The sequence below is a fragment of the Malus domestica genome, chromosome 02, assembly GCF_042453785.1.
Source record: "Malus domestica chromosome 02, GDT2T_hap1".
Classification (NCBI taxonomy): domain Eukaryota; kingdom Viridiplantae; phylum Streptophyta; class Magnoliopsida; order Rosales; family Rosaceae; genus Malus; species Malus domestica.
The window spans coordinates 22,352,593-22,424,681 of record NC_091662.1 but is presented as its reverse complement, the minus strand read 5'-3'; the positions used below and the strand labels follow the sequence as shown (position 1 = coordinate 22,424,681).

Genomic DNA, 72,089 nt, shown 5'->3' with positions numbered 1-72,089 from the left:
ATCTTCAACCTTTATCTGCACTTCATAGATTGGATGTTAATTTTCAAACTTTTCCATAATGGAAACACTATTTGAAATGATAAAAATAAGTAAAAATAATAATAATGGCAGAACATAAAAGACGATACTAGATTCCCCTCCCTGAAGCTTAGTTGTACTTCACAAACTTACCTTCTAGTTTTTTAAAATTATGGTTCCCTTTCCAGTGGTAATAGGAGTAAACATTTAATTATACGGAAATTTTTTAAAATGCCATATGAACTTATACACTTTTTATCAATTTATCATATAAAAAAAAAAAAGGTCGTACCCAGTGCACAAGGCTCCCGCTTTACGCAGGGTCTGAGAGAGGTGAATGTCGGCTAGCCTTACCCCCATTTATGGAGAGGCTGCTCCCAATATCAATTTATCATATCAACTAAAAATATAAGCAATTTGTCATATCAACTTTCTGAAATCATTAATTTGTCATATACCCTTCACGGAGGTTTTCCATCTAAAATAAGTCATGTGCCTGCACATGACTTGTCTTTAGGGTTATTTAGGACATTTTAACTCTCCATTCTCCTTCTAAAAAGTTGCGTTTGATGCAACAAACATTTAGGGTTTCTACAAACTAAAAAATGAAAATGATTATACAATGGAATAATATTTTTTATATTCTAAATACAAATGAAACTTAATATAATAACATGATATAATTTTGATCAAGTTTCTCTCCAACAGTATAGTCCTCAAAACATATATCACCTGTTTGTGAAGTATAGTTTGTCCCCTAAAACAATGGTAAACATCAAACTTACATTGTTTTTACAAAGTTATTGCTCATGGAAAACAATGAAATGAAAATGAGGTCAACTGTCGGAAATAACCCTAAAGTGAGGTCAACTGTCGGAAATAACCCTAAAGGGTACTGCAATTATACCAAACTTCAAGGGAGAAGAATGTAGTTAACATACGTTCATATATGATTATCCCGAGAAATAAAGAAAATTACCGGAATCTGCAACCTTTGTATAGCACTCCGGAACTGCATGTCAAAAATAACCAGCTCAGCTAACAAGACAAACCAGAATTGGTGGATCCAATATTGCTCAAACATGAAATTTGAAGAATAAATATAGAAGCATCGATTAAATTACCAAAACCTAGTAGCCAATCAACAGAGATATGCACATGCTTTAGCAAGATTTGAACCCATAAACCTACCCTTTTAGAACCTAAACCAAAGCTTAAGGACTGCATGTATAATTTTATCAATCAGAAATGCATATACAGATCAAATGTTTCATGCACATCCCATCCCATTAAGACCCAAAATATTTCATGCTTCTAGAAAGAGATGAAGTGGTGAGATAGAAACTGTATTCCACAGGGGCATAGCACAACACAAAGACTTGTAACACCCAAAGGAATCCAAGTTTGATCACAGCTCATTCATGACAAATGAAGCAACATTAGCAATGATTCTAGATTGTACAATAAACTCACCGTTTGGAGCATCAGAGCTTTCCTCTTTCCAGATCAAAGTATCTTTCGAACATGAAGGGTCATTATTCCGAGCTGGTTCTAAATCCTCTTCTACAGTATCGTATTGCTCTGGAATTGATGTCAACACAGAGTCGTCTACAACATTGGAGGCAAGCTTAGAGTCTTGTGAAACAATATCCTCGTTCCTGGTCCAGAATTATATAAAAATAAGTCACAATTACAAATCATCATCTACCAGAGTAAAATATTAATGATATTTCTGATGAAGTACCTGTCAGTGGAATCCAATTCATCAACTAAGCACTGGGAGCTTTCCACCCTTTCAATTCCAGCTCCATTCTCTTGACTGCCAGTCTCAGATAACATGTCCTGACAGAAAATTGCAGATAAAGAGGGAGGAGAAAGAAAGAAAGTCATGATGAGATCTTTTGAGTTAAGTATGCATATATTGTAATACGTTGATGTCAAACTGAAGGCAAAAGACTGATCATGCATAATAAGAAATTTACATGTTGTAACTATTAGTCAGGTCTTTCCATTTCCTTGTGACTAGGCTTTCACACTATCATATGATTTTAAGACTATTACAAAGGTCTTCACATTTTCCTGTAACTAGTATATATACCGAAATGAACAGAATAACTCAGAAGTCCTCACAAGAAATCCTATTAAAAAAAATTATGTCCCATTTAAAGAAAATGAATTTATCGCCGCCAACTGTAATACAAATAAATTAGCACCTGTTCTGTAATCTCTTTGGCACCATCAACATATTGCGACCATCCATCATTTATTATCTTAAATGCTTCGTCACGTGACAGAAAGGATGCAAAGAAGTACTGCCAAATCAGTAAGTGGTGTAAGATATTGCTGAAATGACAATAAAAGGAGCAAGGGGTTTACAAGATATCACCAGTACATAGTAAACATCAGATTTGGCATTACCTTCTTGCTTCCAGCAAAAATTTCTATGGCATTAGGGAAGATCCCTGCTGTCTTTGCTCTTCGTACACTTGTGACTTCTTGCAATGGGATTATTTTCTGAAGAGGAATTTACTTTTCATACATAATAATATTTTATAAAGTCCAAACCAAAATGAGAACATAGTTTTACACATAAAGTGAGCTTGAATCTCCTGAAAGAACCAATGTCCTAGAAACAGAACTGGCAAAAGAACTCCCCACCTAATGTCCTAGGAGAAACTTAAGGCCATCTACAGTGTGATAACATTCAAACTAAAAAAGAAGCAGAGATCTATTAGGATCATATCTCCAATATGTCTTCAACTTCTGAAACACTCTCTTGAACCGTATGGATCCATGGAGAATAGGTGAATTCTTTCATTGTGTTGCTATATTGTTCAGAGCCTTCCTGACTTCAACCAACCTCAAGAACTGCCTTAGCAACAAAGTTCCACATACTCCAGTAGACTGTCTATGATATCAAAGGAACGATGCACTAGGAGAGACTTGGGTCATCTTTAGTGTGACAAAGGTTAAACCCGAAGAGTATTAAAAGCTTTGTATCAAGCAGACATCTTCTCAGATAATATCTTTTAGGGATGTGATTTTCACAAACCCTTTTTGGCTTCTCACACACCCCTCTTGATTTCTGGCCATTGGATTGAACAAATCAAACGAAAATAAAGGACAGGATTAGACAAGGGTGTACTTGGACTACATCCTTAAATGTTTGCAATTGCTGAATTCTTGGATCTAAAGGCAACTTATAGATGACTAAGCAAAACCTATCCTTCAAGCAAACTATACAGGCTCCACGTATAAAATTGTAGATCATCATCTGCATCCAAACGCTCAAGTGCTAAATCTAATCAAAAGCTACAAATGAAAAAGCTCGCTGTATCAATTCCAATTATCTTTATGCTTCAGTATTAAACCCATAATGTTCCCCAAAATTTTCCTGCTTTAATACCACAAATTTCTTTATAGTTAGCTGTTTTTATATCAAAGACTGCCAAAAATTGGAATATCAGTATCAGTTTTGATTACTGTTTGATTCCTGGATCCCTTTTAACACGTAGAATCAATTAACCCATTGAAAAATAAACACTAATGAAGAAACAGGGGAACAGAACATCAAACTATACATAAAAACGGGACAAAAACTATTTGTCCTTCCATCCTCATCTTTCTGATCAACAAGAAAGTAGAGATATCAAACTTCGTGGCTGTATAAGCCAGTAAAGTTGTCTTCTTTTTACTCTTGGGTAGGTAGTTGTTTAATAATCGAGGTCTCCATTGTATATAGCATTTTCAGCTATCCCACATGTATGATTGAACAATAATGCACAAGTAAAATTTGTTGAAATTATAACTAAAATTGCTAGAAGCAGAGGAAGATGAAATATCAGCATAAAGAGGCTAAAGTGGAAAGACGGAGGTAATTCAAATCAGGCTTTTTAGCCAAAATGGTCCCTAAGATTTGCATAACTCCTCACTTTGGTCCTTGAGATTTGAAATCAATAGAATTGGTCCCTGAGTTTATCCACCATCAATCATTTTGATTCTTTTGTGAAAAATCTCCATTAAATAAGAATAAAATGACCAAAATACCCTTACTTTTTGTCAAATCATTTTGGCCCATTGTTTATTAAATTGAGGGTATATTTGTCATTTTGGTCTGGAAGGACTAAAATGATTGATAGTGGACAATCTCAGGAACCACTTCTATTGATTTCAAATCTCAGGGACCAAAGTGATGTGTTATGCAAATCTCAGCGACCATTTTGGCTAAAAATCCTTCAAATCAAAGAAAAGAATATATGATGCATAGCACTTAATTTGCAACAATTGTAAAATTTGTTATATATGACGAAGTTGAGGACAAGTTGGACACCATACCTTTGTCTCAAATCCAAAAATATTCGAGTAAAAGCAAATATAATGAACAAACAGGTACATATGACCCTACAAGAAACATATAATAAGTTAGCAAAGCCAAGCAGGATACGTGTTAAAAATGACCGTTCAATCAAGAAGTAAATAAAAAGAGTTAAAATTCTGGACAAAATCAATATTTCATCATGAACCAAAACAAAGAGTATGGCAAAGCAATAACCTAGTAACTAAACAATGAGAAGGCAGTACATCAGTTTAACTATAAGAGAGATACTACAACACCTGAATTTCTAAATAATAACATTTAGAACATAACAAATGAACCTGAATAAGTATGTTCTCCTGGAATGCACAGTTGAAATCTTCGATGAGGGCCTATATTAAACAGGAAAAAAGTAGAGGAAAGGGAGAAAATGTCAAAGACACTCAAATAACATTAAAGTAAGAATAAGATTCAACTCTATGCATACATGGATGTGAGAGAGAGAGAGAGAGAGAGAGAGAGAGAACTTCCTCTACTTATCATCGCACTGAATGCTCAACAACTATAACTATTCGAATCAACATGTAAAGTCATGTTCCTCTGAGCATCATATATACTCCACTAGAGGACATTGTACACTTCGACACACAAACGGTTAAATGTCATCCAAAAGTCAATAATCTGTGTGTTATTGCATCCCATAACCCAGTCTACTTTTTTTAGAAGAAAATATAGAATAAGCTTTTACTATTCCTTTGAATTACAAACTTACTACTCAACGATAAAGTGAAGATATCCAAGAAAAAATAGGCATTTTACCTCCTATCATTCACTGCAATGCCTAACAGGCCAAATATTGCCCCCAAGATAACTACTCACATTATAATTCCTGCATAAATGGATTCTACTCATGCTTTATGGTATTGTTCAGCAATTAAGTTTTCTTCAAAATATTTTGACCAGTTTTAAATAATTGATTAGTATCAACAAACAGGACACATCAGAAAAATCTGATCATGTTCATATGTATCGTTACAACAATGATTGTATCAGGTCTGATGCTCAAGTACCCTAGGTGTTGTACATAAGTACTCCTATGTTATTCTTAGCTGTCCTCTCTACTCTTATTTTTCTTTAAGTCAGTACTCTGTTGAGTTTTAATTCTAGCAAACTTACGGCACCTAAAAACAACCAAATACATAACCTTTTCCTTACTAATCATAGGTTCAAATTTTCTTCTCCTAGAACAGCCTCAAAGATATTACTTTTCTTCTTACTTTTCCGCCAATCTCCGATCTTCTCCAAAATCAGTTTACTCTCAAATGACAAATCTGTCCAATGACCACTGTTACTCCTGGAGATGGATTGAACCTCGAAGCAGTTTTGCATTGCTAGATAAGCATAAGATTTCCTCCAAGTTTCGAATTACAATTACTTTCCCATTCCATATATCAATAGAAAATGTTAAGTCCCAGGATGGTTAGCATCCATACTTTACTTTCCGTTTCTAAATCACAATCAAAACGAAAAAAAACAATAACCGAAAAAAAAAAAAAACACAATAAGAAAGCGGGAAAAGAAACTCTTTGAATAAAAACCGAAACTCTGTTAACTCACTTCATCAGGCGGAAGGCGAAACAACTGGCGATACTCTTCACTCTTCAGTGATGCTGCAGACTGTAATATAAAAGCAAACAAATAAAAAAATAAACACAATTTTCCTCATTTTTTACTCAGATAATCATTTCTTCACCAAAACTAGTCTAAATTAATTTTTCACAAGCAACAAAATTGCACTGATTTCCCCTCCCCAAATTGGAATGTAACAATTAACTAACAAATACAAAAGAATTTGAAGTGCGATTGTGTTTCCAAACTGGGAGGCCAAAATTACGAACTTTCCAGAACCACAGTACAAGTAAAAAGAATATGCGAACGGGGATGACCTGATCGGCGGTGGGAGATGAATTGCAAGTCTCGCTGCAATCGGGTGTGACAGCCGAGCAAGAGAAAAGCGGCGAAGACGAGCCTTCAGCTTCGGAGGGGGCGTCGGCGGTAGAGAGTCTGGACGGCGTGGACGACGGCGAGGGCTCCTTGATCGGGTTCTGTGGAGGAGCTTCGATCCTCTCCGGGCTCGCGGTGACCACGGCCATGGGTGATATGTTTCGGGTCGGAGTCAAGAGGAAGGAGAAGTGGACTTTTAATTTTGGTTGGGGGAAAAAGCGTCGGTTAGGTTGTTGTGTTGTTGGGGCTGGGAGTTGCAATCGACGTCGGTGGGTTTGAAAACGAGGGAAATTCGAGAGGCGGTCTGAAGGGAGTCGGTCGGCCGACGTTGGTTTTCCACGTGGCCTTTTAAAATTGAACGAGCTAATTACGATTAGATCGGAATGAATAATCTCGTTTGGCATAGTGTTTAAGATTGTATCGGAATAAATAATTTTTTTTTTCAAATGATAGATTTGTTAGATTAGATACTATATTAGGAAGCCGACGAGATTCAAACTCACGCCGTAGTAAAGACAATAATTCTCTCCTTTATTGTGATAGAAGATCACTTGCATCGGTATAATATAATTTGTATTAGTATAGTTTTTATGATTGGATTAGAATATAATTAGTGTTGTGGCTTATTTTATCTAACGGGGAGAGGGGTTCATGGCAAAGAGAGTAGGGAGAGAGATGTGTGTTAGGGTTGTGTAGAGGATTATGTTATTCCCCCTGCGTAGTATCTTTATTTATAGTAATAAGCGATGAAAGAATTTTTCTCCTCCAAGGAATACAAGTCCTAATGAGAAGAATACTAATATCAAATCTAATATAGGATTTACACGATTACACTTAAATACAATGTCTATAACATTCCCCTTTGAGTGTGTAAATACTCAATTAGATTCTGCATCATGTAGAGTTGAGGTAGTTGACTCGTTGGCACTAATTTTGGGAACACGCTAGTCTCAAAGTAAAGTAGGAACTTATATATGGAACTAAGAATCACAAAAAACTCAACGGCTATGGTAAAACCGCAGTAGGAACAAAACCTATAGTCTAAGGAAAAATGCATGGGTAAATGCAAAGTCAAATGAAACTTCTACAGTACGTCATTCAAGATATAATCAACCCAATGTGGGTGGCACGTCAAAACCTTGTTTGGTAGCAAAAATCCAAAGGGAAAAATGCTCCTAATCGTAGGGAAAAAGAATACATTAAGGTCAAGAAAGTATACTTCAGGATTCTCCCACTGAATTCGACATAATTCCAAAGAGAACTAACAATGTTATAACTCAGAAAGTTTACGCATATTTATTCCTTGAACAAGTTTCTGAAACATCGCCTTAGGTAGTGATTTGGTGAATAGGTCAGCCAAATTGTCTTATGACCGAATTTGCGTGACTTCAATCTTTTGATGCTCTTGCTATTGACATGAGAAGAAGAACTTCGATGCTATGTGCTTGGTGTTGTCATATTTGATAACCCTTCCTAAGTAGTTTGATGCATGCTGCATTATCTTCATAGATCGTCATCAGGACGTCAACGATGAGGTAAAGATTGCAAGAGCTTCGAATATGGTCCATAACTGCTCTCAGCCAGAAGCGTTCTCAAGTAACTTCGTGTAAGGCAAGTATTGCAGCATGGTTAGACAAAGTGGCAACTAAGGTCTATTTAGTTAACCTCCAAGATATTGTAGTACTTCAACAATAAAGACATAACCCGTTTGAGAGTGCGCCTTGTGCAAGTCAGATAAGTAACTTGCGTCGGTATATCCAATAAGGCAAGAATTGACTCGAGATAAGGAGTGCGACATCACTCGAAGATCTGTATGGCTATAACAGGCCTAGATCTGTAATACCTTTAAGGTAACAGAAGATGTCTTTAACACCAGTCTAGTGTCTGCATGTCGATGCATTATTGTATTTTGCCAAAGATTTAAAGCGAAGAAGATGTCGAGTCTAGTGCATTGAGTTAAGTACAATAAAGTACTTATCGCACTTAGATAAGGAATTGTGGGTTACAAAATCTCTTCATCATCCTCCTTCGAATGGAAGGGATCTCGTTTCGCATCTAGCGATCGTATGACCATATGAGTACTCGAAGGCTTCACTTCATCCTCTTTAAAGTGGTGCAACACCTTCTGGGTGTAGTTCGATTGATGTACTAAGATTTCATCCGAACGGTGCCCTATCTCAAGACCGAGACAGTATCGAGTCTTTCCTAGATCTTTCATCTCAAATTTTAACTTCAGGTGTTCGGCAGTTTTCTCGAGCTCTTCAAGAGCTCCGATGAGGTTCATGTCGTCGACATAAACGGTAACAATCGCAAAACTAGAATTTGACTTCTTAATGAACACGTAAGGGCATAGTTCGCGTTCACATATCCCTAACTAGTCAAATACACACTTAGACGGTTGTACCACATTCTTCCGGATTGCTTCAAATTGTAGAGTGAACACCTCAGCCGAATTGAGAGTGTGTTTTGGGGTTTAAAAATATTTGATCCAGTTAAAGTAAGTCATTCAGGAACTTTCATATAAATTTCCGTATCAAGATCCCCATAGAGATACGCAATTACTACATCCATCAGCTGCATACTCAGTTTTTCAGAAACTACCAAACTAATAAGGTAGCGAAAAGTAATCACATCCATAACAAGTGAATAAGTTTGCTCATAGTCAATCTCGGGGCATTATGAGAAGCCTTGCATAATAAGACGAGCTTTGTAACGTACAATTTTGTTCTTCTCCTTACGCTTCCGAATGAAAATCCACTTGTAGCCAACTGGCTTCACATATGGAGGAATATGAGCTACATGTCCAAACACCTTACGTTTCGAAGTGAATTAAGTTCGACTTGGATTGCTTGTTTCCAATTTGACCAATTAGTTCTACATCGATATTTGTCAATAGAACAGTGTTCAACGTCATCGCTCAACATGATCTCAGTAGTTACTACACATGTTAATGCATCATCGATAATCATCTCATTTCTACACCAAACATCATCCAAGCTAGCATAATGGACCGAAATCTCATGATTCTCGGGAGGTAGATTCATCTCTTTAATGACGCTTCCGTAATCTAGAATTTCCTCATGAGTTAGATAGAATGAGTAGGCGAAATTCGGATTCATGGTAGGCTCAACAGCTTGTGTCGTGGGTTTCCTCTTTTCGGGGGTATGAATCCTTTGAACTAAGTGGTCTGCCATGCTTTTGTGTAGAGGCAGGGGATTGGCTAGCCGATAATGTACGTGGATAGGCCAAGTTGGCATCTCGCTCCTCTAGGAGGGAAATACGTCGTACATTTGGTACATCCATCTGTGTCGGCACATTTGCAACTGGAATATGTGATCTTGTCACTCGCGCTAGATCTGTAAAAACATCTGGCATGCTCTGAGCTATGGTCTGAAGATCTATTATGTGTTGCACTTTAGTTTCAGACTGACCAGTGTGGGGATCTAAATGAGACAAAGTGAGAGTCTTCCACGATAATTCGCGTTGTTCTTCAGGAACGGTGACACTCTTATCTCCCCCTAATGATGGGAAGATGGTCGAGTAGTAAAAAGCTCGTTTGCCAAATATTCTAAGTAACAAATTATTGAAAGAGAATCATATTCGACATAAATTCTCATCCTTCATTGAAGCCCTATTTTTGTATATAAGTGTAATGACCCAACCCCGAAAATATTTTTTTTTGTTTCGGAAAATAAGTATATTGGTGATAGGCCTGAACTACACTCTTGTTTAGTTAACTTACCATTAATCCCAATTAAACACTTTAATTTTATGAACCCTCACAATAAATTTATAACCAACATTTGATTATCAAAGCATAAGGATAAAACTCAAGTTATAGACCAACTTCCTTCTTTTAGCACAATCGTTTAACAAAAGATTTACCTCGATTAATTAACTACCACCTAACATGTTTCTTTATTTAGGCCTTGTTTCCATCCATGGTCCATAATTACAATTTCTATATCAAATCTCACTTATTTTATGGCTGCATCTAACGTCTCGTTAGACTACCTACGTACCCTAAACAGGGATCAAGCCATTCGTAGTTCACATTCCAAATTCTATTTCATAATCTTCACCTTTTAAAGTGACTAACACTTCATAAATTAAGCCCAAACAATTGATCCTCATCAAATAGATTATAAATATGGACTCATAACATTGTAGTTTGCTTAAAAAGAGCAATATCGTTGTCTTAGCCACGCGCTGCCGTAAGTGGCGGTCGGCCACCCCAACTCGTCGGAAAGTTCAACTATTCTTAAAAATTCTCAAAATTTTCAGAAATGAAGATCTCAAAGAGTAGAGAAAATTTTATACATGTGGCCAAGTTCAATTTGGCCTTGAAATGCCCCAATTTACCTCGAACCTGCCGGAAACCCTATAAATGGGTAATCTCAATTCATCACCTTCAGTGCTCCGCCGCCCCTACCATGGTTTGGGTTATGTTCTAGACCCCCAGGGTAGTCTCACGATGGTGATTATTGAACCAAATCATTTCAGATTTGGTGGATTTCGAGCAAGGAGGGTCGGCACCCACTGGTGTGTTCATTCCAAATTCAAGATCAAATTTCATTATTTTTGAGGTGTAATAGGAAGAGAGAAGGTTATGGAGGGGTTTCTAAATGGTGGTTTGAGGAAATTCACCGAAAAATGGGTGAAAACCCATCAAAAAATGCTAGGGGAGTCGATCGGGTCGGGTCACCAAGGTTGGGCCCCAATCCTTTGTTTCTTAGTTCTCTCATTTCCCCTTCCTATCCTCTCCTCCTATTGGTCACCTTTCCTTATTCCTCCCTTCCTTTTCTCCTTTCTATTCTCTTCTTTCAATCCCAACCGTCCATTTTTTTTTTCTTTCAATCCCAACCGTCCATTTTATTTCTTTCAATCCCAGCCACACGTGGCATGTCACATGGCTCCAGATTTTTTGGGGCCTTCTAAAGAAATATAAAATTACCAACTTATCCCCGACTTTAAATGTTAATAACTTCTTTGTTATTAATATAAATTCTCGATTTTTTTCACATATTCATAATTTTGAATATTTCAATTCATATATTTAAAATTTTTAGGGTATTATAATAAGGGCGGTGAAATCGACATATAGACCAGATAACCAAAAACACGTAGATGAAATATGTCGGCTTCGTATTAGATAACCAACTGAAGAGCACTATATGGTTGGGTCGTAACAGGCCTCAAGTGGACCAATATGGTTGTGTGCAATATTGCATGGCCCTAAGTAGCGATCGAGAGTTTGGTACATATGACCAATGATTGAGCAATCATTTGTAAGCGCTTAATGAATGCATTTGCTAGGCCATTCTGGGTGTGAACATGGGATACATGATGTTCAACTTCAACCCAAACAGACATGAAATAGTCATCAAAAGTTTTAGACGTGAATTCTCCAGCATTATCCAATTGAATAGATTTAATCAGGTAATCAGGATAGTGAGCCTTGAGCTTGATAACTTGAGCCAACAGTTTGGAGAATGCAGCGTTCCTTATGGACAACAAGCACACATGTGACTAACGTGTGGAAGCGTCAACCAATACCATAAAATGTATAAATAGTCCACAACGAGGATGAATTGGTCACAAAGGTCCCCCTGAATCATTTGTAGAAAAATATGAGAAAGCATTGTCATAAGAATGCTTAATAATAAGCTTTCCCTTAGAACAAGTTTGACATGTGTTTCCTTGAATCGAACTTAAACTTTGGGTTAGTGGATGCATGTGTAAAGAATTGAGGATATGGCGCATTGCTTTTCGTCCAGGGTGTTTTAAATAATCATGCCAAAGTGTAATTTTGTGCACAGTCCCTAAGATAGGGTCAGCCACATAATGGCGCTCTATAGGGCGTATGGTTGTTGTCATGCCCCGATCCTGACATACATCCAAGATTGACAAGTGACGTCACCACATTTCTGTTTGTTTATCATATCTCGCCTTCAAGACAAGACCAAAACACAATCAATGATTTAACCACGCAGTCATTTTTTTAATTTCATGGTTGCATCTAACCTTACGTTAGACTACCTACGTACCCTAAGAAGGGATCAAGCCATTCAGAGTTCACCTTTCACTGCACTTTGACGTTTATTACAAAACGTTCTAACAAAAAGGCATAGCATTCCTCCATCAACTATTGGAACTTGACAAACATGAATTACTAGATTCAAGACTACATAACAACCCACATGACATTCAAGATTTCCATTTCATCAATCATATAAATCATTATGTTTTCAACATGATACCTCAATCCATGGCATGTAACATATCAAAGAATCAACAAAGCACAATATTATTCTCAAGCCACATTGATCAACTAATCTAATCATAATAATAAGAATCATTTCCAACGTCATTCCACAATCACGTCAATTAATCAATTCCATAAATCAAAGATGCACGGTATTAACATGTAACTACATTAATCAATCAATGAGATAACATATCATTTCATGAATTTAATTAAAGAACTCTACATAATTCTCTACTTGGATTTTGAGTAATAACATGGTAAATCTAATTATATTCCCAAGGTCTATTGTGGGTAATTCTCATTCACTCGAATATAGGGTTCCAGACTAACCTTATGGAAATGAGCAAGAGCAAGGATTCCGGACCACTCAACGGGATCTAACTAAAATATGACACCTACAGAAATGTACCAAGTACAACTAATCCTCATCACCCCTAGAATGCGTATGGTATCCCATTGCGGATATACCAAGCAAAACCATATACATAATATACACGTGCAGGCAGTGATCACTTATCGCAAATATACCAAGCATGATCACCCTTGAAATACGTATGTCCCCCATCACGAATATACTAAGCAAGACCACATGCTAACTCTAGGTAGTGATCACCTATCACGGATATACTAAGCATGATCATTCCTAGAATGCGTATGGTCCCCATTACGGATAAACCAAGCAGAACCATAGGCATAATTTAATAACGTAGGCAGTGATCACCCATCGCGGATATACCAAGCATGATCACCCCTAACATATGTACAGTCCCCTATTGCGGATATACCAAGCATGACTGTATCCTATAGCACTAGGTAGTGATCACTTATAGCGGATATACCAAGCATGATCACTCATAGAATGCGTATGGTCCACCATTGTGGATAAACCAAGTAGACCCATAAACAGAGTCTAATTGTGCATGCGGTGATCACCCCTCGCAGATATACCAAGCATGATCACCCCTGTAATATGTATGGTTCTCTATCGGGGATATACCAAGCAGGACCATCCATTTACCACTGTTACATGGTGTAGTAAGTTCCACACACAACCTACCCCTACCTCAAACCCTATAAGTTACAACGTAGGCAACTGCACTATCAACTTCTCATGGACACTAACTAACATGTCACACAAGCATATAAGTTCTACAAAACATTGCTAATAAGAAGTTCTAGAAACACTGCTAATAGGATTCTAGGCTCACATTGTCATAACAATTATCATACATATCATTCATATTATCAAGAAGATAAATACACACACACACACATTTATCATAATAATGCGTCCCATACACGTAAATCGAGGTATACATTATCTGGGATACTCACTAACTAATATAGGCCCACTAAGCCCTAAATAGTCTCTATTAATACTATTTTAATGTTTAAGATCAATTCGTAACATATTGACCAAAAGTCAACTCTCTGTCAACGGTGGGGTCCACAACCCTATATAATTCGATCTAGAACATCTGCCCATGGATTTCAAATTTGTAACTTCCCAAGAGTCTCATTAATCTTATAGAACAATATCTTAAAATTTCAGAACGATCTAACTGCCAGATCTCCGCCAATCCCTAAAATTAAGTGGCGATCAACATTTGATTTTACAAACTTAGAAATTCAATTTGGAAAGATCCATATGTTGAATTCCCGATCCGTAAGTTCCTAAGGTCCTCAAATATTACCTATAATAACATATTAAAGTTTGGCAATGATCTAACGGTCGGATTGTTGATTGTTATAATGAACAAGTGGTGGCCTCTAACAAAAATATGTTTAAACAACGGTATTTCGTCAATCGGATGTCAAATATGGAATTAGAGTATCAAATTTAACCTTAGAAGACAAAGTCAGCCTACTGGCCACGCGCCGCCGCATGTGGTGGTTTCCGACGAATGGAAACCTAATTTTTCGACTAACTCTAAAATTACCAAATTTTACAGGAACATAGAGTACAACTAGAGGAATAAATTTCATACCTGGGCCAAAGTCCAATTTGGCTGGAAAACACCTAAAAACCACCTTGATCCATCGGGAACCCTAAAAATGGGTGTTCTCGATTCAACACCAAAATGAACTTTGACGCCTCGACTAGTGCATAGGTTTTGTTCCTAGGGTTGAGGGAAGTCGATTGGTGGTGGTGATCGACGGTGTTGACTTCAGAAATGGCGGATCACTACCATGCACCCCTCGGCGCCACCGACGCCATTCTTTGCGAAAAGGGTGCCAATCCTTATCGAGTTTGGGTGAAAATGGAAGAGGGTTCGACTGGGTTTGAAGTGAGGATCAATATGGCACCGGTCCCGGGATAGGGAGATATGGTTGGATCAGGTCGGTGGGTCGAAATGGGGTATGGGTTTACTGGGTCTCTCATTCCCCTCATTTCCTTCTCCTGATTGGTCACTTTCCCTCATTTTCTCTCCCGCATCTCTCTTTTTTCCCCTCTCTCTTGTTGCCATCTGGCAGCTTCTAATCTTTTTTTTTCTTTTCTTTTCTCTCATTTTCTTCTTTTCTAATTGGTCCTTTCCCATAGTAATGGGAACCCCTAAAAATATTAAATCCCTATTTTATTTAAGAAACTTCTAACGTCCATAACTTCTCCTTCCTCCTCCCAATTCATGAACGACCTTCGCCTACACGCTCGTAGGATCAAGCTTAATTCGAAAACATTAAGAGTGACCCTCGAAGGTCTATGGATTTTAAATAATTGTTTTTGAAAATTCGAACTTTGTAACTAAGTAATTAAAATCTAAAATTAATTTAAATTCACAAAAATACTATAAAATCTTGTGAATACAAAATACGTAAATTACAATAGTGAAATCTAGGAACGGGATTTCACAGTTATAATATACAGACCATTCAGGATGCGCTCCATCTTCCTTAGAATACGCTTATGGCGATATTCGTGGGAAGTGATGCACATAAATTCAACTCCATTTTCTACATGAGTTTTAGCATGGTAAATATTGTTCTAATGTCCTTGAAACTCAACAACGTTCTGCCGGAACGTGGAGAATAAAGTACCTTATCAATGGTCAAGATTGTACCATTGGACAACATTATACGTGCCTTATCGTATCCTTCGATTAGGTTGGATAGGCCTGAGAGGGTTGTCAGAGGTGCATTCCTAGGTACGTTGTGAAATAAATGCGTTCATGCAAAACGGTGTGTGTGTGGTTGCACTATTTGCCAGACAACTAGCTTTCCCACTAGTTATAACAAGAAATACAAATTAATTTGAATCGGTCACATGCATAAAAATTCTAAAAACAAATATCCATTCAAAATAATTTAAGTATTCAAGGGTGGATTAAAATAAAAACTTAATATCCAAAAACAAATCACCAACAAATAATACAAACATAAAGAAAAATTGTTCAAAAGTTAAACCAACAAATAATACAAACATAAAGAAAAATTCCACCTAGTTAAACAAAAAAACTAGGTGGAATTTGGCCCCCAAGGTTCTAAAATCAACTAAAAAAAGGTCATGTCTAAAATTCTAATCTTCCATAGGGGTAATGGCCTCTTGAAAATTAGAAACCTCCATTTTGGTACTCTCTGGTCCATCCACTTGCCTAAAGTTTGATGTTTTACGAAGAGAATGATATTTAGCTACAACCTTCAGGGGAGCACGGCAAATGCGGAACCAATGGTCCTTTAAACCACAACCAGTGTTCTAAAAATTGGCCTAGGCACTAGAAGATGGCTGGCTGCCGAGATTAATAGGTAGTCGGAAGGAAAATCGGGTAAGGGATTAGGTGGGCGCCGAGGCGGCCGACTAGATGGCCTAGGTAGTTTGGGCTTTTAATTGTTTTTTTTTTTCAAGCTTGAGGAAGGAGGAATGTAGGACTGTCTAGTTCTTGCTTCTAAAACCTAGCGAAGAAAGAGTTTCTCTCTGAAGGAAAAATTTTGTCCTAGCTAAGAACATGTAAGAATATTTGAACACAAATGCAAACTATTAACACATTAAAGTAGGCATGCATTCAAAAACAATTCTAAAACCCATGACTTTCAAAGCCTAGTGAATGGTGAACCATGAGACTCTTTAACAACATTAAAGAGAATGAAGGATTTAGAGATTCATTATCCTTGAAGCTCATCCTTGTTTACACAAAGGATTCACCCAAGTGGAGGGCCTTCAAGTCACCTCCTAGCTTCTTGGATCTTCCTTGTGATTTTCTTCCTTTTGATGCTCCTTTGCTCCTTGAGGATGTGAGGAAATGATCTCCAAAACACCAAAGATTTGGTGTCTCTAAGTCTCCACACCAAGGATGAGGTGTGAATATGAAATGGATGACTTAAAGAAGAAAAGATTGCTAGCTATCTCCTCTCTAAGTGGCCGGCCTCTATTGGAGAAAAAGAGAGAAAGTGTTTCTCATCTTTTGTCTCAAGAAACCCTAATGAGAAAAAGCTATAAAGATGCTTTTATATCTCTTTTCTTAGGTGAGTGGCAAATTTGCAATTAAGCAAAACTTCACACTCCCCTCACTATGGCCGGCCTCTTTTAAGTGATTGGGCTTATTGCCCATTTTGTTTGAGTTGTCATACAACTTAAACATAATGAGCCTTGTGGACCAAAACACTTTTGGGCCCCGAAACCCAAAACCAACTTAAAAGCCCAATACGAACCTTTCGTAAAATTAATTAACTAATTAATTAATCTTGACCATTCTCAATTAAACCATTTAATCGCATATCCATCTCATTTATATTTCTTCACTTTCACCCTTGCTCGGTGTACGATCCATTAGGTTCCAATTAGCGAGGCAGTGGGCGATTGTTACTCTTAACGATCGATTGTGAATTGAAACTACATTTCAATTCTCCCTTTGATTATGATTAGTGTTTGCTAATCTTCAGGGCTTCCACAAGCCATGAGTGACACCTAGCAGCATGTCATGGCTACCCAAGTTAAATAGAATTGGTTGGAGAACCTATCCAATTACAATTACAATGCAATACGGTCCTTCTTTAATACAATACTCTTAATCACATTGTTTGAGTGATAGTTTGTATCATGTCTACTATCCAATGTGATACTTCTCTATATGATTCAATTGAATATGATTTGGAACATACTTCCTAAGTCATATTCGTATGCTTTGGCCAAAGACTCCCGAATCATATCTTAGAGTATTCTCCTTCCACCATGGAAGGTTAGAGATCCCTTGTTGTGCATTCATATGCCTACATGACTAGATAGCTTGACCCCAACAATGCCATGGACATTCTCGATGGAATGCCTTTGACATCATCAAAGATCAAGGACCTAACCATTAGACATCTATGATGCCTCAGGTCAAAGGACTACTTTGCATATTGCAACTAACGAGTTCTTACATGACATGTATGTTCGAACTCTCTTTTGATCGTTGTTCAGTGTACTCGATTACTCTTTCAAGCACCTATGTGTTTGTCTTAGTGTCCAACACGAAATGACTTGAGACTAGTCATACTCACGCTTAAGTTGACATAACACATACTAACCTTAGCGGATTGTCAATGCCCAATTGGCAATCCTATGGCTAGGAACGTTTTAGGAATGAACATAAGAGAAAGGTCTCGTTAATCTAACTTACTTAAATCACTTGTCTCTTAGATCAAATACATTCCTTGGATTCCCTTATTGCTTAAACACATGATACAATAAATAGTGATTAACAATAAGTTTTGCCCTTCATTAAACATATAATAGTTTAATACAATAAGTATTCCAAAAGTTATTACATCAAATGAGTGGCTTTGTGGGCATACTTCCAACACTCTTTTCCCCCCACGTGGTCTCACCTCTTCATAATTTTTTTTCTTTTTAAAATTGTTGTCCAATGACAATGGGAAAACTAGCATCCAATTAATCCAAATTAACTGAACGTGTTTGGTGTGATGCCCCACCTACCTCCATTTTATGCATCCAAGTGTCCCTCCCTAGCTTTTTATTCAATTTTTTTAAATTGTTGTCCAAATGCATTTACACCGTTGACACCTTTATTTTTTATTAAATTTATATGATCTCTAAAAAATATTTGGTAACGTGCTACTGGTTTATACTCATTTAAACTTTCATCTCATTCTATTAAATTCACCAAAGTGCTAAAGATATATAATAAATTTACTTAATCCGCCTAGTCCACCTAGGCCCCACCTAGCCAGTAGGCCTAGTTTCGCCGCTCGACTAGTGCCTAGCATTTTTTAGAACCATGACCACAGCGGTAGCACATATCCGCATCCATGGTGTTAGGTGCTTTGTCCTTATTATTGAAGTACGGAGCCTTGGAGTGAGGTTATGGCATTTTTGGACTCGATTTCCTCCCTTAGATGTGCCTTGGCTCTATTGACCTTGACGGTGTGGCTTATGGCCCCCTTACCATGCCTATGTTGGCGTTTTGGGCATTGGTTTGTGTTATAATGTGCTTCAAGCACAACAGTCACCCTAGTAGGTTAAGCTTGATGATTATTCATCAACAGCTGATTATGCTATTTAGCAATAAGTAAAGTAGAGATCAAATCTAAAAACTTACTGAACTTCTTAGCCCTATATTGTTGCTACAGGACAATATTGGTAGCAGAAAAGATCGAATAGGTCTTCTCCAAGAGATCTTTTTTGGTCAAGTTCTCGTTACAGAACTTGAGAAGTGATTGGATTCGACAAACTTCATAATTTTATTCATTCACAGACTTAAAGTCTTGGAAGTGCATATGCTACCAGTCATGTCTTGCTTCAGGCAAGAAGAGGTCATTTTGGTGATAAAAACGATCAACCGAAGTGACCCAAAGTGCTCATGGATCTTCCTCTACAAGGTACTCGGTTTGCACTACATTATGATTGTGTCTTCGGATGAAGATTATGATAGTGGCTTTCTCAGCTTCGCCAACCGGGTTGTCCATCTCATCTTTAATGGCAGGACACAAATTCTTTGCAGTGAGGTGGAGCTTCACATTGATGCGAAATAAAGTTAAGCACACAAATTAAACCCTCTTTTTGACAATTGTAGTATAGATGTAAGTAGGGTATCGTTCTAGGCCGGGGATTAGGAGGGATTGCTAATCTATTCTAAATTAATTTAAAAATATTAAACAAGACTCAAGGACACAAAACTAGGCTAAAAACTCTAATAACTCGAAACACACTTAGAATGACTCAACATAATGAAAACAATCAATTTAGACACTAGGAACTGAAATGGACGGAAATTGAATTAAAAGACTAACAACAATGAAAACTAACTAAATAATATAATTTAATAATGGGGGGGTTTGGTTTTGACGAGAAGTAAATTAAACTTAAATAAATTACAGAATTGACAAAAGCATGAATTAAGGTGAAAGGATAGGTGACGGACTAGCTAGAGGGTTCTTCTCCACACATGACACATATGCAACCTAAATTGATTTTCAGTTGTTCTTTCAATAAATTGTAAATCTCAATGTTCCAAGTTAATTAGGTCCGCTTAAATTAACTCTTAGATTTCCCTAGATTCATTGGATTGAATGGAATACGCATTACAACCAAATTATTCCTCATCAAAGTCCCTAACTATGGAATACGCATGATAGAGACATTCAACAAAGATCATTAAGTTCAACGGAAATCATAAACATTGACTAGGCATTCATAACTATGGAATACGCATGTTAATCCAGCCTAGAATTTACTTAACGTGATTGTTGTTGAAAATGTGCCCTAAAGCCAATCATGTGATGATACTTTACGGACATTTCACATGTTAAACTAATCTAGTTTTACAAATAAAGGGCATACATTATTGTTTGAGCCGTCTCATATAAATGTTATATGCTTAAACGATAAAGTCCAAGGAATATGTGATTGGGAGAATGTAATCTAATGAAGTTAGATTCATGAGACCATTCTTTCGTAGACACATCCTAAACGTTCCTGATCATAGGATTGTCAATTGGGCGTTGACAGTCCGTTAAGATCAGTACGTACTATGTCTTCTCTCAGGGAGAGTGATTAGTCTCGAGTCATTGGTGTGTGTGACATCAAGACAAGTACGTAGGTGCTCAATAGAGAATGAGTTCACTGAACGTGATCAACGAAGAGTTCTTATATTCCATGTCACATGAGAACTCATGGTTGGGATAATGCAAAGTAGTCCTTTGACCTGAGGCATCACAGTTGTCTTGTGGTTAAGTCCTTGATCTTTGATTATGTCAAAGTCACCCCCTCGGGGTGTCCACGGCATCGTTGGGGTTAAGCCACTTAGCTATGGAGACAAGTGAATGCGCAACAAGGGATCTCTAACCTTCAAACAGTTGAGGGAGAATACTCTATGATATGATTTGGAATCTCTGGCCAGAGTATGAATGAGATTAGGGAATGCGTTCCAAATCACATTCAAGGAAATCATATAAGCACATGAATCACATTGGATAGTAGACATGAATAAATAAACTATCATACCAAACAATGTGGTCAAGAGTATTAGATTAGAGAATGACCGTATTGCATTTGTAATCCCAAACTGAATAGGTTCTCTATCCTCTTCTGATTAGCTTGGGTAACCATGATATGCTGCTAGGTGTCACTCATGGTTTGTGGAAGCCCTAAACGTGTGTAATCACTAAAGGGAGAATTGAAAATAGTTTCAATTCACAATCGATGTAAAATGGTTTTAATCGCCCACTACCTCGCTAAAAGGAACCTAATGGATCGCACACCATAAAAGGTGGAGATTGAAGATTAAACGGAAATGAGTAAGAATGATTAAATGGTTTAATCATTTATTTATGGCAAGGATTAATTAATATGTTAATTAATCAAACGAATAAGTTCGTTAAAGACTTCGGGATAGTTTTGGACCTTAAGGCCCAATGGGCTTCGAACGTCAAGCCCATTAACTTAAGTTGTATGACAATTTAATGAATGAAGATTCATTAAAGCCCAAAAGCCCAAAATCCCCTAAATGGCCGGCCATAGTGTGATGAATTAGGGTTTTGGTTATTTAGGTCACTTAAAGAAGTGACTATATAAATGACTTTATAACTAAATATTCATTAAGTGATAAAATGGTTTATTTTTGGGGAAAATTGGTGAGAATTGTCTCTCCATTTTCTCTCTAAAAAGGCCAACACCTTGGAGGGTACATCTAGCAATCCTACTACTCCAAGGTCACTCATTTCTTCTACAATCTAACCTTGGTGAAGAGACTTAGAGGTTCTCAATTTTGGGAACTTGGAGAACCTATTCTTCCATCCAAATCCATGGATCTAAGAAGCAAGGAATGAAGGCCCTATCTCTTTGGGTGATTAGCCTTTGCTTATGCAAAGAGGAATCTACAAAGGTATTAATTTCAACTCACTTTGTTTTGAGTTGATTATTGGTTCACCAATCTACTAGGCTTTGAATTTCATGGTAATGTTTTGTTTTTGAGTGCATACAAGCATGATTCCGCCTTTAATTGTTAATTGCATGCTATATGATGTTGCTCAAATGAACATGTTTTCACAAAATAATTCCTTCAATTGTGACTAGCAACCTTCACTACTTATGAATATAAGTTCATAACGATTAGGTGAAATTCACTTATATTCTAGCATCAAATTCATGCATGTAAATTAAGTATGCATTCTTAATCGACATACAAAAATAAGTTATCAATCAAGCAGTTAAGCAAATTAAATCACAACTCAGAAATCACAACTGAAGGTAATCAATTCATATTACAAACATATTCATGGCTTTGAATTAACCTCTAGCCAAAATAAATTTAGTTACACATTATTAAAACAGAAATAAAATATAAGTTTGGAAAGATTTAACCGGAAGATAAGGGAGTTTTGCTCTGTCCGAGGCCTTTCTCGCTGCAAAGGCAGCAAAGCCTTTGGTTCCTTCTGCTCTGTCCCCGTGCTCTCTCAGATTTGCTGCAAAAGCATCGTTGTTTTCTTCTACAGCTGCCACGGGGCAGCTCTCTGACCTCTTCTTTGTTTCACGCTGCCAAGAGCAGCAAGAGCTCTCGGTTTCCTCTTCGGTCTCACCCCCAGCTGCAAAGGCAGCCCTTTTGAACTCTCTTTTCCCTGCTCTGTGGCGCTGCCCTTATTCCTTTGTTTTCTGATTTTCTCAGTTCCTCCCCCACCACACTCACACTTTTCTTTTATTCTTCTTCCACCTACCACACTTACTAGCTGCCGAGCCCAGTTTAATATATTTCTTTTGTTTTCTTTTGTTCCACCCACAAACAGCCTTTAGATATATCATATATATATAAATGTGATGCACCAACCTGAATTCAGTGGATATGGAAGTATATCATCAGTGGGTATGGAAGATGTCACGCCATATAATTTCTAATGCATACCTAACAAATTTAGCCTAACTTCCATGACCTATAATCCGTGACATAATTCTACCAATAACCTATGACAGAATGAGAACGACTAAAGCAATTTTCGACGAATTTAATATTTAAAACTCATTTGTGCCATTTTTATTTTCTTTGCATAACAAATCCTATAAACACAAAAATAACGTAAATAGCTCAAAAATATAAGGAACTAACTAATAAAAGACGAGTGAATTCGAAGTAAAAATATATATAAAAATGATCCGATCAAATACCCCCACACTTAACTTTTGCTAGTCCTCGAGCAAAACAAAGAAAACAAGAACAAGAAGTAACAAGAAAAACATTAGCTTCCCCCTATGTGACCCTCATAGAATTTCATTTAAGAAAACAAATCATCAAGAACCATAGCTAGCATCAAACAAACTAATCCAAGTTCATCTTCCTTATTCAAATATTAGCAGTAATCTTTGAATCATCCTTGAAGTGTAGTGTGTGAGATAGCCATGCTAATGCAATTTCAAGTTTTTATTTTTAAAATCATCATATGCAAACTAGCGACCTTCTCACGGGATATGCACTCAATCACACATGTGTTTAGTTTTAATGTATTTCGCTCAAAGAATCAAATGTGAAATTTCTACCATAAGCTTGCATAAAGATCACTTCTCCACAGTCATAATTGCAAAACTTAAATCAAGAGGACTTTTATTGGATGTAATGAGGCTTAGGGATAGGGTTATTGAAACGAAAGAATAGGAAAACACAAGTTCCAAGCTACATTGCAAGCAATTCTTTTCTTTAGATTTATAAAAACTCAAGCTCTCCAACGATTCTTCTGAAACCTCCAACCACACCCTTAAACTGAAACTTTAAAAACTTTTTATTTTCTTTGTATACAATCTTTCTTTTTCTTTTTTTATTTTTTATTTTTTATTTTTTATTTTTTTAAATACAAACATGAAATACCCCCACACTTATTCTTTTGCCAAACACCTTCAAAGTACTTCACAAACATTTCTCATAAGACAATCTCACATTGCTCACTAGCTTGCTTGGAAAGGGTAAGGAAAAATGTTTCAGGTATAAGGGTAGACATATCTGGTGATAAGAAATAAAAGGCTCAACATACACGGCTCAAATTGGCAATCTAATGATATCATTTTTATTTGGGAAACATGATTATTTGGGCCATAGTGGTAAACCTAATGCCTCTATCATTTCCAAGTTCATGCAATCAATGACAAACATTTCGAAAGACCGTTACGCAAGTTCTAGAGATGTATCTCACATAAGTTCATCACACATGAAAGAATAGGAGTGTATGAAAAATGCACACACTTTCAATCGGCTCAAAAACTCACATAGGATGTATATGGTCACTAAATTCACATATGAAGCTTTAAGTCATACTTTAGTTTCACATTAACAAGGCTATGTGCATTTGGTTTTTCAAAGATTATCAAACATGTACAAAACTAACAAGAGAATTAGGAATTTCACAAAACACATGTTAACTAAGTTCTTGATGATCATGGTTCAAATTTGATCCAATTATATCATTGGGTCGGGAAACTAACAAAAATCTAATTCATAACAATAAGGGAAACAAGACAATATTTTTGGATTTTTTAAATTTTCCGATTTTTTAATTTTTTTTTATTTAAAGAAAACAAAACTAATTAAGAAAACAAAAAAAAAGCAACAACACAGAAACAAATGAAACCAGTTCGTAGTCGAAGGTACAAAAAATTTTAATTTGGTCATTTTTTATACTCTTTACCCCCAAACTTAAACTGGACATTGTCCCCAATGTCAGAAAACACTATAATGCAAATAAAAATAAAATAAATAAATAATAAGAAACAAAATAAAACAATTGGACTGAAAACTTCCCTAATTTGCAGTAAAATCAAGCGATGACCCCTAAGCTAAAATTCTGCAATCAACTTCAAGGGTGGAAATAACCAAAAGTTCCTGCAAAGAAAAGAAATAATTCAGTTAAGTAACACAAGAAAATATAAAAAAATTGCAAACGAAAAATTGAAAATCACGATAAAAGACAATGAATAGAACTAATAAGTGATCATTGGTCGTGCTTGTTGACTTTCCACAGCTTTCCTCTTGAACGGGGTGACATTTAGCTTTTTACTTGCAAGTGATGATTTGATGATATTGTACTGCGGAGCTTTGCTCTTTGGCGATGTTGTTGTTCCTTATTTGTTCTCCAAGCAGATGTGGCAGCTTCTCTAGTTCTTCATCTCAGACTCCTTCCGCTGGGATGATTGTGCAAGCTGCATTCTTCTCTGCTTGTTTCTTCTGCACAACGGGCAGGCACGAGGGAGAGGTGTTGGTCTGTTTCTTTCTTCAATCTTTCCAAGTGCCCACCTCTTGCTCTCTTTCTCCTTGTCTTTAGTTGAGGATGAATCAGCACGTTGTCTCCACATGCTTCGAGGTATCATCTTCACTTCCCTTATAAGTGAGAAACAAAGCGAAAGCATAAGATGATGAGTACTCGAGAGCAAGGGCTGGCTGGAGAAAGGACAGGGAGAAAGCATGATATGAGATACTCTTGCTTTCAACCTTCATGATATGAAATACTTTTTCTTTAGATGGGTTGTTTGCAGGGGTATCCCAGGGGATGAAAAATACAGAGTGACTTGAGAGGGTTTGTTGGAAAGCCATTTCAGAGAGGAAGAAGTGCTGAGAGGGTGTGCCTTTGCTGTGGAAGGCGAAGGTAGATACTTATGGGACTTTTCTTCACAACCAGAACTATTCTCTCACTCATTGTCGGCAGCCGGTGGATGGATGAATAGTACATATTACGCGCTTTCTGACAAAGCTGCCCGTAATTTCCGCAAAGCTGCTAGTTGCATGTGACGAGTGACGACACGTCTGGACAAATTGATCTTTTGAAATCCGGGGTTCGGCTCGTGGTTTCTGAGCAAGCCCAAATTTTAAGAAATGAAACGCCTCTTTTGAGAAAAGAATCCGGCTTTTGAGAAAGGAACCCCGACTCTTCGATTTGCGAGAGGACGCTTCTCTGAGGAGCGCCTCTCCGATTTCTTCTTTTTATAGAGGCGTTAATTTTGTTCCACAACACACTTGAGCTCCCTCCTGAAAACACTCCCTTCTTGCACTTCCAAAATCTTAATCTGTCCGATCTCTTCTTTCTTTACCATTCTGAAAAATGTCTGGCCCTTCCGATCGTCGTTTTGACTTGAACATTGGTGAAGAGGCAGCTCCGCCTTCACCAGACAACATATGGCGCCCATCCTTCATATCCCCTACCGGTCCCCTTACCGTGGGGGATTCGGTGATGAAAAATGAAATGACAGCTGCGGTGGTGGCCCGGAACCTTGTCACCCCCAGAGATAACAGACTGCTCGCTAGACGATCTGATGAATTGGCGGTTAAGGAGTCTCTGGCTCTTAGCGTGCAGTGTGCCGGTTCCGTGTCCAACATGGCCCAACGCCTATTTGCCCGAACCCGTCACGTTGAATCGTTGGTGGCTGAAATACAGAGTCTCAAAGAGAAGATTAAAGGACTCAAGCATGAAAATAAACAATTGCACAAGCTCGCACACAACTATGCCACCAACATGAAGAGGAAAATTGACCAGATGCAGGACACTGATGGTCAAATTTTACTTGATCATCGGAGGTTTGTGGGTTTGTTCCAACAGCATCTGCCTTCGTCTTCTGGAGCTGCGCCAACTGCTGAAGCTCCAAAGAATCAACCTCTGTTGCCTCCTCCTTCTGTGGCCCCGCCGACTGCTGAAGCACCGCCGACTACTGAAGCACTACCTGACCAATGAATGCTATTAGTTCACACATCATTGTAAAATATTTTTACTTTTATGTTTTTTTTTTTTTTTTAGGTGTGTTTTGTTTTGTTTTGTTTTTTTTTTATTTATTTTTTATTTTTTATCAATGTAAAATATGTAAATCAATGTAAAAAGACTTTGGTTAACCTTCCCCCACACTTAAACTAAATAACACAAACTCACAGAAATCAACCAAATAACACAACTAACTAAACAAAACAAAATGAAAGCAGTAAAGATAAGGGTGTAAGAATTCAAATCTGATTTGGTTAGCGATTCCAAAGTCTCCCTTCGTTGAATGCTTGGGTTGCCTCCCAAGAAGCGCTTGATTTAACGTCTTTAGCGGGACGAATCTTTCCTTTAAATTCCCCTCGGCTCCAAAGCATGGAATTTATCTTTTAATGGGAGGTGATACTTGAAATGATTCGGCAATGGTTTAAATTCAAGAGTGGGTGCCTGAATCATCAAAATCAGAAACATGTTAGTATAAATTAAAATTAAAATTGGGGAAGATGGCTTACTTTCTTTTTCCGACACAAACTCAATGACAAACACCACATCTGTGAATATTTCCGGGACTTTGAACTTGGCCAGGTTTACTATGATGGTTGTGGCTTGTCCCGTGTCATCAAACTCAACTGCTTTGGGCTTGATTGTCTCATGCACAACCTCTTGGATGTATTCTTGATATGCTTCAACCACTTCATTCTCTTGAATCCCTTTTCTTGGTGTGCAAGGTTCTTTGAACGTTTCAATACCATCGGGAACTTGTTTTGGTGCACCAAGAATTGGGATATCACTTTGCACTTTTGGAAGAGCTTCCACAATGTCTTTTTCACTCTCTTTGATATTTGGAATCAAAAACCTGCAAGGACAAAGGACATTCGGTGGAATAATGTTAGAATGAAGTGAATTTAGAACTTCCTCACCTGAGTTGGATGACATAGGGATTTGAGGAGCTTGCAGCAAGAATTCTTCTAAACTGCCCAGGTCGTCCTCCTCCTCTTCTGCTTGCAGCAGCAATTCATCCATGTTCGGGCTGTGTTTGGATGGTTCTGGGACAGCTTCATCCTTCATGTCACCTTCCAAAGTGATAGCATCGTGGATTTCAAAATCTTCCTTCGAATTTTCAACAGTTGAGCTGGAGAGTTCACTTTGCTCTTGAATTTGTACCATGAATTCCATAATCTCTCCCATTTGACTCATCAATTTATCCAACTTCTTGTCTTGATTTTGTTGGTCCTGCGTCAAAGAGGTTAGTACTTGAAGAATTTGATCACTATCCATGGACATACTTGAATTTGATTGGAATTGTTGTGGGGTATGCGGTGGTGGCTGCATAGGGGTTAAATAAAACTCCTCAGATTGCTGCCAATATCCATCTTGTTGAGCCTCCTTGGCTTGATTTTGTGAGCCCTGCACCAAAGAATTTAATTCATTAAGAATTTGATTATAATTTATTGACGAACTGAGTTTGATTGAGCATATTGCATAGGTTTTGAATAGAAATCCTCCTCTTGCTGCCAATATCCCTCTTGTTGGAATTGTTGAGGTTCCCCCCACATATAATTTGAATGATCTCTCCAAGCCGAATTGTAAGCGTTGGAAAACATGTTGTTGCTTGGTTGATCATAGCCTTGATAACCCCAAGCATCTTCATTGGCAGAAAATTGAGGACTTTGATATCCTTGCCCATAGGGCACATCAAGTGTAGGGACACTTGGCATTGTGGTCCGTTCGGCATTATGAGTCAATTGAGCAGTGAGCTGTGCCAATTGAGCTTGAATGGTCGCAAGTGCCATGTCTTGCTCCATTTGTACCTAAAATCAAAGAAAGAAAAATAAATCAAATATCAAAAGTAAAATACACAAACACCAATATAAACATAAACAAAAACAAAAATAAAGGGATTAGCAAAGTTGCTAATCCCCGGCAACGGCGCCAAAATTTGATGCGAAATAAAGTTAAGCACACAAATTAAACCCTCTTTTTGACAATTGTAGTATAGATGTAAGTAGGGTATCGTTCTAGGCCGGGGATTAGGAGGGATTGCTAATCTATTCTAAATTAATTTAAAAATATTAAACAAGACTCAAGGACACAAAACTAGGCTAAAAACTCTAATAACTCGAAACACACTTAGAATGACTCAACATAATGAAAACAATCAATTTAGACACTAGGAACTGAAATGGACGGAAATTGAATTAAAAGACTAACAACAATGAAAACTAACTAAATAATATAATTTAATAATGGGGGGGTTTGGTTTTGACGAGAAGTAAATTAAACTTAAATAAATTACAGAATTGACAAAAGCATGAATTAAGGTGAAAGGATAGGTGACGGACTAGCTAGAGGGTTCTTCTCCACACATGACACATATGCAACCTAAATTGATTTTCAGTTGTTCTTTCAATAAATTGTAAATCTCAATGTTCCAAGTTAATTAGGTCCGCTTAAATTAACTCTTAGATTTCCCTAGATTCATTGGATTGAATGGAATACGCATTACAACCAAATTATTCCTCATCAAAGTCCCTAACTATGGAATACGCATGATAGAGACATTCAACAAAGATCATTAAGTTCAACGGAAATCATAAACATTGACTAGGCATTCATAACTATGGAATACGCATGTTAATCCAGCCTAGAATTTACTTAACGTGATTGTGACTAGCAACCTTCACTACTTATGAATATAAGTTCATAACGATTAGGTGAAATTCACTTATATTCTAGCATCAAATTCATGCATGTAAATTAAGTATGCATTCTTAATCGACATACAAAAATAAGTTATCAATCAAGCAGTTAAGCAAATTAAATCACAACTCAGAAATCACAACTGAAGGTAATCAATTCATATTACAAACATATTCATGGCTTTGAATTAACCTCTAGCCAAAATAAATTTAGTTACACATTATTAAAACAGAAATAAAATATAAGTTTGGAAAGATTTAACCGGAAGATAAGGGAGTTTTGCTCTGTCCGAGGCCTTTCTCGCTGCAAAGGCAGCAAAGCCTTTGGTTCCTTCTGCTCTGTCCCCGTGCTCTCTCAGATTTGCTGCAAAAGCATCGTTGTTTTCTTCTACAGCTGCCACGGGGCAGCTCTCTGACCTCTTCCTTGTTTCACGCTGCCAAGAGCGGCAAGAGCTCTCGGTTTCCTCTTCGGTCTCACCCCCAGCTGCAAAGGTAGCCCTTTTGAACTCTCTTTTCCCTGCTCTGTGGCGCTGCCCTTATTCCTTTGTTTTCTGATTTTCTCAGTTCCTCCCCCACCACACTCACACTTTTCTTTTATTCTTCTTCCATCTACCACACTTACCAGCTGCCGAGCCCAGTTTAATATATTTCTTTTGTTTTCTTTTGTTCCACCCACAAACAGCCTTTAGATATATCATATATATATATATAAATGTGATGCACCAACCTGAATTCAATGGATATGGAAGTATATCATCAGTGGGTATGGAAGATGTCACGCCATATAATTTCTAATGCATACCTAACAAATTTAGCCTAACTTCCATGACCTATAATCCGTGACATAATTCTACCAATAACCTATGACAGAATGAGAACGACTAAAGCAATTTTCGACGAATTTAATATTTAAAACTCATTTGTGCCATTTTTATTTTCTTTGCATAACAAATCCTATAAACACAAAAATAACGTAAATAGCTCAAAAATATAAGGAACTAACTAATAAAAGACGAGTGAATTCGAAGTAAAAATATATATAAAAATGATCCGATCACACATCTTGGACCCAGTTAAGGTAGTTTCTTCCAGAGGTCTCAAAAGCGATGAAGTCAAGTTTGTTCAAATTTGACATATCGCTGTTATAAAAAAAATGGACAAGCACGTGGTTAGTGTAATGGAGAAAAATCAATCCATTCACATAGGAGTAGAACATTCAGGTTCTCATATACATTTATTAGTTTAAAGTGACATGAAAAAGCTTTAGGTTTCGAAAGAATTATGAACTTCAGCTTCATATGTTCCTACAGACAAACACAAATATATATCTAAAATATGCAACAAGAAAATATTCAAATATATCTTCAGGTCTAAAATTGAATTAATTATTTGGACTTTGGGCCAAAATTAAAGTGTGGGAGAAAAATTATAAAACCCAAACGGTTTAAAAAATATTCACAATTAAACTTGGGGCCCAAAATATGAACCAAAGCCCACATATGGGCTGAGTAATTTGAGGCCGTGAGGTCCAGGCCCAAAAATAGGCTAGGATAGGCTTCGGGTAACAAGCCTGGGGCTGCAGACCTAAGGATAGAGGATAGGCTGCAGAAGCAGACCGAAAGGCAGAGGCCCATATGGGTTCTGATCTGATGCTACGCGATGCGGTACACAAATACTCCAGCAGCAGGTTGGGATTGTGTGCGAGCGAGAACACGGATGCATCTGTTAAGGTTGGGATTTACTGTGTCGCAAGTGCAGGGACATTATAGCCCCACGAGCTGGTGTCGTTCGCAGGCCTAGAGTTCAGTTCAGCCCAATAGGCTGCTCAATTGGGCTAGATGTGAAAATTAACTTAACACACAAATTTAACCCTCTTTTGACAATTGTAGTACAAGTATAAGTAGGGATCGTTCTGGACCGGGGATAGGAGGGCTTGCTAATAACCTCTAAACTGACTCAAAAACATAAAACTAAACTTAAAAACACTTAACAAGACTCACAAGACTCAAAGCAAACTTAAAATACTCAAAACAGCTTAAAACAACCAAATAAACTTAAACTAGACACTAGGAATGACTTTGGATGAAAATTGACTTTTACTTGAATCAAAACACTTAAAAACACAAACTAAAACAGATTTGAAACACTTTGAAACAAGAAACTAAAAGGGGGGTTTTTGATTTGGATGAAGTTGAAATAAACAAACAAGTATGAAAAACTAGATAGATTGTAAAACAAATTTGAGAAATAAGATGATGGATAGGATAGCTAGAGGCTTTTTCTCCACACATGACATGTATGCAAATAACTCGATTTCTAGTTACTACTTCATTGAATTATGAACGACAATGTTCCAAATTAACCGTGACATCACTAGTTAACTCTCAGATTTTCCTTGTTTTATTGGATTGGATGACATCATTCGACAATCCAAAACATTCTTCTAAAGTTCCCTACATGACATCATAATAGAGATACAATCAAAGATCATTACGTTTAATGAAAATCATAAGCATTGACAAAGCACTTGCAACTATGACATCATGTCACTCATGCTAGGAATTGAACTTAACGCGATCGTTTATAAGCAACCTTCACTACATGTGAATATAAGTTTGTCACGATTATGTGAAACTTTCTTATATTCTAGCAACTGATTTATACATGCCAATTAAGTGTCGACCCTTAATTAACAAATACAAATAAGTTATCAATCAAATAGTTAAGCCAATTGCATTCACGATTCAAGAGTTCATAACGGGAATTTATCAAATTATATTGCACACATAATCATGGCTTTGAAATCACCCCTAGCCAAGAGGGGTTTAGCCACTCATATTTACAACAAAACGAAAGGAAATGAATTTAAACATTAGAAACAAAAGAAAGAAAACACCTAAACGCTCCAACGATCCAAGTTGGACAGCAAGCACGTCCAAGCACTTTCCTTCCCTTCCTTTGCTACGGCACAAGGTGTTGGTGAGTGTTTGAAGGTTTGTTTGTATGGAGGAATGGATGTGAAGATGAATGGATGTGTTTGGATGAAAGTTGTGTTGAAATGGGAGTGAATGATCTAACCAAGTATGAACTAAATTTATGTACACACACTGCCTTTTATATAGGAAGTGCATGGCAATGAAGGGGAACATGGAGTGGTGTAGCAATTGAGTGCAATGATGCATGAAATCTGAAATGATGGAGGGAACAATGAATGGTGTAGCAATTGAGTGCAATGATTCAATGTACTGATGCATGAAATCTAAAATGATGCAGGGAACAAGGAATGGTGTAGCAATTGATTGCAATGAGTGGTGTTTGAAATGATTCAAAGGTGAAAGTGAAGTGATGATGCAAAGCATGGGGGTAAAATGGAGTGGTGTTGCAGCTAGGGAACATGAATGATTGTGCACATGGTGAGAAAGGAAAGAGAGGTGGAATGATGCAACAAATGAGTCAATGGAGGGAACATGGATGATGATGCACGGCATAGGAATCCAAAGGGAGTGCAATGGTGGTGCACGACAATGATGGAAAGGTGAATGTTGGAGTGACACCCCTTTGTGGCTGAGCTCTTTGTCCTTTTTACATTAATTTTTCTTTCTCTTTAACACATTCCTAGCCTCTTTAGTCTTCAATTTCGTCCATCCACCTTGCTCCATGCATGTGCTATTCATTCCAAGCCCAAAACTGCTCCAAAATGCACCAAAATGCATCTTATTGCTTCATAAGGCCTATGGACTTACAAACACACGAAAATAACTTAAAATACATAATTAACTAATAAATAACAACATAAATGCATGAGAACAAGCTAACTCAGTCGCATAAATATGCTTCTATCAGCAACCAGCAAGCCAAAAAAGGGTGATGTATGATGCAGGCTAGAGGGTTTGAGGCCCACTAGGGCTTAGGTCAAGAAACCCATGACACCCTAGCAATGCTAGGTGTGGAATTCAAACTGGAAAAATCTCCAGCGCCATTTCAGGCGACTTCCCTTGGTCAGTCACAGCAAGACGATGCATGAGAGTTTAACTAGAACCCTAATTTTGGACGTAAAACTAAGTTTCGACGTCAGGGGGTTTGAGAAACCACAAGGATTCGAAGAATCCTTAAAAAATTCAACGATGTTCATCAGATTTTTCGAGAAACCCATTGTCACCGATGATGGTTGGGTCCCAAAAACATGATTGCATGTTGTGATTTCCAAGGAGAGACGGTGGTGAGGCCGTGGCAGATTGCAAGCAGGTGGCGTTGGGTTCGTGATGTGATGCCAAAACAATGTTGTCTTCTTGAATGGAGTATGGGGGGTTTGGGTTTGACAAACCCTAGAATTTTTTCAATTTTTTTCTTGATTTCAAAATTAATTCAATGCATATTCAACATATAATTTAATGCATGAGCATATATTTGATGCAATTCATGACAATATCAATTCACATAATTCAACAATTCTGGATAAAATGCATACACAATTTATGTAGAATCTAAAATTCAAAAAACTTAAAGTTGGGTCATGCATTATAGTGAATGTTCATGCTATCAGGGTTGAAAAATATGTTGTTTTGGAAGAACTTGATTGCGTGAAGATATTGATGAACTGGTTTGATGCAAAAAACTTCCACGTCAGATTCCTAAGTGCAACGGTATGAGCGGACTGATAACGTGTTGTGGCTTCTTTTATCTGATAGGGAGAGAGGGGGCGCACGGCAGAGAGAGAAAGTAGGGAGAGAGATGTGTTTGTAGGATTGTGTAGAGGGTTATGTTATTCCCTCTACGTAGTGTCTTTATTTATAGTAATAAGAGATGGAAGAATCCTTCTCCTCCAAGGAATACAAGCCCTAATAGGGAACAATAACTAGAATCAAATCTAATATAAGATTTACACAATCACACTTAAATACAATGTTTATAACAATCAATGTGTTAAGAAAAAAATGAAAAAATTAAGACGAATTACACGATAAAGAAACTTATTCACTTGCAGGTGAGGGGGCCACTTATTATTACGGTATAGTGATATTTTTCTTCACTTGTAAGTGAAATGTCTTAAGTTCAACTCTTGCCAAAGGCGATTGAACCACATTATTGTTTGCCCATTGTGAGGTTAAGCACACTCTCTCCCTCTTAGTGTTGATAATATCGTTTGTTGAAAAATAAAATCTCATTAAATAGTAAGATCATAAGTTTTGGCAAAAAATAAATAGAAATAGTAAGATCATTAAGGATAATATCCTTCATGTCTGATAATTTCTTCTAATGCCGTTTCCAATGTATGGGAGAATTAGAAAAAAGAAAATTCCGTTTTAATTTTTTTTTATTGGTAAATCTAAACGTAAGTCAAAACATCTCTAATTCACTGAATATTTAAATTAACACTTAATTATATACAAGTTTTCAAGCAAATTGACTCAACTTTAGGATTGGAGATTTAGTGTCACTTGCATCCCAGTCTTTGGTTAATTCTCAACAATATCAAAATTTTATGAAAATATTGGAATGCTTAAGGTTTTGTAAGATACCCCAAAAAAAAAAAAGGATAGTTTAGTTGTAGTCCTTAGTCCCTAATTGTTATAAATTCAAACCTTATGCATTTTATATTTTTTATTGAAGTCCCTCTCTTGCTATATAAATGACATAATAATAAAATAGATGCAACAATACCAATAAAGACTCAACCGTTTTTTTATTTTTTATTTTTTTTTGCTTTCATCTACACTACCAATTTAATTATTCAAAATTGCTTATGGGCTTTGATAAAAATAATAATAATAATTGTTTATGACTGCAATCTGTTGAAAGTTGTCCCACATTGGTGAGGGACAAGGTTTGCTATGTGCTTATATGATCTTGGGCTACTCCTCATATGACCAATTGGTTTTATGGCGGAACCCCAATTTCATCATGGTATCAGAGCAAGGTTGTCCACTTGTGAAGTCCAACGGCCACACTCACTCCACGTCACCCAGTTGTTGTCCACGTGTAGGCTTGAAAATCCGCCACACGTGCGGGGGCATGTTGAGAGCTGTTCCACATTGGTGAGGGACAATGTTTGCTATGTGCTTTTATGATCTTGGGCTACTCCTTATATGGCCAATTGGTTTTATGGTGGAACCCCAATTTCATCACATTCTAGATTATATAAAAAGGGGATTTTATTGTTTTTTTTTTTTGTAAAATGAGTACATTTATATAATAAAATTTGGCTACATTTTATATATAAAAAATTGGTACACTTACATAAAAAGTGGGTAGATTTCATATTAAAAAAATTGTACATTTTAGATTAAAGATTTTACATTAAAAAATGGTACTTACAAAAACAATAAGGATACATTTTACATATAACAAAGTGGTACATTTGTAAAAAAAAAAAAAAAAAAAAGTGTACATTATAGATATATTATGGGTACAAATAAAAGTTTAAAAATATTATGAGTACAAATAAAAGTTTAAAAAATAAAGGACAAAGAGAAATTAATGTATGGGTACAAATTAAAATTTAAAAGAAAGTTGGTACAATTTAAAATGTAAGATCCCACATCGCCCAGGGTGAGGATCATGTAAGCCTTATGACACACCCCGACCCGGGATGTTCACTAGGACTCTGAATCGAGCTGTGCTGGCCTACACCTGAAAGGTGACGAAGCCATAAAGTATGATGATGTGGAAAAATGTGAATAAATTTAAACCTAAAAGTGCCTAAATACCAGAATGCACTGGTGAGCGGGAATGAACTCACTTCACACTTGACGTTAGAGCATAAGTAAGTACAGTAAAGTGAATTAAGAATCGTACCCTTGAAATAATCTCCAATACTAAGAATCGCCACGAATATTTGACGATAAGAAAGCTCAGCTAATAAAACCTGGAGGGTGAAAACAAAACAAGGGTGAGTGGCTCTGGAAATAAAATTTTAATAGAAATCATATAAAATATTATAACCCCTCGCTACAACACCTGTATAGTTTCCAGAAAAATAATAAATATACCACAACACAGCAACTCATCAGCAATATCAATAATCATGTGATTAATAACCCATACTAGCATGCAAGTCGAAGTCACCTATGGTGACCTGTACGACTGCACCCATATCTCATCAATCGATGTTAACTCATAAGTTGGAGTCATCTATAGTGACCTGTATGACTTACCCATATCTCATCACATATGCTAGCTCATCACATATTTCATCACATATGCTAGCTCATCACATATCTCATCACATATGCTAGCTCATCACATATTTCATCATATATGCTAGCTTATCACATATTTCATCACATATGCTAGCTCATCACAATTTCATCACATACATGCTAGCTCATCACATATCTCATCACATATGCTAGCTCATCACATATTTCATCATATATGCTAGCTCATCACATATTTCATCATATATGCTAGCTCATCAATATTTCATCACATATGCTAGCTCAACACAATTTCATCACATATGCTAGTTCATCACAATTTCATCACATATGCTAGCTCATCACAATTTCATCATATATGCTAGCTCATCACATATCTCATCATATATGCTAGCTCATCACATATTTCATCACATATGCTAGCTCATCACATATTTCATCACATATGCTAGCTCATCACAATTTCATCATATATGTGATTAAATATGTGATGAGCTAGCACATATGATGAGATATGTGATGAGCAAGTGTCGGCTAGCACAGCTCGATTCGGAGTTCTAGTGGACATTCCGGGTTGGGGTGTGTCACCTTATATATATATTCCTATCTCTACCTAGTACGAGGCCTTTTGGGAGCTCACTGGCTTCGGGTTCCATCGGAACTCCGAAGTTAAGCGTGTTCGCGCGAGATCAATCTCAGGATGGATGACCCACTGGGAAGTTCTCTTATGAGTTCCCAGAAACAAAACGGTGAAGGCGTGGTCGGGGCCCAAAGCGGACAATATCGTGTTATGGCAGAGTCGAGCCTGGGATGTGGTGAGGACCTGGGCCGGGATGTGACCTAAAAAATGATTGCAAATTAAAAATGAGTACAAACTAGAAATAGAAATATATGATATATCTTCTTCTTTTTTTTTTTTTGAAGAGAAAGCGATAATTTCATTAAACAACCTCATGATGAGTACATAAATCTTGGAAGAGAAGCTCCTGAATAAGAATAGGAGGCTCCTCGAACCAAACTAAATTATTGCCACTAGACAAAGCAAACTTGGCAAGATGGACTCACCCTATGGAAATTGGAAGCCAACTGCAAGACGTCATCTGCAATCATACCAAGCTCCGAGGCGTCAGAATGAGGAAGATTGAGTGTCGTGATGACCTTCAAGTAGTCGCTCTCCACCACCACATGTTGGATAAAACATTTTGTTTTTGAATAATTAATAGTGTTTATTAAAATTGAAGGATCTTGATCAAATTTTGAAAAGGAATAAGGTTTTAATCAATGGTGCAGAAAAAATAAGGATGGAAACCTAATTTCTATAAAAAAAAAAAAAAAACATATTGTGCGTGAGGAGGACTGTTGAGAACAAAACTATCAAAGAAAGAATAGAACAAAACTATCAAAGAAAGAATACTAGCTGCCGACCTCTTGCCTTTGATCTTGAGGTCAACAACTATCCTCCTTGATTTCTTCCCTCCTTTCTTCTCAACAACAGCACAATTTAATATTGTGTTATCATATTTATCTTTCTCTGTTGTAAAGGTGAATGGATGGCTGGCCAATAACCCATTCATTTTTTTTTACTATGCTGCTTGTGACTTGCTTCTATATAAGCAAGCCTTATGAAACACAACAAAGATAGATGTGAAGAGTTTACGGGAAAGGAAGAGAGGAAGGAAGGAAGAGGAAGAGAGAGAAGGAAGAGGAAGAGAGAGAATAGAGGAAGATAAGAGGAGATAATAGAGAGAGTTATCTTTGTACTCATATTATTCTAAATTATAATGAAAGCACCACTGCTGCCCCGAGGACGTACTCCAGTCACACTGACTGTAGAGGAACCTCGTAAATTTTGTGTCTTGTTTCATTTATTCCACTGCACCCACAGTCGATTTTACAACACGTTATCAGCACGAGAAGCTCTCATGTCGGTGGAAAGCACTACTTACCTCTCACATCTATCGGCTGGAATCTCACAGATAAGAAAATCTTTTCATTTCATTCTCATATCTCTAAATGACTAATTTTCTTAAAGTAAATATACATGTGGTTATATAAGTATTGTCATTATTATTGGCAGAAAATCCGACGATCATATGAGCTTTGAAACTTCAACTTCCAGTGCTCATACAGAAACCATTCCTTCATAAAAGTTGTTCCTTATCCTCTCTCCCATAACATACCAAAATTCCAGAACCATCCAACGGTTAAATCATTCCATATCTTAGAAATAATACTACAGACTCAAAATCCGCAGAAAATTTGGCAGCCATGTAAATAGCCACTGAACTCCAACGTCCTGACATCCGATTGAAATACTTTCTTCTTGAAAGTTGTTTGTCCGCCTAGTACCTAGAACATATCCAAATTTCAGAAATTGTCAACGGTGCGATCGTCGTAGATGACTGAAACTTCAACTCAGCTTCCATTTCCGCAGAAAACTGGACAGCCATCTTATGAGTACCAAACCTTCATTTTCAGAATCTCAGCTCGAAACTGTTTCTTCACGAAAGTTGTTTGGTATCTTCTTATCCATATCATACTAAATTTTGAGTTAAATCTAACGGTTTGATCTTCTTATAAGTGGCAGACAAAGAAAAGTGTGATTATTTTGGGTAGTTGGAAAGAAAGAAAAATATACATATATAAATTGAAAAAGGGAGCAAATGGATGGTGTGTCGGTTGGACTATTTAAAGAAAACAAAAAGGTTTTGGAAGTGAGTTGCACCATTCTGAAAAAATAAATAAAAAAATTGGAAAGGTGGATTTTTGGTGCATGATGTTGTCACAAAAGGAGAAAAGAACAAATATTATTGGATGGTACACGGCACCATGTGAATGAATAAGAAACGAAAATATATATTTATTTATGTGAATGGTGTTGGCTTAAAACACTTTCACAAGCTCTATTTATTTAAAGCAATTTATTTACAGTGGGTAGCATTATTACCCTTTTGCTTTAAAGCTTTGATATTTATGTGCATGGTGTTGGTTTAAAGCCCATGTCACAAGCTTTATTTACTTTAAAGCAATTTATTTACCATGGACGGTTTTACCGCCTACTGCTTTAAGTTTTGATTTATGTGAATGGTGCTGAATTAAAGCCCTTGTCACAAGCTTTATTTACTTAAATGCAATTTATTTACTATGGTTGGAATTACCGCCTAGTGCTTTAATTTATTTATTGTACTTATCTTTTGTTACTATGAGTATATACAGGACCTGAAGTTCCTTGATCAGATCAGAACCTGCAGTTTCTTGATCCTCATCATATAAAATGATTGGACCCGAATTTCCATCATACAAAAGGATCTGGCATGAAGTCCCTTGATCCTGAAGATCATGACATGAAGTTCCTAGATGAGTACCGTAAGTTTGAAGTGCCGCAGTGCCTTAACTTAATTGTAATAAAAGCCATAAGAGTCTTAGTTTACAGACTATTAAATAAGGACCAGAAGTTCCTTATGTCCATACTCAAAATGGTTTAGCAGAAGCCTTTATTAAGCGAATGAAATTGATTTCCCGCGCTCTGCTCATGAAAACGAAATTGCCAATTTTCTACATGAGGACATGTAAACTTTACATGATGCATTATTAATTCGGTTGAGACATGTTACCGACCATCAATACTTCTCAGTACAACTCGGGTTTGGAACCAACCAAACATTATACATTTACGAGTTTTTGGTTGTGTTGTCTATGTGCCTGTAAGACTGCCACAACTTACTGAAATGAGGCATCATTGCAGATTAGGCATTGATGTTGAACACCATCTATCATTCAATATTTGAAATTCTTGATTGGGGATATGTTTACCGCATGGTTTGCGGACTGTCATTTTGATAAGACAATTTTCCTGCCATTAGGGGGAGAAAATAATATCGTTCCAGAAGAACGATGAGAAAATATCATTCCAAAAGAATAATGAGAAAAGACCGTTCCAGAAGAACGAAGAGAATTTGTCTTATTTTGATTCACGAAGCAATCAATGAGAAAATGAAATATGAATAATTGAATGATGCAACGAAAGTGATGAAATCATATATACTTACTGCAAATGTGCCTACAAGAATTGATGTCTCTGTTGGATAAAATAATGAGACAGTAAATGATTTATCTGTTGCACGCCTGAAACGTGGCAAACCCTTAGACTCAAAAGGTTCAGTCATTCGAATAAAGAAGAATAATATGGCACTACTGAACTATTGCATTCCCGAAGCATAACTGTTGCATGCCAGAAGCATGACAGTCGCCGTATGGATACACGTCCCAGATATGACAATCCACAGACATGGGAATATTGATGTCTCATGCATGAAGCATGATTGACGTATAGGTTCTAAATGACTCAACTCTTGGAAGTGGAGATTAAAATCCAAGCTCTATAACGCTCAAGAAGAGGTTATGATCCGCATTCTCTAAACTATGACTATCCTGGAAGAGATAGTGTAATGCCCTTGAAGAGGCAATGGATATCCAAAGAAATGAAAAGCTTTTATGCATGCGCATGCACATGAGAATATGGGATCACGGATTGATGATAACCAATGGTAATTTTGGTTTTTACAAGTAGCTACTAAATTCATCAATAAGCTGTGTTAATATTAAGTCACGTTCTTTTGTTCGTCGACAAAAGAAAAATTATTGGCCAAAAATGGAGAAAGGCAATTCCATTACAAATTTTGTAAGAACGTGGGCAAATGAACCTATATATATTTGAATACAATACAAATAGCCAAATGATGTTAAACCAAGGAGGTTATATATGGGCATTTGTAATATAGTGTAATACACTTACATGATATGACACAAGGTTGTAAACGAGTTCATATGAATGGAGAATTATATACGAAGGGTTGTGAGTCGCCCACATTATATCTCCATAAGTAAATCCCTCAAGTATACATGGGAGCAAATTGCTCTGTATAAATTCCAAAGGAAAATGTGTCATGAAGTGTAGAAAACCCTTGAAGGATTCAAATTGCTTGAAGTAAGCCTCTGAAGGGTAAAACATAAAATATGTACTCAATACCAATGGATGATATAAATTGCCTTAGTGAGTACTATCATTATGATATTGTTGCAACATACTAAAATCTCTTGCAAGAGTCAATGACATTAAATTATAACTCTTGAAGAGTTGATGATATTAAATTGGGACTCCTGAAGAGTCTAGAAAAATTATAAAGTGTTGAAGGAATTATTGTCTCGAGCTGCAGATCGAACAATCTACCAACACGAATCTTATCCATGATATTTATGATATTAAAAGAATCATATGGATTGAAGATTATGAGTTGAATACTCATATGATGAAGACACTAAGAATAATCATTTATCTTCGTGAGGGTAAAGATAAATTAATATTTGGTCCAGAAGTACCACATCTTAGTGAAGTATATGCTTTATTGTATTTGGCACAATACATTGAATGAAATAAAGCTTATTTATTAATATCTCCAAGAAATTACAGATATATACATACACATGAGTTAAAACAAACAAACAGGATGGAGCCTTCACAAAGGTTGCTCATGTGAAGCCTCAGTACTCGGAAGTACCCCAGAAGGGGGAGGCACTGGAGATTGATCATGTGGCACCCCAGTACTTAGCAAAACACCAGAAGGGGAAGGCATCAGTTGCTTTCGGAATCTAGCAACGAACCTCTGGTGATCACTTTGAATCCGACTTTCGGATTCCTGCAGTTGGACGAGCTTTCTTTTCATGCTCGTAGAGTAACTATTTGCAAGCACATGTAACACCCTATTCTCGTGCTTGAGCCCTCTGATCTCTTGTTTAAGACTTGCCACCTCCGCCATCAATGATTCAACTTGGCGAGTTTGAGCAAGTAGGCGTTGGCCCATATTGGACACAGAGCCAGCACACTGAACACTGAGAGCCAAGGAGTCTTGAATGGCCGACTCTTCAGACCGTTCTGAAAGGATATTGTTATCCCTTGGAGTGAGAAGATTCCTAGCTACCACAGTAGCGGTTATGTTATTCTTCATCACAGAGTCCCCAACCGTAAGAGGACCATTAGAAGATAAGAAGGACGGGCGCCATATATTATCCTGACGCTGCTCGTCTGTATCACTCATAAGACTCAAATCTAAGCAAATGTTAGATGGGTAAGTCATTTTTCAGAAATGATGAAGGAAAAACAGAGGTCAAATAAAATTTCAGAAGTGCAAGAAGGTGGAAATTTCTCAGGCAGCAACTTTCTGAGCATACTCTTGAACGCAATTGATGTCTCTATAAAAGAAGAGGCAACAGAGCCGCTTGTTCAAAGATCGAAGCGACACGGCTCTCCGAATTTCAAAAAGCCAGATTTTCCTGAATAAAGTTCGTTGGCATTTTTCAGACGTAATCCCAGCTTTTCAGATGTCGCGTGCAATTTTGTCAAAGATCTCTGACAAAGTTGAAAACACGTAAATCTTACTGTTCTATTTACACCACAGTTGCTGACAAGAGTAAAAGCACATCACCACCACTTGCTATTGAGAAATCTCTATATATGTCGACCTCTGTTCTCCATAACAAGGCAGACCTGCAACACTGCAAGAATACCTAACTCTTCCTCATCTCTGAGAATGCATCTTCAACATAGCATCTCGAAATACTCAATTTTCTTCCTCTCCGAGAATACCTCTTCAAACATGTCACACCAGAGCAAGATTATCACATATCTTCAGGGACCAGAGCAAGATTATCTCATATCATGCAATCTCCCTGTCCTTTCCTTTGTCCTTGTTCTTACCTGCAAAGACAAGGATAAAGAAAGCAGTATGTCGGAACCTCCACTCAAACTCCAGGTAAGGAACCGACTGCCTGGAACCTTTCCTGATTGCTTACCTAGTATTGCTCTCGAGTAGTCATCTTCAACGGTTGGAGCTGGGTCTTCAGTCACCAAGAAGTGATGAGCCATCCAAATGCAAGGGTTTGCATTCCACTTCTGCACCAGGGGACAAATCCTACAAGAGAAGATGCCACATATGCATGGGGGAAAAACAGTGAAAATACTACTTAAGCAAAAGGAGCAAGTAAGGAAAGTGAAAATGATGCATTGAAGCATGTGGAGACAAGTGCAATGAACATATGCTGATTCATCCCCAACTAAGCCGAAGATCACTTGTCACGTGCAACTCCTCATGGTCCAATTTCATTCAAGATCAAGCTTCGAAGGTCCTTAAAGAAATTACAAGTCCGATTCAAGATCAAGTGTCCACCACACTTGAATCAAATCTGCTTCAGATCAAAGGAGTAAATTCAGACATTTGGATGCAAGTCTAGCAGAAAGTCCTACAACCCAGTTCAAGAAAAAGCCTGTGGAAAGTTAACAACAAGTAAATCAACTCTTTCAGCAACTCTTCTTACTAAGAGACTAAAGCAGAACGATCAACGATCAACCTAAATGATTTGAAATCAGGGGGAGATACTCATCAGGGGGAGCATTCAAAACAGATCAAGATTTTAACGAGTCAATAGAAGACTTGTGGCCATCCAAGGGGGAGTGTTGTAAAGGTGAATGGATGGCTGGCCAATAACCCATTCATTTTTTTTTACTATGCTGCTTGTGACTTGCTTCTATATAAGCAAGCCTTATGAAACACAACAAAGATAGATGTGAAGAGTTTACGGGAAAGGAAGAGAGGAAGGAAGGAAGAGGAAGAGAGAGAAGGAAGAGGAAGAGAGAGAATAGAGGAAGATAAGAGGAGATAATAGAGAGAGTTATCTTTGTACTCATATTATTCTAAATTATAATGAAAGCACCACTGCTGCCCCGAGGACGTACTCCAGTCACACTGACTGTAGAGGAACCTCGTAAATTTTGTGTCTTGTTTCATTTATTCCACTGCACCCACAGTCGATTTTACAACATTCTCATCATTATTCTCTTTTTAAAGGTGACCCAAAACATTTTAGACGTGGAGAAATCCTTATCAACCATGTTGCTTGCCTTTTCTATGTTTTTCTTTTTCGAAACCATGTTTCCGTTTGGTGGTTCTTTTTATATTTTTATTTTATTTTTAAAGATAGAGTATTTTGCAAGTTTGATGGCTATGACCATTCAATTGGATAATAGGGGCAAAGCCCTGCCCGAAGATTATTTAGAAGGTGAAATGCAGATCCAAGTAGACCTAGCAAAATGCCTAATATTAACACCACAACCAAAATCGATTGGGACAAAAAAAAATAAAAAAAAATAAATAACACAACCAAAAGACCTTGCAAATACATCAACCTAACAATTTGTTCAGAACACAAAGTACTTAAAAATGTAGTTCCTTCCTCATTATTATTGTTTCCGTAGAAAACACTTCCATTCCCCAAGCATTTTTGTTTTTAACGCAACAACATTCTTATTAAGATTGAAATGCTACTCTTTAAAAGTCTTCCAAATGAAATGCTACTGTATTATGGCAAAGTTCAAATAAGCATTTTAGTCATTCCAAAGCAATATCAAACAAATTACACTAACATCCCCTGAAGTTTATCGAGTTTTCACAAAACCCCCTCACGTTTGAAATATTATACAAACACCCCCTCAGGTTTTAATTCCCTTTCATATAACCCCTTGGGTCAAATTTTGGCTTCTAAATTTACTAATTACCCTTATTAATGACTTGAAACTAACAATGAAAACTTTTATAATTCTACAAAAAAAATTATAAAGCATTAAGTACTTTAAAAAGAAAAACAATTTAATTATTACTTTGAAAATAATATTTTTTTTAAATTAAGTTAGGCTTTTTAGTCAAAATTGTGATGACCCGTCCCTACTTTTCACTGGAATTTCTTTCTCATTGGTGTGAGTTAACAATTTTACCCATTTTGGACAAAAGAGGAATCTGACGTGGACATGGTTTTCGGCTTTCAGTTTCTTTTTCCTGGTTCTGTACTTAAATAGTACTCGTCTTTACGAACTCGTGAACGCGAGTTAGACTTGAATCGGATTTGTAACAAAGAAGTTACGCTTCGTAAAGTACGTTAACTATGAGTACTTTTGTACACGCGTGTACAAATTTATAGTGTCAAAACACTAGCAGGAGGATAGATTTTGTACATTTAAAATTGTACAAAATCCATCCCTTCCCTAATTGGTGGATCCGTATCCCCTTTCCCTCACACAAACAACCAATCAAACTTTTGTTTTTTCCTTGAATCCCTCCTCACCACCCAACCAATTGCTTTCCCTCTTTTTCCCTCACCAATCAGATCTTACTCTCACATTTCTCTCCCCCAATCAGTTTGCAGAGATCACTCTCTCTCCCTCTTCCTTCTCTTTCCTCGAAGGCATTATTTCACTCTCTCACTCTGCAACTCTCTCAAATGAACAACAAACCCTACAAACGTGAACTGAAAACCATACCATTGAACTTATCTCGACCCTAAGAACATAACCATGCAACCAGTTTCAAGAAGGGTTGAGTTTTGACTCACCAACTCGGAAGCTCCGACTTGGTGAGTTTTGGGTCGACGATTTTCAGACCAAGTCACAGCGTTTTAGGACTCGAGGAAACTCATACTCAACTCCTTAAGGGTCCTAGTTAAGGTTTGAGGAAGAGTTGACGTGAAACAACCCGGTTTCAAGAAGTTGAGTTTTTGGCCGAACCTTTTGAGCCAATCTCAGGCCTTTTCCGTCTAATTTTGGACTTCCAAAAGGTATAAACTAGTTCTACACTTCATAAGCTTCATTTCCATATAAATTTTGTGAAAAAAGGTTGAGAAATAAAGAAGACATGAAGGTTTGAAATTTTACCTAGAAACCGACGAAAATTTCCGGATTCCAACGAGTTTAGACCGCGACCGGCGAGGACCCCTAGAGAAGGCGACATAATATTCTAACAGCGTCAGGTAACGCCGTTAAACTCTGTTAATTATTTAACGGAATATTCCTAACGGACATTAGGGCCTTACCTGCGCGTGATGGCGTGTATGGTCGTGCCTTAGTTGTCTTACCACTAGTAGGGGTAGTGAACTTGGCTTAATTGCAAGTTTGCCATTCCATTGTGAGGTGGTATAAAGGCAACTTTATAGCCATTTCATCCTTAGGGTTTTCTTTGGAGAAAAGATGAGAACACAAAGCTTTCTTGACTCTCTACGAGGCTGGCCACCTTGGAAGAGATTACTAGCATCTAAATCTTCCTAGGTCACTCATCTTTTCATCAATGCTCTCCTTGGTGTGGAGACTTAGAGGTTCTCTATTTTGGGAACTTGGAGAATCCATTCATCCATCATCCTCCAAGAAATCCATGGAGCTAAGAAGTAAGGAATGAAGGCCCTCTCTTTTGGGTAATTAGCCTTTGCTTATGCAAAGAGGAATAAACAAAGGTATAAGATTTCTCAACTCACTTTGTTTTAAGTTGAGTCTTAGTTCACCATAATTACTAGGTTTTGAATTTCATGGGTAAAGTTTTGTTTTTGAGTGCATACACGCATGATTCTGCCTTTAATTGTTAATTACATGTTGTAAATGTTGCTCAAATGAACTTCTTTTCACAAATATTTCCTTCACTTTCCTATGTTCATTTTGATATATTATGGGTCGAATTTGGTTAAGAAACGATTGAGTTGTGAAACTTTGAATTGCTCAAACTTTCGGCCAAAAGCTCCAGGACACTTAACGGAGTTTTTAACGGAAGGACCAAAATAATGGATGGTGGATAATCTCAGGGACCATTTCTATTGATTTTCAATCTCAGGGACCAAGGTGATGTGTTATGAAAATCTCAGGGACCATTTTGGCTAAAAAGCCATTAAGTTATTCATCTTCTCCTCGTCACACCTGATTGAGCAACCACCTCCATCCTCATCTCCTCATTCTTTCCCCATTACCACCACCCATTCAAACTTTCAGCAATTAACTTCACTTGACCCTAGCCAACAATCTCACCTTCCCCTATTGCAACCACCTCCATGTTGTAAATTTAAGTATTAAATTTTCTAAATTGAATGGAAAATTTAAATATTAAATTTCCTAAAGCAGTGGTTAGACCTGGCATTCGTGTCGTGTTTTCCATGTTCGTGTCCTTTTCGTGTCATACCTGATATATTAATGGGTCGTGTCGTGTAACACTCGTTAAAATAAATGGGTAAAATGACCCGACCCGAAATCGACCTTATAATTTTAATAGGTAATATGACCCGACCTGTTACCCGTTAAGGAAAATATATTTTAAACTAATAAATAATCAAATGAAAAACATAATACTAAATAAGTATATACATACCATATTGTCACATCCAAAACATAAAACACATTTTTCTTTTAAGTATATTTTCACTTACCTAAAGTCTTTAATAGTTTTTTAATTAATGTCGAACTACTAGAAGCTCTATTTCCTGCTGCGCGAACTACTCTTTTTCCTCCCTGAAATCTGATTAGAAGTATCCTTATTCCTTGTTTATTTGGAGTCCTAATTCTCCTTTTCAGCCTATGCCGTGCATCCTCCTCGCCCTATAAATATAAAGTGCCGCAACACTCAGAAACCACCCACCTTTCATCACAAATTCGTCCCATACATCCCTCATACACATTCATCCCATTGTGCCGTAGCTTTGCAAGGGGATAGGAGAGGAGACCCCTGGAGCCGTGCTTGCCATTCAAGATGTTGGATTGTTGGAGCGTTTCTAGGTGTATTCTATTCGTTATTTCAATGTTTAAATTTAATTGTCTTTGTTTAATTGCGGACATTAGGAGTTAAACTTGTTTTAGCTAGGGGAAATTCAAAGCCATGAACATATTTGCAATATGAATTGATTACTTCCAGTTGTGATTTCATGAATCGTGAATGCAATTTACTTAGCTGTTTGATTAAGAACTTATTCTTGTTTGTTGATTAATGGTGCACACTTAGTTTGCATGCAGGGATTTGATGCTAAAATATAAGGGAGTTTCTTCTAATAGTTATGAACTTATATTTATAAGTAGTGGAGGTTGCTAGTCACAATCGTGTTAAGTGAATTCCTGGCAGGAGTATCAATGCTTATGATTTTCACAAAGCTTAATGATCTTTGATTGTATCTTTATTATGCTGCTCATGTAAGGAACTATTTAAGAATAATTTGGTTGGCGATGCGTTGTCCATCCAATTCAATGACTTAAGGAAAATCTGAGGTGTTGTTCATGGTTAATCTGGGGCATTGAGATTCATGGTTTATTGGAAAAGCAGCTGGAAATCGATTTGTATGCAAGTGTGTCATGTGTGGAGAAGAACCCTCTAGCTAGCCATTCACCCATTAAATCACCAATTTCATCCAAAGTTATTTAGAGTCTTAAATCGGTTTAGTTTTACTTTAAGTTCGTCAAAAACCCAATCTCCTTTACTTTGTTATGTCAAGTTAGTTAGAATCTGTCCAATTTGTGTTTTTAAGTGTTTTTTAAGTCTTTTGAGTCAAGTTAAGTTTATTTTCGTCAAAATCACTTGTTAGGTCTAGAATTGAGTCTTTTTTATTGTTTGTTGCTGTTTTGAGTCATTTAAGTCAGTTTTAAGTCTATAGAGTCTAATTTAGTGTTTTTAAGTCTTATTTATGTTGATTAGCATCCCTAGTTAATCCCCAGTCTAGAAGGATCCCTACTTACATCTTTACTACAATTGTCAATAATAGGGTTTAATTTGTGTATTAAGTTAATTTTCCCTCTTGCACTAGAACGATCCCCGGTCTAGAACAATCCCTTTCACACTAAAGAGCTATTAGTTTACCTTCTCGCACTGGAGAGCAATTAGTTTACCCTCTTGCACTGAAGAGCTATTAGTTTACCCTCTCACATTGGAGAGTTTGGAAGCCATTGTCGTGAGTGCAGTTGAGGAAAATTGGACTGCTGGACAACTGAAATAATCTTTAGCCTACGAGGTCTTGTTTGGCGAACTGCTTGAGACTTCGAACTACTTGTGGAACCCACGTAAGGGTGTAAGCACAGTGAGCTGCTCCTAGAATTATTGCTCCACCATTAGGTGTTTCGTCATGTGCCCTTTTGAGGCTTGGTTGACTTGAGCAACATGGCAAAATCGGCACGACTAGGAGTCGTGGTACAAGATTGGCATAGTTATGAGCCATGGTGATAGGTCAATGGCTTCCGAGAGCCGTGGAATAGGTAGGCACGGCTGTGAAAGCAGAGATGGGGCTGGCTTGGGCCAGGTTATGTGCAGCAAGAGGAATAGGACCATTAGGTCCATAATGCTCTACTACTGGTGATGTGCTGCTTTAGTATAATAAAAGATGAATGATTTGGGAGTTGCTTTGTGGAAAGGATTTGATGAGGATCGATGAAATAGGTTTTGAATTATTACCTATTTTTGGGCACTTTTGGCTTGGTTGAAGTATGATTGCCCACTGCTCGCGCGTAGGAATCTCGATGTGCCTCGAGGATAATTTTATCCTTTTAACCCAAAAATCCACATGTCGCCTTGTGATTATTTTTGGCTCCACAACTGTCACATTCAAAACTTTTGTAATGAGCAATTGAATAAGTAGTAAAAATGACGGGGAAACAAGAGCCGATGCCATGTGCAGCGCACGTGATACCCGTGCCTGTTTTCTTTTACTAGCTATCTATTGGAATTGATTTGAAACTTGATTTGTTGTACCAAGAATTGGGATATTACTTTGCACCTTTGGAAAGCTTTCCAAGATGTCTTTTTCACTCTCTTCTTCGTTAGACTGCAAAAACCTGCGAGGAAAAGGTACAGTTGGTGAAATGGGGTTAGAAATAATTGAATTTGGAACAACCTTACCTGAATTGAATGGTGTAGGAGCCTTAGAAGACTACGGTCTTAAAGCAATAGTAAGCAAAGTAATGAAATCAACTTAGAATTCACTCTTGAATGCAGCAAATAACTTGAAACACTAAGGGGATTTCGTACAACTTAGGATCATATTCAAACTTTTTGGACCCTTTCTTCAACAACCAATACTTGTGAGTTCTTTCTCACTTATTTCACAACTTTTTTTCTTTCTTTTTCCACTTTTTTCTCTTTTCACGTTTTTTTTCTTTTTTTTCTTTCTACCCTTGTACATATCCTTCCCTCACACTTGATTTCTACAATATGTTTGATCAAAAGGAATTCCCTCTAAGTCATGCTCCACTATACTTTAAGAACAAGGTATGGATAGTCATATTCTAGGCTAGGTAAGGATAATGTGGCTAACAAAGAAAATAGGCTAATTAAGGCTCAAAGGGGTCAAACCTACAAAAATAAATGCATGGGATGAAGGCTTTTTGGCTCTGGTTGTAACTACTAAACAACTTCATCTTGTTATATGTTATGCACCCAGTTTTAAGTTTTAAATGAAATGGGCATGAGTTCTAGTATTTGGAACTAAAGTGATGAAATGCATTCTAAGTAACAACCAAGCAAAGAATAATGAGATCATGCCACGACTTTAGAAAACAAGAGCAGCGCCTCAATGGTTCGATTGCAAAAATGGGAACCCCTATCACTTATGAGAACTCTTGGCATTCCAAATCTAGCAAATATGTTAGTTTCACAAAATCTGCAACCACTTTGGAATCATTAGTACGGGTGGCTTTTGCTTCCACCTATTTCGAAACATGATCAACCGTAAGTAAAATATAAACAAAACCATGAGATGAAGGAAAATGACCCATGAAATCAATGCCCCAAACATAAAAAATTTCAACACAAAAGATAGGGGCCTGCGACATTTGGTCATTTGAACCACTATTTCTGGTTCTTTGACAACGATCACGTGTTATGCAAAAAGTTCTAGCATCCTTAAAGATAGTAGGCCAATAAAAACCACATTCAAGTACTTTACGTGCAATCCTTTGAGTGCCAAAGTGACCTTTACATGCATAAGTGTGACAAAAAGTTAAAATTGAATTAAACTCATAATCATGCACACACCTAAGAATGATTTGATCAGGGCAATACTTCCACAAATAAGAATCATCCCACACATAAAAACGTGCCTCTTTCTTAAGTTTATCACGTTGGTGCTTGTTTAGAGTGCTTAGAACTTGCTTAGCGACCAAATAGTTAACTAAATCGGCATACCATGGCACACTTACCTCAATGGATAGCAACTGCTCATCTAGGAATGTTTCTGGGATAGGCACGGCATCCTCTTCAGGCACCATACGGCTCAAGTGGTCAGCCACCACGTTTTCACTTCCTTTCTTGTCCCGGATTTCAATATCGAACTCTTAGAGAAGAAGCATCCAGCGAATAAGCCTTGGTTTGGCCTTCTTCTTCGTAAGTAAGTACTTCAACGCTGCATGATCAGAATAGATTATAACTTTAGTACCAAGTAAATATGAACAAAACTTATCTAAAGCAAAAACAACAACAAAAAGTTCTTTTTCCGTTGTGGAATAGTTCAATTGAGCGTCATTCAAGGTTCGAAAGGCATAGTATATGACGTGTGGCTGCTTGTCCTTCCTTTGTCCTAAAACAGGCCCTAATGCATAATCAGAAGCATCACACATAAGCTCAAAAGGAAGGCTCCAATCTGGTGGAACAATGATGGGGGCCGAAGTGAGCATCTCCTTGAGATGTTTGAAAGCCTTCTCACATTCCTCGTCGAACTTGAATGGGACATCCTTTTGGAGGAGATGGCAAAGGGGGTTGGAAATCTTTGAAAAGTCCTTGATGATCTAAGAAAAGAACGAACCTCTCTAACCAAAGTAAGAGAGGGTAAGTAGCGTACAAGATCTATTTTCGCTTTATCAACCTCAATTCCCCTTTCTGAAACAATATGACCTAAAACTATACCTTGTTTTACCAAAAAGTGACATTTTTCCCAATTTAAAACAAGGTTAGTTTCAATGCTTCGTTTTAAGATTAATGTGAGATTATCCAAACAATTATCAAACGAATCACCAAAAATATTAAAATCATCCATGAATACCTCAATAATCTTCTCAACAAAATTAGAAAAGATACTTACCATACATCGTTGAAATGTGGCAGGTGTATTGCATAAACCGAATGGCATGCGACGATAAGCAAAGGTACCAAAGGGGCACGTGAAAGTGGTTTTTTCTTGGTCGTCCGAAGCTATGACAATTTGATTATATCCCGAATAACCATCAAGAAAACAATAAAAAGAATGACCAACTAACCTTTCAAGCATTTGATCAATAAACGGCAAAGGGAAGTGGTCATTCCTTGTGGTCGCGTTGAGCTTCCTATAATCGATACAAATTCTCCAACCTGTTTGGATACGGGTTAGCACAAGCTCATTCTCAGCATTCTTCACCACTGTAACCCCTGATTTCTTTGGAACAACTTGAACCGGCGAAACCCAATGGCTATCCGAGATAGAATAAATCACTCCACAATCAAGAAGCTTGATAATCTCCTTCTTTACTACTTCCATCATCAGAGCGTTGAGTTGGCGTTGAGCCTCTCGAGTTGGTTTAGCCCCCTTCTTTAGAAGTATACCATGCATGCAAGTTGTAGGGCTAATACCTCTAATGTCGGCCAAGGTCCATCCTATGGTTGTTTTGTGCTCTTTCAACATCCGAATCAGTTTTTCTTCCTCTAATGCTGTGAGTGTTGAAGAGATTATGACCGGCAACATTTCTTTGTCTCCCAAATAAACGTACTTGAAATGACTTGGCAATGGTTTAAGTTCAAGAATTGTGGCCTGAATCACTGAAGGTAACAACTTATTAGTAGAAACGGGAATTGAAATTGGGATTGAAGGCTTACCAACATGTTGTGGTAATGATTCAACGGCTGCAACCATCTCGGCCTCTTCTTCATATTTAGGCATGGCAAAGATCTCCCTATCCATGTTGTGAGTGTTCTTGACTGCTACCTCTTCGCTTTTGAGTCCAATTCCCTGTGCAATTGTTGTTTCAAGGGGATCTTTGTCCAACAAATCAAGATAGTCATGGGCCAATGAATTAAACACATCAATAGAAAAACAAGAATGATCATCTTTAGGAAATTTAATAGCTTCAGAAATATTAAAATCAATAATCTCGCCATCAAATTCCATCGTTAAAGTTCCTTTGAACACTTCGATCTTAGTGTGGGCTGTTTTCATGAAAGGTCTCCCAAGGATGATCGGCAATGGGGTAGAATGGGCTGAATCTTCCATGTCAAGCACGTAAAAGTCTGCTGGAAATATCAAATTGTTAACCTGCACCAAACCATTTTCCAAAACTCCCTTAGGATATGCATTAGAACGATCGGCCAATTGAATAATCATACCATCGTTTTTAAGCTCTCCTAAGTTCATATATGCATAAATTGAATAAGGCATGACATTAATTGAAGCTCCTAAGTCTAACATAACATGCTCAAACTTAGTATTGCCAAGAACGCAAGAAATTGTAAAACTACCCGGATCTTTGCATTTAGGTGGTAGTTTCCTTTGTAACACTGCAGAAACATTCTCACTTACCTGGACCACTTCTTTGTTCGAAATCCTCTTCCTTGTTGTGCAAAGCTCTTTCAAGAATTTGGCATACTTAGGAACTTGCTTAATTGTATTAAGGAGCGAGATGTTGACTTGAACTTTCCTAAAGGTTTCCATAATGTCTTTCTCATTCTCTTCTTTCTTTGATTGCCTAAACCTACTAGGAAAGGGCACATTTAGTGGAATAGAACTAGAAGAACTCGAATTTGGACTTACCATGATGGGTTGGGACGGTTTAGAGGCATTAGGGGGCTGCAACAAAGGTTGGTCCTCCCTTGCCGTGGCCCTTGCTTCCTATTCTTCTTCTTGTAGCAGCTTTTCATCCTCATTAAGGCCTTGTTTGGATGGTTTTTGGTGGTTCCCAATCTCCTTGCCACTTCTCAACATAATAGCCTTGGCAGTTTCAAAGCCTCTCTTTGGATTCACAATGGTTGAACTAGGAAGTTTGCCTTGTTCTCTAAACTGCCCAAGGAATTCTGAAATCTGCCCTATTTGCTTCTTTATGTCACTCATCTCCTTGTCTTGATTTGCTATTCAATTATTTTGATTTTGTAATCCCTGCGATACGGAAGTTAGTAATTGAATAGCTTGATCATTATCAAATAACGAACCTGAGTTTTGTTGGGCAGATTGTGATTAAGGTTGAGATTGTACGAATGGCCTTTGATATATCCTAGGGGGTGGCTGTCAAAATCCTCCTTGTTGAGGTTGTTGAGGCTCCCTCCATTTGAAATTTGGGTGATCTCTCTATCCCGGATTGTATGTATTTGAGTATGGATCATTCCTTTGCTGATTTTGCCCTTGATAACCTATGGCATTAGCATTTTCCCATCCTTTATTCTCTATCAATTGAGGGCATTGATCATTGAGGTGCCCTTGTAGAGAGCACACGCCACATACACTTGGTGTAATTCCTTGCACTTTGCATCCTTCGGCAACCTGAGATACAAGCATAGTGAGGTTAGCTAATTAAGATTGAATTTCGACTATTGAACTTACCTCATGGACTTGCTGCCGTGGTATGTCTCTTTGTCCAACACCTTCATATTGTTGCAGATTCAAGGCTTGGTTTGCAATTAAGATCTTGGCAGTCATCGGTGTTTTGTCAACCAAAACACCCCCTACCGAGGTATCTAACATTTGTCTCTCAATTGGAATGAGTCCCTCGTAGAAATATGGTAGCAAAAGTTCTTCCTTCATTTGATGTTGAGGGCATGAGGCAACTAGAGCCTTGAAACGGTCATAATATGCTGGAAATGATTTGCCTTGGCTTTGTTGAATGCCACTAATCTTCTTCCTCAAAAGAATGACTCTTGAAGTTGGGAAGAATTTCTCTAAGAACGCCCTCCTCATGCTTTCCCAAGAAGTGACAGTTCCAGGTGCTAATTCATAGAGCCAATCTTTAGCCTTGTCCATAAGAGTGAATGGAAAGGTTTTCATCTTCAAAATATTCCTATCGACATTGATAGGTGTCATGCTCGAACATACCACTTCAAACTCCTTAAGATGCTTGTTTGGATTTTCCATGGATAGCCCATAGTATTTGGAAATGTGATGCAACAAGCTAGACTTCAATTCAAACTCATTAGTCTTTCCTTGGGCAGCCACAGGGTATTGAATGCAAAGAGGCACGACATTGTCCAACCCCGAGGCTGAAAGTTCTTTGATCGTACGATTGTCCGCTGCCATGACTTGCTATTCTTCTTCTTCTTCCTCAAATTCAGATTCGGCCTTTGAACTTGAACTAGGTGGATTAGGTTCTGGTTGCTTCCTCTTTCTTCTCAAAGTTCGTTCAAAATCGTCGTCAAACTCTAAGATGTTTGCACTAATAGGTTGAGAACTTTAAGTCATAAACTAGTACCTGAAACAAGAAAAAAAACGACTCAGCAACCAAGTAGAGGGTACGGCAAAAACACACACAAACACACTTTGACACTAAATTAAAACACAAAGACACGCGACACAAACAAGGGAGATTAGCAAGTTTGCTAATCCCCGGCAACGACGCCAAAATTGGATGTGAAAATTAACTCGACACACAAATTAAACCCTATTGATGACAATTGTAGCAAAGATGCAAGTAGGGATCGTTCTAGACCGGGGATTAACTAGGGATGCTAATCAACACAAATAAGACTCAAAAACACTAAACTAGACTCTATAGACTCAAAACTGACTCAAAACACTCAAAACAGCAACAAACAACCAAAAAGACGCAATTCTAGACCTAACAAGTGGTTTTGAAGAAAATAAGACTTAACTTGACTCAAAAGACTAAAAGAAAACAGATTATGACTCAACTAACAAGACTCAATGAAAGGGGGATTGTTTTTTACGAATTTAAAACTTAAAACAGGAACTTTGCATAAAACACTATAAGAAAACGAATTTGGTTAATTAAAAAGTGTAAAAGGCTAGTTAGAGGGTCCTTCTCCGCACATGACATATGCAAACAAACCAATTTCCAGTTATTATTCCTTTAAACCATGAATGAAAACACCCCAAGTTAACCGTGATAGCACAAATTAACCATCAAATTTTCCTTATTTCATTGAATTGGACGAGATACACATCATAACCAAATTATCATGCTCAAGTCCCCTAACTATGAAAAGCATGATAGAAAACATATCAAAGGTCATTAAGTTCTTTGAAAATCATAAGCATTGACGAGACATTCGTAACTATGAAAAGCATGATACTCCTGCCAAGGATTTACTTAACACAATCATGACTAGTGACTTCCACTACTTGTGAATATAAGTTCATAACGATTAGGTGAAACTCCCTTATACTCTAGCATCAAGTTCATGCATGCAAGCTAAGTATGCATCCTCAATCAACATACATAAACAAGTTTTAATAACTCAGATAAGCAAATCACATTCAAGACTCAAGAAACAATAACTGGATGTAATCAATTCATATAAAGCATATAATCATGGCTTCGAATTCACCTCTAACTAAAAAGAAATTAGTTCCTCATGTTCGTAATTAAACAAAGATAACTTAAATTAGACATTGAAAATAAAAGATAGAAAACACCTAAGAACGCTCCAGCAATCCAATGTTGAATGGCAAGGCACGACAAAGAGCTCCAAGAATTCTCTCAATTGTATCTGATTATATGGGTGTGTGGTGTAGGAAAATATGGTAGAAGGTGGTGGTGATTTATGCGGCATAAAGGGTGTATTTATAAGGCTCAACCCACGGCACAAAGCTGTCAAGGAGAAGGATTTGTCACAATTTATGAAGGGAAAAGGATTGCACAATCCTTGAGGAAAAGGTTAGGGTTTGGTAGAAACCAAGGGGAAAAAGGATTACACATCAAAAACCATCAGGAACAAGAATATAAGGTGTGGCACAACTAGGAAAAAAGGCTTCTATAAAGGCTAAGGTGTGGCACCAATGTAGGATAGGGATAAGGCTTCTAGAATCTGAAATATGTATTTTAAATGCATAATTATCCCTCATAAATGGCTGAAATTAAGGCACAAACTGATTTGGATAAGATAAGATTAGATAAGGCTAGATTAGGAAATGATAAGATAAGATAAGGTTTGTTTGGATAAGATAAGATTGGATAAGGTTTTGGATAATATCTCCTTTTTTTTAGGTGATTCCTTATCTTCTTTGCCTTGGATTTATTTTCTTCATCTTTTTAGCACATTCCTAGCCTCTTGAACTTCAATTTCGTCCATCCATCTTGCTCCCCTCACAAGCTATCCATTTGATGCCCAAAAACTGCTTCAAAATGCTCCAAAATGCACTTTCTTGCCAACTTTGTCATTTGAACCTACAAACACACGAAAATAACTTAAAACACTATAATAAGTAGAAACTAGCTATGAATATGCAAGAAAACAAGCTAACTAAGTCGCATAAATATGTTCATATCATACTGCCCAAATTAAAGGTGCCATCCAATGGTTGAGTGCCTTTCTTGGTTTTTATCCAGTGTGGTGCATCGAGCTGCATCAGTTTAGTCAATTTTAAGTCCAATTGCTCAAATTTAAATCCAACTGTTAGTATAATATTGTTAATTAATCCAAATCAAATACAACACCAAAACTCTATAAATTCCCATCCATTTGTTTGAAATTTGAATTTTTAACTTCAAATTTTTTTTTAGAAATTTGAAATTTTTTACATCAAAATGTTCGTAAAAATTTAAATAAGATAAATTGTATAAAAAACTAATTCTAAAATTATTAGGAAAATAATCAAGGAAATACAAAAGTTTAACAAATTATAAAGTAAGGGGTGAGAATTATAGATCCCTTACCTTTGGAGATAGGTCAGACATAAAAACATCATGATTTTTTAATCAATAACTAGAGTTATCATTAGCATTGGTGTTTAGTGTTTCACTTATGAGATATTATTATGTCCAATCATATAAATAATGAGCTCAATACTAATCAACTGCTGACCCCAATATCGTTGTATAGAAAATATGGTTTACGAAGGTTCAACTTTTTCTAAGCCAATATTTTTTTAGATGAAATGAGAATTAGATGTCACTAGACCCAATAAATAGTAGTTCCAAACTTTTTTGTAAGCTTTGGGAGAGAATAATCAAATTCTTAGCATCTTTGTGGAGTAAGAAGTTTGCAAACCTAGCTTTTTTAGTACAACGATATATTTTACAGTAAGGGGAGGGCGGAGTTCGGCTAAATCACACAATGGGCAACCTAATTTGGTATTGAATTCGACATTTATGAGATTTGAACCTAAAATCTCTCAATTACAAGTGAAGATGAATACCACCAGACCGTAGTATTGAGTGACACAAACCTAGCTAGTTGAAAATTTTGTTATTCAGATCCCAATCCTCTTTCTCTCTTTATTGGAAATGAACAAAAGGGTAAACTATGCATGCTGCAGGTATGCTCCTCATTTGGTGCAGGATTAAAAGTGTTTGGTCCATCAAAGACCAACTGAGAGAGAATAGGGAATCATGAAATGAAACAACCCACTTTGAATGCCTCCTCTTCTCCTTTTCCTAATTCCAATGCCCAAAAAACCACACTTTCAAACCTCTAATTTGCCAACTTTTCAAAAAGCAAGCAACAAATGTAAGCCCCACAAAATATTACAAAACACTTCTTTTTGGATCAATGCTTCTTTCTTTTTGTATGAAATTTTAGCATTTGAGTAGTGAAATATGAGATTGGAACTAACCAACCGCAAAAGTTTGCCAATCATTATCGACATCATCCATTCATATCTTTGCTACATCATTTTTCTCATAAATGTTTCTATGATATTTCCTTGATTTTATACTTTGGTATTTACATAAGTTCAAGAATTAGGTTCATAAGACTTGGTAGATGAATGCTTAATTACCATCTTTGCTAATATATATATGACTTGCATTGAATTATACAAGCGGGGGAATTCGAATTTGCAACCTTAGGTACTAGAAGTGGTTCGGTATGGGATCTCAAATCAAAAATAGGATCCCGAATTCTAAACCGAAAATTTTCGAGACAGGAATTTGAAGACCAATCCCAAAAAACAATTTCGGTATTCCTAATTTTCGGGATTCCGGAAATATTTTCGGTATTTCGTGATGATTTGGTATTCCCAAATTTCATACAAATTGAAATAGCAATCATTCATACCAAGTTAAATTAACATGGAACCAAAATAAAATAAGTATCAAACCCAAAAGTAAAAAAATAAGTTACAAACCTAATATGTTCGAAAACTAACAATACATTTTTTTGATTTCGTGTTGAACAAATAGACACATTTGTGGGAGGTTCGTGCCGACAAATGTGGCAACAAAGGGCTATGGTTACTACCTTAGACCACACCAATTATATTGCTACTAGTAGTTAGCAACAATTCAAATGTATAATAATAATAGATATAATTATATAATATATATATATATATATTATTTATTTTCGGTTTGGTATGGGATTACCGAAAGATTGAGTACACAATACCGAATCCCGTACCAAAATTTCAGGATCGGTTGGTGATTTCAACCCGAAAATTTCGGAAATTTTGGTTTAGTTCGGGATTTTCGAGAATTATTTCCAGCCCTATTAGGTACAAGAGAGAATATTCTTAATATTTTTTTAAAGAAAAACATTATTACTATTAAGGGGCAGTGGAATAGTTCGAAACTATTACATTAATTTAGGAAATGAGGAAATTTTAAACCCGAGACGCATGAGTAAAAATTTAACATTCTATCGACTAGAATATTATCAATCAACAGACTATAAATCTCTCAGTTAACAGTAAAAATTAATAGACAAAAAACGATTACGGTAGAAATTTGGAGAGTCAACAATCAATATAACATGTGGTCAACTTTTTTACAAAAGTTGTAGTGACTAGTGAGGCCAAAGTATTGAACATTGGAATTCATAAAAAGAGGAAACTCTTGTGCAGGCGTGTCTGAAATGTCTTTTTCCATTTGACCCAGAACCAGATAAAAAATAGAAATGTCATGAATCATATCAACGTGACATATCGTGATGGTGATGGTGGTTCCATGGTGTTGGACATAAAGTCACAAGCGTATATATTCGATAGGAAATGACATATAAAATGTATGAGTAAATTGTAGTTATGGTCCTTAATTTTAACTTAATTAGAACAATGATTCCTCAACTAAAAATCCATTATCATTGGTCCATCAACTCATCAAAATGTGCAGCTCTGGTCCATCAACTAAAAATTCATTATCATTGGTCCCTCAACCTTAATTCAACTGGAGAAATGGTCATTTAACTTTAACCCAATTGTAGCAATAGTCCTTCCAACATAACTCGTTTTGACAGAAAATTTGACGTAGTTGACAAAAATGACCATAATTACACACTTTAATGAGATGAAGGACCCTAATTATATAAATGGTTATTCCAACATAACTTATTTTGACAAAATTTTGACGAAATTGATGAAAATGACTATAGCTACATATTTTGATAAGTTGAGGGACCAATGGTAATGGATTTTTAGTTGAGGGATCATTGCTCCAATTTGATTAAAGTTGAAGGACCATTACTATAATTTACTCAAATGTAAATGTGCCTTCGACTCCGGTGAACATAACCCATATGTTGTACGAAGCCAGTTAATTCTCCTAGTAGGAACAAACAAACCATCTAATTTACTTGAGTACTAAATATATTTTTTTCATTAATAAAAAAAATCTGTGTTAATGTTCTTACTAAGGAGCCTTACATATGAAGACAAAATATACCCTATATTTCAAGGAACTCTATTAGCTTTAAACATTTCAAAGACAAACAAAAACACAAAAAAAAAAAAGATTAAAACCAACCAAAAAACATGGAAACAATTTTTTTAAATACCAACTTGTCTCTTGGCTCCACAAAATGCATGCACACTTACTGAGCTACACGCTAAAAAGGGTAGGAGGTGTAGAAAATCCTAAGCTGATTTGGTGAACAAAAAGTTATTTCCTGATCTGATGTAGATTTTGCACTTTGCCTTGAAGTTAAAGTGTTCTAGGAAAGGGAAACCAATTGCCACCAAAACCTATTTAATTCTATCTTAAGTAGAGGATTAAATAAATTTGGAGAGTAATTTTTATCCCAACGTGAAAAAGAGAAAACCAGAAGAACTTGTACCCCCTCCCTTGGTCTTATTCTTTGCTTGCCTTTGCAAAGAGTTGCTTATCATCGTTCTTCTTCTCCGTGCTACACCAAGGTAAGAAAAATTAAAATTTTCTTCTTCTTTTTTCATTTTTCTGGAGCTGCGAGGCTTGATGGGAAGGCTCAGAAAAGGTCGATACCTGGACTGGCATGGTTGGGAGGCCATAAGGCTGCTGCTATGAAGGAGTCGTGACACACCCCAACCCAGAATGTCCACTAAGACTTCGAATCGAGCTACGCTAGCCGACACTTCGAAGGTGACAAAGTCATAAAGTGTGGTGATGTGGAAAATGTGGATAAATTTAAACCTAAGAGTGCCTAAATACCAGAGTGCGCTGGTGAGCAGGAATGAACCCACTTCACACGTGACATTATAGCATAAGTAAGTACAGTAGAGTAAATTAAGAATCGTACCCTTGAAAGAATCTCTAATACTGAGAATCGTCACGAATCTTCAACGATAAGAAGTCTCAGCTAATAAAACATGAAGGGTGAAAACAAAACAAGGGTGAGTGGCCTTAGAAATAAAACTTTAATAGAAACCATATAAAACATTATAACCCCTCGCTGCATCACCTGTATAATATCCAGAAAAATCATACCACGTATCAAGGTGAAATCAAAAGTATATCAACAGTAAATCCATAATTATACTACAACACATCATTTCATCAGCAATATCAATAATCATGTGCTTAATAACTCATACTAGCACGCAAGTCGAGTTACCAATGGTGACCTGTATGACTGCACCCATATCTCATCAATCAACGCTAGCATATAAGTCAGAATCACCTCTTGTGACATGTATGACTTATCACATATTTCATCACATATACTAGCTCATCACATATTTCATCACATATGCTAGCTCATCACATATTTCATCACATATGCTAGCTCATAAGTCAAGTCACCTCTAGTGACCCGTACGACTTATCCATAGCTGAATAAGTATACCTGCACACAAGTCGGAACCACCTATAGTGGCCTGTACGACAGGACTATGCACCTACCTTGGATCCAAGGTGAGCGTAAGGTGCAGGAGGTGAACATCACGTGAAGGACTGTGCCCTGGCCACGGGCGGGAGCACTAACACCGGGGTTCAGGTTTATGAGCTCTCAATGTTTCTTAACATAACATGTATGATTCATAGGCAACTCGTACAACAGTGTCGGAGTTGCTTAAAACATGCATGTAGTCATGCCATAACTCCATCATTTCAACTAATACCATAAACTTACCTGAACTTACCTAGGTGTCCTGCGTTCACCTTTGCACTTCAAGCGTTCACAATAATTATGTGTGGGTAATATACATATAGGTAAACTATGATACGATTTAATACTCACCCATGACATAGCATCATCAATTATATACATACATATATATATAGATAATATGGCATAAAAATACATAAGTTGTAACACCCTACTCTCGAACTATATATTTTCGGGAATAATTACCGATGATAAGCCCAACTAGACACTAGTTTAATTAGCTATCATTACTTACATTTCCTTGCTTTAAATTCTTGATTCTTCACACATTGATTTATGACCAACAATTAATCACCAAGTCATAAGGTTGACTCTCACATTTTCTACCAATGTCCCTCACATTACTCAATTCCCTAACAAGATTATTTCTTCAATTATTTAGTCTCACTTCTTGTATGGCTACATCTAATGTCTCGTTAAACTGCCTACGTACCCTAAATAGGGATCAAGCCATTCGTAGTTCACAATAATTATTCAGAGCATTCACAGTAATCATAAGCAAAAATCAATTTATAAACATTTATGGAATTGTCAATCATATACATATATATATATATATATATATATTTATAGATTACACGATAGAATAGAAAAGACCCACTTACTTAAGGTCTGTGCTACGACTCCCTAGCACGCATATCGAAACATCACAAACCATCATCGCCTGTGACCAATTATCAAATCACATCTCAGAGTTCTGACCGATAAAATACATAATTCACATAAAACGCATCCCTACGTAATTCAATTCGGAAGATCTGCATCATGGATTTCTGATCCGTTGCTTCCAAAGATCCACATTATGCTTCTAGAACAACATCCTAAGGTTTCATTATGATCCAACGGTCGGATCTCCATCAATTGCTAATATCAAGTGGTGGTCAACATTTTATTTTATGAACTTACAATTCCAATTCGGGAAGATCCGTACGTCGGATTCCCGATCTGTAAGTTTCTATGGTTCTCAAATATTACGTACTATATCATATAAAGGTTTGGTGACAATCCAACAGTCGGATCATCAATTCATATAATGACCTATTAACGTAACGTAGAGAATTTAGATTCCAACAATCAACCTACGTCATACAACTACCAAAACTGAACTCAAGGCATCTAATTAGCCTAAGAATAACATCAATGGCCCACTGGCCACGGGCCGGCACACCAGCCGCCGTGGGTGGCGATCGGTCGCCCCGGCTCATCAAAAAATTCAACTATTTCTAAAAATTATCAAAAATTACAGAAATGAAGATCTCAAAGAGTAGAGCAAACTTTATACCTGTGGCCAAGTTCAATTTGGCCTGGAAAAGCCTCAATTTTGCTAAAACCCGTCGGAACTCTAGAAAATGGTGTGCTTCAATTCGACCTCCATACTCACTCTGACACCTTGCCCATTGCTTGGGCTATATTTCTGAGGTTGAGGGGAGCCTATGGGTGGTGGTAATTGGTTGGGTTAGCTTCAAATTTTTACGAATTGCCACCATACACCCACACGGGCCACCGTCTGTTTTTCCTCCAAAATACTACCAAATTCTTCAAATTTTAGGATGAAAATGGAAGAGAGAGGGTTAGAGTGGTATTTCCAGGTAGTGACCCAACACAATTCACCGGAAATTGGCTGGAAAATGCACAAATTTGGCCTTGATACTTGGTCGGGTCGCACGAGTCAAGGAGGAGACCCGATTCCCCTTCCTTCCCACCTTCCCTCCTTTACCTTCTCATTGGTTGGTCAGTTCCTCTCTTCCTATCCTACGTTGGGCAGCAGCCTATCTGTCTTCCCTCTCATGTTTTCCTCTTCTTCTTTCCTCCTTTTTCCACTTTTTCCAAATCACTAAATGATAAATAAAATATATACATTAGAAAAAATATATAAAAATATATAAATAGTGGCCAAACCAAAAGTATTTCTCGGGTTTATAGTTCCGTAATGTTAAGTACTTCAAGCAAATGCTAATGGATTAATTCATACACCTCGCTATACGTTGGTCAACGGAAGTCAAGACCTCGCCTCTAAGGGCATTTTCATGAAATCACACTTTTAAATTTTGTAAAAACGTAACATTAGGGACAGGTCGTCACAAGTCGAGTTAGCTGAGTTGAGGAGTTGGCATGGCAAGGGCAACGACTTAAGGTTGGCATCGGCCAGGAGATTGGCTCGAGTTGATGATTTAGGTACTGGGGTGTTGATGTGGTGGATGGGGGAACTAGGCTTAGCCCATGAAAAAAGATGGATGACGCTGGCCAAAAGCGGAAGGAAAATGAGAAAGGCCAAGCTAGGCCTCGCGTTGATTGGGAGAGAGAATAAACCTGAGCTTAGGTCCATCCACTTGGTGAGGGAAAACGGATGCGCAGGCCTTTTACTTGCTTACACCAAGAGGAAGAGAAAAAAAATGAGGCGTGGGCCTCTATTGTCTTGGACTGAGAAGGAAAGAATGAGGAGTGAGGCGATGGTAAGCTTTCTTGTCTCAGGTCGTGGGGTAGCATGCTGGGTTGCGGCATGGTGTGTTGCCCTTATATATATATATATATATTTTTTTTTTTCTTCTCTCATTCGAACTGTCTTCTAAAAAAAATTCTTGTGTTTTTTATGCAAGAATTGTTCAAGATTTTTTTTCCAGCTATATAGGTGACACATATCCCCTTTCTTGTACCGTCAAGGTGGGTATTCTAGTAAAGTTACCTACTTAAAGACTGGTTACATCAAAATTAGTCCTCACAAGATGTTTCAGAACTTTCTTTAGACGTATAGGCATGTGATCTCGCCTAGAATTTGCGTGAAATAGGTGAAGGAAATGAGCAGCCATAAACTGTACAACGAGGCTGCCAAAGTAGGGAAAAAGGTCATCAAGTTCCATCCTCACTACTTTGTGATAGGGTTTACCTTTCTTATGTCGCTCTTCTTTCAAGAGGTGATATGTTCTATGAAGTGCGCTCCTACTCAGTGTTCTTCGAATATGGCCCGCATAATGGTGGGACTCTTGAATCTAAGCAAGTTTTTCGACCTGGACTTCACCACTAATGAGTTCTGGTACTTTTTTTACATTGGCTACATCGACTAAGTTGGGTAGTTGAGAACCTATCATAGGCTCTTTGATCTCTCAAGCAAATGGGATCACGAGTGGGCTAAGGACACCTTGGAGATTAGTGAAAAGTATGAATCTAAATTCTCACTTGAGCTGCGCTTCCCGACTCCTCTTATTGGTGGTGAGTGAACTGCTTCATCTTAGGCTTGCTTATGCTTTCGTTGAGCTGCTCTTGACTTCAAATTATTGAATGTCATCCTTTCCTTGTATAAATTTGGAATACTGCTTAACCCTAAAGACTATGCCAAACATGGCGAAAGTGTATGTAGCCTTGGGCATTCCTATTGAGTATCATGAGTATTGAGTGGCAATGACTGCTTAGTTCTCTTCGTTAGGAGAAAAGTAGGCTGCCTCGAAAGGGTTATATCAAGAGGATAAAGAATGGAGCGTTTTCTTGTCCAATTACCATTGTTCAGCCTGATGGTGGAAAGAAGAGATCATAACTACTAACTTTAAAGTCGCAAGTTGAGAACAAGCCCATAATTTCCTCTATTGTTTGGGGGTTTGGGCATTGTTCAAAAACTTGTCATTTATATGTTTTCTCCCAATGGGAAGAAGGAGGCTGCTGAGCTTGGGCCTTGAAGTATACTGCTCCGAAAGAGGCTAGAATTTTAGCTGATAAGATTGTCCAGTGTAGAAGTTCTTTGTTTCCCCTGGTATCTAGGTCGGCATTGAGGCATCTGTCTGTAGCTTAGTCCAGCTCGATTCCAAGAGGCTCACCGCTACGAGGAGCTGGAAGGTGGATTTGTCTACTAAGGGGTAGCTAAACCTATTTCTACTTTCACTGCCGTGCCTGTTGAGAAGAAGAAAACTGGTTTCGAGGGCAATTGTAAATGATCCATAGAGTTTACTTCTAGAGAGTTCTCTGAGGTTTATATTTTGCTCAAGGATGACCTATTTGAGAACACTGCTGCTTGTACCATGTTTGTTGAGAATGTTGCAAAGGCAGTTCGCTCGGTTTCCTTCATGAAACGTCCTGCTAAAGAGAAGAGAGTCTTCCAGATTGCCACTATGCAAAAGACTTTGATCTTGGCTGTTAAGGCTATACTCTTGATTATGATGCATGCTGCAAATGAGGCTGAGGCGGTGATGGTAGTTAGAGCTCGTTTAGCTGCAAAAAATATTGAAAAGTTGGAATCTAAAATTTGAACTCGCCAGTTTGATGAGGTCTAGTGTCTCAAACCCCTTTCATATATAGCTCGAAGCTATTGCCAAGAAGTTAAGAATCTAAAGTTATGTTTATGGCGTCTCAAAGGCTGTTAGAAGCTACACATAAGGACATTGGCCTCCTTTTGCCAAAGATCCAAGATTTTGAGTACATCAATTCAAACCTTGAATCTTATAGCTTCCCTGAGGATAGGAACTTACATTTATGTCACTGAGATTGGTTGTCTCCAGAAGGTTATCAGTGAGTTTAAGTCCAAGGAAAATGAGCTGCTATTGAAAACCTGAACAAGATGTTAGAAGAGCTGCAAAGTAGCCACGCTGGCTTTATTGAAGATAATGAACAGCTGATGAATAAGAAGGTTGGTCGTAAAAATGTCTTTGCTCTTGTGTAGGCCAAATTCTATAAGCTAGGTTATGTTGATTATCTTCAGGGAAGACTGTTAGATTACGAGTTTTCTAAAGACTTCAAAACTTTCTCCATTTCTCAGGAAGACCTACTTGGTTTTTCCTTGAGGTTGCCGTTGATAGAGCAGCTAAGGATAAGGTTGCTTAGGCCGAGGCAGCTAAAGATGAAGCGGTGGAAGGTGTTGCTACTGAGAGCGGTGCGCCAGCTGAAGGTGGCATGGCAGCTGAGGAGCTGGGAGTTGTTCAAGCTGCTAATAAGTAGTCTTCTAGTTTGACTTAGAAACTTTTTCTTTTCTGTCTAGACTTTTTCTCTTTTTATTCAGCTTTGTTGAACCTTGTTGGCCTTGGAGCCAGTTTATCAATTTGCTAGGATTTTAATAAAATAAGTTTTCATGAAAAGGGCTTAGGCTAAGTTTATTTTAACAAAAAATCATGTTATAACTTTATTTAATGAAAAAGAACTTAAATTTTAATGAAAAAACCCTTAAATTTTAATAAAGAAGACAAAAGAACTTAAATTTAATGAAAATGACACAATTTTAATACAAAAAATAAATGAAAATAAATAAATAAATAAAACTTTACTCGTGGACACTGTTAATGAAACTAAACAATACTACATCGTTTATGAAACTTAATGGTACTACATTATCTATGAAACTGAACGGTAATATACTATTTATGAAACTGAACACTATTTATAAAACTGACCGGTACTACACTATATATAAAACTGAATGGTACTATACTATTTATGAAACTGAACATTACTACACGATTTACTGGTCCAGATTCATAAATAGTGCCTAGTTCTTAGTTCACTTTCATAAATAGTGTCTAGTTATTGAGTCATGTTTCATAAATCATGTATAGTAATCGGTACAGTTTTATAAATAGTGTCTCATTCTTTGTTCAGTTTCATAAATAATACATAGTTCTTGGTCTACGTACATATATAGTGCCTAGGTTTTGGTCATGTTTCATAATATAATGTCTAGTTCTTGGTCCAAATTCATAAATAGTGTATAGTAATTGGTATAGTTTTATAAATAGTATCTCTTTCTTGGTCCAATTTCATCAATAGTGTATAGAAATACTACACTATTTCTGAAATTGAATACGAGCACTACACTATTTTCTTCAACATAACACGAACACTATTTCTAAAACTGAACATATATACATGTAAAAAGACAACGTTAAATTTTGTTGTTTCTTCTCATTTTTTTGGGTCCTTATGGAATTTCATCTCATAAAGCAAACAACATTAATTTAAATTTTGAAAAACCTGATTTCTTCATTTTTTTTTTCTTCTTTAGTTGCGCAAAGATACAAAAAGATGAAAATCAAATTACTTATTCCTTTTTATTTGTTACGTTAACAACATTAACAGAGTAAAAGTCATGAGGGAAGACTAAAATTTTGAAGCTAAATTGGGTTTTAGTGATTAAGTTTAAAATACAACTTGCCACAAACACATTAATCTCCAAGACATCAAATGATATGAATTACAAAAAAGTAGGAATAAAATGAGTTCTAACATAGTAAGGAGCAAAAAATAAGCCAATGTTCGTGCAAATGGTTATCTGCAAGTGCAGCCCCATGAGATTTAGTTTTGTATGTTCACAGTTCAATGCCAATGATTCTTCCCTGCTTGAAGAAATAGACAAATTACTTCCAAATATAAATGCACACATATATGTATATGTATATATTTGGGATTAGAGCATATAAATTTGCTGATCTGTTCACTAATTATTATTTGGTGTATGGGATGGGTACTTTGACTCTCTGTGCATCGGTTCATGCATTGAAGCAGAAGGATCATTCTTCAACTAGTTTTACTTTTCTATCAATATCGAGTTTTCTGCTAAGTCTGATGGGTGGGGGTTAGGATTTGGTATACCCGCTTGTTTTCACGCGCTTTTGATTGGATTTTTCTTTTGTGTTTTTTTTCCTCATGTCCTTAACATTAAATAAAGTTATGGGATGATTTTTGGTTAAAATGTAAAGTTTGAAGTCTTTTTCATTAGTTTTCCTTTTAATTAACTCTTTTCATTGTACTTCAATCGCCTTTGAAAACATCTTTCAACACTTTTAGTCATAGGACGGGCGACTGGGCACCCTGCTTTGAGAAAAGCAGACAATTCCATATAGTCACTATGGTCATGCATTTTGGTCAAATGTTCTAAGAACTTTACTTGCCGCCGCTCAGTACTACGGTCTTGTGGTATTCCTCTTCACTTATGAATGAGAGGTTTTAGGTTCGAATCTCGTGGATGACAAATTCAATACCAATTTAGGTTGCCCATTGTGTGGCTTAGCTGAACTCCCTTTCCCCTTAATGTAAATATATCATTGTACTAAAAAAGAACTCTCCTTGCTTGGAGAAACTTGCGAAGCTTTAGCCACAGGACCAGTAGCCGACACACAACTATTAAAGAAGCAGATGAATCCGTGTAGCCACTATGGCTGTAATCTTTGGGTTAGGAACTCACAAAACTTTTCCATAGGACGAGCAGTCACACATGCTACTTTTAGAAAACCAGACGAGTCTGCGTAACCATGGCTGTGAGTTTTGGCTTAGAGACTTTGCAAAAAAATTTAGCCATATGACCAGCAGCATGAGAGCTTGGTTGTTTCATAGTCTGCTGTTCAAACCTCCAGGAATGTTGAACTACAGGTAAGAATCTTTGCAGGCCCTACCCATTTAATGAGCGCATTCTTTTCTTCTTGGAAAAAAAGTCCACGTGTCATCTCTAAGACTTTTGGAATTATTTTTTGCTCCACATATGGTATAATAGTTTCTTTTTTCTTTCTTTTTTTTTTTTTTCAGGCTAACTACATTTTACACCCTCATAGTTTGAAATGATTTTCAAAAGTAGTAATGTGGTTTGAATTTTCTCACATTGAACCTTAAGGTTTTGTAATTGTATCCATTTACACATTAGGTCTATTTGAATGTCTAATTTTCCGTCAAATTGATGAATTTTTAGTCAATTTAGTACGAATGTGAATACATGTCAACCCAATTACAAGTTTAAATAATTTGTTAGCCAAGAAGCATAAATTGATACATTTTTAAGACCTTAGAGTGTAATGTGAAAAAGTTAAAACCTTATGACCCAATTTGAAAAACACTCCAAACCTAAAGGTAGTTAACCCTTTTTTTTTTAGGAAAAAATAGTATTTGGTCTCTAGCTACTAATGTTTATTAACTCAGACCTTATTAATTTACAGATTTTGATCAAAGTGTAAGATCCCACATCGCCTGGGGGAGAGGAGGTGATGTGCCTTATATGTGCATGCCCACCTCCCTATAGTATGACATGTTTTGGGTGGAACCCCAAGAACAAATCCGTGAGGGCGTGGCCCATAGTGGACAATATCTTACTACGTGGATTGGGATGTGACAATTTGGTATTAGAGCTAGACTCACCGTCCGTTCGGATGTGCCGATAAGGACGTCGATCTCCCTAATGGGGGTGCATTGTAGTATCCCACATCGGCGGGGTAAGGGTTGGTCCCTGGCCTTATATGTACATGCCCCTCTCTTCCTAGCATGACACATTTTAGGTAGTGAGGTTCTCTTGCCCAGGAACAAATCTGTGAGGGCATGTCCTAAAACAAACAATATCGTGCTACGGCGAAGTCTAGAGGTGACAATTTGTGTCTTCCAGCTTTCGAATAAAGATGATAACTGTTGACTTTAGGTCATGAATGAGATGGTTCGTTTCGAACAGTTCTGACCGTTGAAAATAACAAGAGCGATACTTCATCGTGTTGTCTCTGCACAACTGAAACATCTGAAGAATACGTTCTCCTGGATTTAGAAATGATCAGGGTCATCAAAATGTGTAAAACAGGAGTAACGTGAGACAACACTTTAGTTGTCAGGAACTTTGCTCATTTTCAATAACCCAAACTAATTTAATTTTCCTCGGTCATAAGTGAGGAAAACATTGTAGCCAAAAGGTTCACCAACAATTTGTCGATAAATCGACAAGATCAAAGATATCTCAGTTTCACAACGCTTTGCGAGAATTTCAACCTTCTTCCACTAAACTCTTTTGGAAAAAGGAAAGAATGTCATTTACTAAGATCACGTCTCCCAAGAAAGTACCAAGTTAACAAGGGTTACTTGAGGGGATGGCATAAAGCTGAACATCGGTGTTCCCAAACATTCAATTTTTTATGCTGAAGTTGAGGAGAGAAAGTTGTTGGTAAGACTACACCGAATTTCGTTAGGCTATGAAAGAACTCTCGGTTTCCAAAAGTTAATCGAAGAGAACAACAACTTAAAGTAGGACTAATGGCTTTAGTCGTCAACCGATTAAGTTGTTAAAGTCTAGGTACTACTCTAATGTTTAGCCTTTCGCCTTCCCGTATAGGTTTGAGGTTCCCAAGATAAAGTGTTTAGTCCCTGGTTAGGTAAATTCCTAATTGGTAAACTTTGTAACCGAGTTTCTGAATGACGTAAGAAACGTTCAATATGAAGCAAAGA

The 72,089-nt window shown here is 37.1% G+C and overlaps 1 protein-coding gene and 1 pseudogene across 1 annotated transcript; both read right to left on the bottom strand.

Annotated features, from left to right (window-relative positions):
- The window catches only part of LOC103407623 (protein VASCULAR ASSOCIATED DEATH 1, chloroplastic-like), an 18,696-nt pseudogene extending 12,017 nt beyond the window's left edge, over positions 1-6,679 (bottom strand).
- A 48,071-nt stretch (positions 6,680-54,750) lies between these two features.
- Positions 54,751-55,692, bottom strand: LOC139191489 (uncharacterized). The gene is made up of 2 exons (XM_070812375.1): positions 55,003-55,692; positions 54,751-54,942 (listed from the first exon to the last, which is right to left on the bottom strand). Exons 1-2 carry the CDS (start codon positions 55,690-55,692, stop codon positions 54,751-54,753), a joined length of 882 nt encoding a protein of 293 aa, XP_070668476.1.
- Positions 55,693-72,089: the final 16,397 nt, after the last annotated feature.

Bases quoted from the DNA above. Each gene is read 5' to 3' on its own strand.
- LOC139191489 (XM_070812375.1), bottom strand. From the start codon at position 55,692: ATGGCAGCGGACAATCGTACGATCAAAGAACTTTCAGCCTCGGGGTTG. The intron at 54,943-55,002 runs GTAAGTTCAATA...CTTGTATCTCAG, and splicing joins CACGGCAGCAAGTCCATGAG to GTTGCCGAAGGATGCAAAGT.